The sequence below is a fragment of the Simochromis diagramma genome, unplaced genomic scaffold (assembly GCF_900408965.1).
Source record: "Simochromis diagramma unplaced genomic scaffold, fSimDia1.1 OVJJ01000802.1, whole genome shotgun sequence".
Lineage (NCBI taxonomy): Eukaryota > Metazoa > Chordata > Actinopteri > Cichliformes > Cichlidae > Simochromis > Simochromis diagramma.
In genome coordinates, this window is record NW_024387492.1 from 25351212 (window position 1) to 25421377 (window position 70166).

Genomic DNA, 70166 nt, shown 5'->3' on the forward strand with positions numbered 1-70166 from the left:
TAATTCCAGCTTTGTGTCTTTTTCCATTCTAGCTGAAGTACAGGACAAACTGTGCTCCTTTTCAGTTCAATATGAAACACGTAATATTTTCTCTCAATGCGGGACGATTCCGTCTTTTTACAGGACGGTTGGCAACTCTACTAACTAACCTTATGAATAAAATAAAGTTCACTATCAGTAACATCATAGCACCCACCCAGCTGTATAGAAACTCCGTCATGCTAGCTAGTACAAGTTATTGTGACTGACTGTAAAAAGTCAGCACAACGAAAATAATAATAATAATAATAATAATAATAATAATGGATTGGATTCATATAGCACTTTTCAAGGCACCCAAAGCGCTTTACAATGCCACTATTCATTCACTCTCACATTCACACACTGGTGGACAGTGGCGTGCACAGACATTTTGGGGGGCAAGTGCTCCAGGGGGAAAAAAGGGCACTTTTTGCATATGTGGAAAACCAGCCACACATTAGCAGAAAACCACTGTTTCTGGAATGATCTCCCCTCAGTTTTTGGGTAAGGTATATCAGGCTGACATGGGCCCACATTGCAGCACATTGAAACGTATCTGTCATTGCGCTTTATTTTAAATGTATGGATGTGTGTTGGATCTGTTGGGTATTGTAAAGCTGCTAACTTTGACATTATGTGATCGATCTGTTCTTCCTCATTGTGGTCTTCAGAGAGCACTACATCAGTGTCTGTAGGCCTAACTGAACCTGTTGCTGCATTGGTCGCGGCTTCATCTGTTTCTATATCTCCCTCTTCTGCTATGCTGGTAGATGGCATAGAGCTGCTTCCCTGCTGTGACTGACTACAATGGAACAATAATAATAGCTTATTATTATTTATCATAATAATAAGCTTAAACAGATAGTTTTAATAATAACCCATACTGCAAGTCTTGTAACATAGAAATAACTTTCGTAGGTACAAAATAATAGTTAGCTCAATGCCTGCTGATTAAGTTCATTAAAAACTAAGTGTGAACAGCTTTTAAGATTTTCCAATAGAATTAACTGCAAGGAGCAGGTTACATTAAAACATTAAAATAGAACCTGACTCTGCCCTTGACTCTGACCTTTCATCTTCATTTTCCTTTGCTTTCATCCAGGAGAGCAGAGAACTGCTTCCCTGGGCTGCCTGTTGTAGATCCCTTTCTTTCTCCTTTCTCAGCCTCTCTTTCCTAGGCATTATGCTTGCTGAAATTAGTAAATAAATAGACCAAAATGTATGAGAACGAATAAGACTGACTGTGGTCATTACAAGAACAGGGCAGAATGGTCGTTTTCACAGGCAATTGGGAACTGCCTATTTTTCCTTTAGCAAATTAATGTGTTAATGTTGCCAATATGTTACACCAAAAAAAATTAACATGTCTAACCAGTGCTTCTCAAAACTTTTAACATGCACCACCCCCAACACCGTACCCTTCAAACTACCAATAACAACGTCACTGTTCTGTCACAATCAGGTTACAACACAGTGCGTAAATGTCTGCGAGCATCGCTGAGTCACAACCAGTTAGGCTAAAGACTGCATCTTTAGACAGTAGGACGGTGTTCTAACTTTCTCACAGGAGACACCTACTAAAGACAGTCAAAGACATTAATTTCAATCTTACCAAAGTAGGACAGTAGTTGACGTTAGTTATGGAAAGGCTAATCCACAAAAACGGAGAAACGTCCATAATTCTATTATTCATAATCATGTCAAGATTTTAGGTTTTTCTGCAGTTCCATCTCTAAAAAGTGTGATGTCTTCCCGTCACTGACTTCAGTTTGAAAACTTTGTATTTATTCACAGATTTCCGTGAGATCATCCTAAAATTTGTAACGAAAAATGGGCTCAAAAGAGCCCTCTGCCTAACGGCATGTAGCCTATAGCATAACGTGATATTTTCAATAGTGTATGCAAAAAGGTCGGAATTGATGGAGAGTGGGGTTGCCTAAATGGTTTAGGTTACATTTTAAATGTGTCTTTTTTTGTTTATCCATATGGATGGATGGAGGGGGCAAGCTGGCAAAGTTTGTCATGTGCAGTTTCTTACAGGCTACTTCACAACAAAACAATTGCAGGTTGGTCTTAGAGAGCAAACAGAATAATTTCACTCGATTCATGGGTTACCTGACTGGTTGGGAAGGGAAAGAGCTGCCGTGTTGTCCGCCGTGGCTCCCAGTCGCTATAGTTAGCCTACTATGCCTACTCCAAGTAGTCCTATGTCATGCCGCTGCTACACGCCTCACAACAAATGAACTGCAAGCGTGTTCACGTGACACGGTGACAGTGAAAGAGCGACAGGGTTCGGGTGTCTTTGAAGAAGGGGCACAAATCAAGCCATTATTTTCACACCTTTTTAAATCGCGCAGCTTTAAAAAAAATCACGTCTTTCAAAAGGGCACTTTTTTGGACTGAGGGCAAAAGGACAAGTGCTTCAGCACCACCTCGTCTCTATCTGTGCACGCCAGTGCTGGTGGAGGCAGCTACCGTTGTAGCCACAGCTGCCCTGGGGCAGACTGACAGAAGCGAGGCTGCCATAATGCGCCATCGGCCCCTCTGGCCACCTAAACTCCACCTAAACCTGGTTTATATCTGACCCAGATAGACTGCAGGTCATAACTTCTTACCTGAAGTTCAGTTCACCTGACACTCGGACCTGCGTCTGCCTCGGGTCTCTCCTCCTCCTGCCTCCCCTTTCTCTCATCCACCTGCTGGCCTCCACCACTTGCTAATGTTACTGAATCTGTGGAAGCTCCGCGATAGCCACCACCAAACAACTGAGTTATTTTTACACACCAGCCAGCATCTGGCCAATCCACCACCTTTCATTGTTTATACCATTACCAAAAAAAAAAAAAAATCATCGGCCCATAAAAATGAAAAATCACCATTGGCCCATTTGCCCGGTGGGCCGATGGCCAGTCCAGCTATGGGTGTCAACCATCCAGAGGAAAGTGAAGAGAGTGCAGGCAGGGTGGAGTGGGTGGAAACGAGTGTGACGGAAAAAGACAGGGGTGAAAGGGAAGGTTACAAGATGGAGGGGACCAATGTTCCCTCTAAGCTGCGCACGTGCGCAATTGCGCACTGTTGGCACGGTCTCTGCGCAGAGAAAATCTGCGTTGCGCACACAAAAAAATTCTAACCTGAATTGAAATTAAAGTAAATATGTGCCAACACCGGTGTTTTAGCTAGCAAAGCAGCGTGGCTGATGTGGAGTGAAGCCACATTAATGACAACGTGTACAACATTTGGAGATGTGAGCAGGACAGACGGAAGAAGTAACGGAAAAACTGTGGACTTTATACCAGTTTTTAAATTGTGTTGATAGGCCACGTAAAACCAGAGTTATGATAAAAAATATGCAATGTTTGGTTTTCTTCCTGAATATTATCGTTGTTTATATTTACTGCAGGAAGAAACGGTAAAAATGGCGTTTTATAAGGAAAACGCTTGGAAGCGCTCTCCGCCTGTGAGCAAAGACGAAACCAAAGGCTGGAGTTCAAGTTATTTTTACTTCCAATAGTGTTAACATACTACACAGGTCATGAACAAGATTTTTTTTTAATTTTCATTGTAAGTGGGCTAAAGCAGTTAATTAAAAGTAGTCTAACAGAAATGTAAATGCTTTAATTTTATTATTTTAATAAACCATGTAGCTTGGATGGATTCGACGCTGGCCTGACCACAGTGCACACATCGACTGTCGCTCACAGTGGTCCACGAGATCGCTCAGGGAGTTTGTGTGTTCGCTCAGACACATGAAAAATTAGAGGGAACATTGGAGGGGACCCTTGCTGTGATGGAGACGGTGGAGCTGCAGATGTTCATATGTTCAGTAAGCAAGAAGGAGATGAGTCTGTCGGGGAGGCTTGGGTTTTCTGAGCATTTGCAGAGGGCTGGACGGACAGGAAACCCCAAATTGCTCTCCGATGTATTTATCAGTGTATGAATGTGTGTGAATGTTAGTTAGAAAGAACTTAGAAAATGTGCTTGTGTGAATGGGTGAATGCACAAGTTGTGTAAAGCGCTTTGAGTGCTCAGATGAGAAGAAAAGCGCTATATAAGAACCAGTCCATTTACCATGTGTTTAGTCCTTCTGTTCTTGCGGTTTGTTGATGCTCGTCACTGACTCTTGGTTTTCTGAGCTCGGATATTTTATTGTGAAGCTCCCCGGCACCGGAAGCGGGACACAACTCCTCCGCTTGCTCGGGATCTTCCGTCCTGGATTCAGCCATATTCCCAGCGCTCCGCCACACCGGCAGCCGCCTCGAACTCTCCTCAAACCGGCCGTGATCCCGTGACGCTCTCCCCCACTCCCACGGAGAACTCGGACATTCTGACCCCTGCGCAGTGGCCCCCGGAGCCAGCCCCGGTCCGACAAACCGAGCGGCGGACATGGAGCAGCGGCGGCCGACCTGAGAGTCGACGGTCCGCCCGACGTCCTGATCCTGAGAGGAAAGAGCAGATTTACCGGATTAGAGCCGGAGGAGGGCGGACAGAGGCAGGCCCGCAGGCTGCTGACCGACGGTGACCCACGGTGACCGGAGGACTCTCGGCGACGCTCCGAACCCCGCGGCTCAAAATGTCGGGAAGCTTCTCCTGGAGCTAACGGCTAACGGCTAGCAGCTAGGCAGGAAGCGGAGCCTCGGCGGCGGATACACCCGGACTGAGCGACGCGGGCCCGGCGGAGCACCCTGGAGAGTCCGGCGGGGACCGACAGCAGGATGTCGGCGCAGGAGCGGTTGAAGCGACTGGAGGAGCTGCTGCTAGAGCAGCGGGCGGCCGGCTGCCTGAGCGTGGAGGCGCTGCTAGACCTGCTGCTCTGCTTCTACACAGAGTGCTCCCAGTCCCCGCTCAAGAGGGAGAAGCACGTCACCGACTTCCTGGAGTGGGGTAAGACCCGGGGGGGTGGGGGTCAGGTTCAGCAGACTGGAGCTGTCCTACTGAAGGTCAAAGGTCAATCAAGGAGATCCAGGTGTAGCACGCTTCAGGTAGTTTCAGGTGTGCTTGAGGGGTCAGAGACAGATTCACCTCACAGGTGTCTGAAGGCTTTCTCCCCTGAGCTCAGTTCCAGGTTTGTGGAGCTCCTTGAAAGAGGATTCTGAAGGCTTAAAAGGCGTCTCCGGGTCTCTCGTGGTCTGACGTGGTCACATGATATACAATCAATAATCGAGGTGATTAGGTTTAAAGTTCAGTCAGGATGAACACTAGGATAATCCTCGCTTTTTCAGGCTCCGCCTTCCTGCCCTGGTTGTGGGTCCCATGTAGACTGTTAGTGTTTCCATGGTGACTGCATGTGGCTAATATCATTCAGTGATAGTGTAATCGATCAGCTGGTCTTGAATCAGCTTCCAGCTTCTGTGCAGCTGAAACACTCTGGCCCAGTTTGGCCTGGTTCAGCCTGTTCCTGTCCTGGTTTCTGTGACCTGGTTTCAATTTGCGATTCTGCTCTGAGTTGGAGCCGCTGTGAAGGCCAACTGCATGCACCGATGATGTCAGTGATGAGTAAGACCGATCAGGTCATGGGTGATCAATGACAGACGGTGTTCAGGTGATGTTTACAGGAAGGTTTGATACAAATAAGCAGGAAGCTGATCAGGACAGTCGGTGATGAAGATTATGAAGGCAGTGATCACCTAAACATGATTTCATAACTTGACTGAGGTGTGTTATTGATCTGATACCATCTCCTTTAGATCAGGGGTGGGGAACTCTAGGCCTTGAGGGCCGGTGTCCTGCAGGTTTTAGATGTCCTTGATCCAACACAACTGTTTTAAATGGTTAAATCACCTCCTCAACATGTCTTGAAGTTCTCCAGAGGCCTGGCAATGAACTAATCATGTGATTCAGGTGTGTTGACCCAGGGTGATATCTAAAACCTGCAGGACACCGGCCCTCAAGGCCTGGAGTTCCCCACCCATGCTTTAAAGTAATCCATAATTGCTTCAGACAGCATCGCTCACACCTGTCAGTGTCTCTGAGCAATCACAAGGTTCTTAGACTCAGGCCCTCACCTAAGAGGGCGGGGACAGGAGAGGATGCACTCACTTCATTTGTCTTCCATTAATAATGTATGACAAACCACTTTATCGCTAATCAATAACTGGCCTCCATCCGTTATTGATCAGTGATAAAGTTCTCCACCTGCTGCAGAACTAAAACAGGACCAGCAGTCACGGCCACTCTGCAGACATGTCTCCATCAGTCGGACGGCAGCGGACTCGTAGACATGGAAACCGTAATGCCGCCATGACGTGGTGAATTATTCTGTGCTCTTTCTCAGCCCTCAGCCTGTGATGTCACAGCAGTGACATCAGTCAGGCCGAAAGTGTTTGCAAGCGTTAAGTCAGGGCTCTGAGGAAGAATTGAAACCAGCTCAGCTCCTCTGCTGTGTTTCTATTCTGGTTTCTATGAGAGTAAATGTGAGTGACCCAGATAAATCTGATCTCAGATCAGATGAATAAATGATGAGGAGCTGACAGCATGCAGGGTACTAATGCCTCTAACTCACGACTCGGGTCGTTCTGTTATCAGGACACGTTTAACCAATGTTCCCTGTAAACTGCGCGCATGCGCAATTGCGCACTGCTGGCACGGTCTCTGCGCACAGAAAATCTGTGTTGCGCACAAAAAAAATCTAACCTGAATTGAAATTAAAATAAATACTTTAACAATTCTGTTTTGCAGTGTTAGTCAGTAAGTGACTGGCTGCTCCGGTATGGGATTAATCGCATCATAGTCCAGCCAATGATGCGATTCACATTCGTATATACGCAGCTAATCAACGTCGTTGACAGACTATGGCAGCGTTCTTATGTGCCAACACCGGTGTTTTAGCTAGCAAAGCGGCGTGGCTGATGTGGAGTGAAGCCACATTAATGACAATGTGTACAACCATTGGAGATGTGAGCAGGACAGATGGAACAATTGATGGAAATAATGTGGACTTTATACTAGTTTTTAAATTGTGTTGATAGGCCACGTAAAACCAGAGTTATGATAAAAATATATGCAATGTTTGTTTTTTCCTGAATACGATCATTGTTTATATTTATTGTGGGAAGAAACTGTAAAAACGGCATTTTATAGGGAAAACGCTCGAAAGCGCTCTCCGCCTGTGAGCAAATATACTATGTGGATAGGGGTGTGTATTGGCAAGAATCTGGCGATACAATATGTATCATAATACAGGGTAGACGATACGATATATTGCAATACTAAAAGCCAGACGATATTTGTGTTTAGTAGGACTAAATTTAATTAGGAAAACTCAAGTAAACAGTCCAAACTGTTTAATGCTTGACATGAAACATCTGAAACAAAAACACTCAAAGTTCAAAATGCCTTATTAGAAGTCATGTCAAATAAACAAACAAAAACTACTTTACTGAAATATCAAGTATTTTTTAACATGAAAAAAGTAAACATGTAACACTGAAGTCTTTCTAAGTACTATGATTGTAAAATACTTATCCAAAAACTGCTCTATGGAGCATCAAAACAAAGTACTTTTTATGTGACCTTAACATAAACAAATATAAATCAAAAATGAAATTGCTTGAAGAATCCATCCAAGTAAACATTAACAAAAAATGTAAAGTGCTATTACAATTAAGTGTTAATAAAATAAAGTACAGCTCTGCAGTGTCCATCAATGGAACACTTTTAGTACAACCTGAAAAAAGGAATTTACTCATCTAAATAAAAGTGCTTATGAGACTCAACCAAAATGTCAAACATTCTCATATCAGAGATTTTACATGTGTAGTGTTTTCTCAGTGTTTATTTTTCAATTTCCAGATTTTTGTGCAGGAATACAAGCTGATCGACATGGTCAGCTCTCAGGACACTTCTCTGTGCATTTACTATGTCTCCTGCAGAGGAGAAAACTCTCTCTGCAGAGACACTTGTTCCAGGAATGCATAGGAAACTCCTTGCTACTTTGGATAGCTGAGGCAAGTCTAGCCGCGAGAGCCATGTTTGGTGCATTATCGGTAACAACAACAAGGTCCTTGCGTTCAATCCCCATTCAGCCACAGCGTCAGTTAGTAACGCTGCAATGTGCTCACCTGTGTGACTGTCATGCATGGCTCGGGTTTGTAGTACATGAGACTGAAGGTTCCACTGGTCCGTTATGTGATGTGCTGTAACAGTTACGTACGATTCAGTGGCTCTCGAAGTCCAAGCGTTGCATGTCAGAGCAACTGTCTCAGCCGAGTTGAGAGAGTCCAGCACTGTCGCTTTGACTTCTTGGTACAACTTTGGCAGAGCGATGTCCGTGATGTGTTGTCGAGAAGGAACGGTGTAACGGGGCTCCAGCGTTTTAATCATATTACGAAATCCTTTATTCTCCACAACACTCAGAGGGCGCATGTCTTTGCAAATAAAAACAAGTACTGACTGCGTTATTTTTGTTGCACGAGTTGAAGTTGCTGGTAGTTTCGAAAAGTTAACTTCTTCAATTGTCCGTTGAGAGGGATCACCTCGTTTCGTTTTAAAATTAGCATTTGACGCTACGTCGCTATGGTGTCTAGACACGTGTGTTCATAAATTTGTTGTGTTACCGGAATATTTGACTCTGGCGGTGCAGATTTTACAGACTGCATAGCTCTTGTCATAGTCTTTACTGCCTTCTTTTGTCCTAAATTCAAAATAAGTCCACACATCAGCTTTGAAAGCTGCGGGGGCCGGCTGTATCCTCTCCTCTTCAGTCATCAGTTAGCTAGCATCACACACGTCCACTGACTGTTCTACTTCGTTCTTTTGGCAAACTAGACGCTTCTACAGTTATCGCGAGACCTCGTTTTTACGTCATAGTAAAGGCGGTGAAAACTGCAAACCAGTGGCCGGAGTTTGAATTCCAACATACAAAAGAAATAAACAGTAAATGCATATCATTTTTTCAATTAAAAAAATCGATAACAGTGATTTTAAATATCGATTCAGTATCATTGCGCGAAATATCGCGATATTTCGTTGTATCGATATTTTCTTACATCCCTATATGTGGACCAATCAAAAAATGATATGGCAACATGGCATTTAGTTGTTTAGGAAGAGGGAAGTTTTAGGAGTTGCGGCGGTGTTTTGAGATGTGAGAGATTTGCGACGTTTAGCGCAAATCTTGTGTAGTTAGTGTGTAGTGTAGTCAATAGTTTTGTTGTGTGTGTCAGAACAATGAGGCGACTACTGAGTGTTACAGGTGTTACAGGAGTGATACATCTCCTGTTGTCAGGCCCGCAGATATCAGGCTGTTGTTCTCCTTTATCTTATAGTGGACAGAAATAATTTTTTGGAGAGGCACAAATAATTTGTGTGGCATCAAATTTGATGCAGAACACCTGATTGTTCTGTAAATAGTTTTAAATGTTTATTTAAAAAAAACGCCTTGGCTGCATTTTTAGATAAACAGCTGCAAAAAACTTTGTTTGCAAAACTCAGTTACTTTTTTGAAGAAGTAACTATAGAATTAATTGCCAACATTGGTCATTATATTCTGTATTTTGCAGACAAAGAGTTACAGGACTCTCTCCCAGACCACAGACTCATAATACAAGTCAGAGCAAAAAAAAAAAAAAAGTTGTTTTCAAAATTGGAGTTCAAGTTATTTTTACTTTGTGTGTTCGCTCAGACACATGAAAAATTAGAAGGAATATTGCGTTTAACCTAATGTCAGCGATCAGGGTCAGAGGTCACACAAACCTGGTTATCATCTCGCTGAGTTAACTCAGGGTTTAACCTGCGAGTTCACGTGAAAGGGGCAGAGCTGATAGCATCTGACCAATTTAAAGGGACATTTCACCTCTCATGTGACTCCTCTTTTACAGAGATGCTGTCAAGTAAAAATCTGTAAAGAACCAAAAAATCTGTGAATAATCTGAGAGGTGAAACTGGTTAATCTGGTAATTTGTGGCACAGAGCGGGAAAATACAAGTTGAATGGCAGTTAATGATTTTGTCTTTGTTTTTAAAGCAATGACTGCACATTCGTGTCTGAAACACAGAAACGGTAACATTTCCTGTCACACAGACTGATGACAGAGATCAGAGTGGATGAATGTGATTGGTTGAACATTCCTGGTGTCCTGTGTTTGTAGCAGATCAGAGTCAAGTAGAATCAAGTAGAAAAAGATTTAAACATTTGCTGCATCAGCACATGAACGTTCAGTCTGAGCCGCTCTAGGTTCATGCACTGCTCTCAGGAACAAGCTGCACACTGATGCACATAAAAGAATCAGAGGACCGCTTCTGCTTTAAACTCTGAATATAACCTGCTCTTGACCAGGTGAGGGCTTGAGCCTCTGTTACCATTGTGATTTGATCTGGTAAGAAGTCAACAACAGAACATTACCTGTATGAGATTGGGTTAGTGTGGACCTCTGCGTGCGTGTGACATTACCCCAGCTCTTCTGTGTGTTGCAGTGAAGCCATTCACAACCACGGTGAAGGACATGCGGCTGCACAAAGACGACTTCGAGATCCTGAAGGTGATTGGACGAGGAGCTTTTGGAGAGGTAAGACTTCCTGATGACCTGTGTCTTGTCAGGCGACTAAAGGTGACGAAAAGGAAACGCAGTGTATTCATGTGTAGACAGAATAAATACAGACTCTTACTTTGTAAAGCACCTTAGCCCTGGGATTTCCTGTCCTGATTGTGTGTTTGAGACGCCACACTGTGTCGCAGTGGCTTGGAGGAGGCTCCGCCCATCCTCCTCTGCAGTCTGAGGGAAAACGGGAAGGGCTCAGATTCCAGGCAAACACAGGAAGTGAACAGGAAGCTGTTAGGAACACAAACTTGATGGAGGAGGAGGTGGCGCGATGACCAATCCCTGAAACAAAACTCAATTTCAGTTAATGTCGCAGGCATTAACTCCACCACCTGTGACATCATCAGGGGCAGGGTAACCGAACAAATACAAGTCATGTCATGTGTTTGTTGTTGGTTTGACAGACAAATGGCAAAAAAAACAAGTCAGCAGAGAGAAACTGTGACCCTGTTTCTGTAACCTGATTGGTCGCAAGGCTCCTCGCACTGTAGGCTTGGAGGTCGTCTCCGTCCTAAAACTGGATACAGCCCCGCCCTCCTCTCCTTACCTGAGCCTGTGGCCCAGAAATAATCCAGGGTGGAGATGGTAATCCAGGATAATCTGAAGATCATCGTGGACGCTGATGGAGATCTCATATTAAATGTCCTGCAGCACACCACGATGTGATTGTCTGTAGGGCTATTCGATATAACGATATATATCAGATGACAATATAAAAACGTCTATCGTTTCATTTTATGCTGTCGTTTGTTTCGTGGTGTTGCAAAATAAACTGTTTACGGCAATATTTTTTCACTGTTTTGTTGGTCACTGTAGTGGCTATATTAATTTCTTAAAGTTCTCTCTTTCTCTTATATTTAATATAACCACACTACGGACGGACAAGCGCCTGTTTTTATGCGTTGTCGTTAGCAACAATGATGGTAAAACCATCGCGTGGCTCCGCCGTCCACTTGTTTATTTTCCACATAAACCTTTCACAATAAAGCTCAAGGTCCTGTTGAGACTTTTCAAAATAAACTGAATCACGTGAAAGAGTATGCAGCGTTTACGGATGAGAAGCAAAAAAGAGCCGTCAGACTCAAACGTTAGAACAGGCTTTTCCCCGCAGCACGCTGTGTAATAAATAATCACAAAGAAAACGGCGGCCGTTACAACTTATGACTAAAAATGTATAGTTTCAGGCATCTGTTAAAACACAACGCCCAGCTGGAAACACTTCACGCAAGTCGAGCTGCCCGAGATTCACAGAATTTACAGAAAATGTTACAGTTTTGTGATTTTATATTGTTATCGGGACGATAGATGTATTATATCGGGATATGAGATTTTGGTCATATCGCACAGCCCTAATTGGCTGAAATATTTAAGTTCTGTTTAATGTGAACAGAGACGGGTTGGTGGGGTCTTATTTGTTATGAAGACAAGAAGTTTGACATAATCGTGGTACGAGGGGACAGAGCAATTCAGTTCTTTACAGCATGGACGCAGTTTCCTGTGAGACATGCAGTGAAGACGTGCACACATATCAGAACCCACACAGTACTGTAGTATTTGTAGTCCTTTGGTGTTTGAGATCTGCACTAAGCATCCTCTCTAGCATCTCTTGGGCTTTTGGGTAATGTGTAAAGCAGAGCGAGTGTCCTCAGTAGCTGCTGTCAGCGTGTGTCTGTTTCTGTGTGTGCGTTCTTCTCATACCTGAGGACAGGTGTGTCACAACCATGCCTGCCCGGTGCTTCGGGACATACCTGAGGACAGGTGTGTGTTTATGTCCCGAGGCAACAGGCAGGTGTGGTAGTGTCACACCTGATCTCTGGTATGAGAAGAACGCACACACAGAAACAGACACACGCTGACAGCAGCTGCTGAGGACACTCGCTCTGCTTTACACATTACCCAAAAGCCCAAGAGATGCTAAAGCAGAGCGAGTGTCCTCAGCAGCTGCTGTCAGCGTGTGTCTGTTTCTGTGTGTGCGTTCTTCTCATACCAGAGGACAGGTGTGACACTACCACACCTGCCTGTTGCCTCGGGACATAAACACACACCTGTCCTCAGGTATGTCCCGAAGCACCGGGCAGGCATGGTTGTGACACACCTGTCCTCAGGTAGGTCCAGGTGAGCTGTGTGGGTGGGGTTCTATGTCATGTGCTCAGACCAGCTCAGCAAGTGATGTTAAAGATACACACCCGGTCACCATGGAGACCATAGCAGCAACACTGCACAGGTGATACACCTGTGGGAGGCACACAAATTTGACATGGCATCATTCTGGACCCTTGGCACATAGTGCTGCAGGTGTTTGTGTTTACCTGTGTGTTCATGTTTCTCGCCCCCTCTCTCTCTGTCAGGTTGCCGTGGTGAAGATGAAGCACACGGAGCAAGTTTATGCTATGAAGATCCTCAATAAGTGGGAGATGCTAAAGCGAGCAGAGGTGGGCTCCTCTTCATGATCATGTAATGGGCTGTTGTGACCTTAGCGTGCTGTGGGCATGTTATTGACGTGTTGGTATGCTGTGAGTGCAGACGGCATGTTTCCGTGAAGAGCGTGACGTCCTGGTGAAAGGAGACAGTCAGTGGATCACCAACCTGCACTACGCCTTCCAGGACGACAACTATTTGGTGAGTACTAGCTGCTGTCCCCTGTGGGACTGGTACTGGTACTATCTTTAACTCCTCTGTGTGTACCTGTACTGCAGTACTTGGTGATGGATTACTACGTGGGTGGTGACCTGCTGACGCTGCTCAGTAAGTTTGAGGATCGACTTCCTGAGGATATGGCCAAGTTCTACGTGGCTGAGATGGTACTCGCCATCCACTCAATCCATCAGCAGCACTACATACACAGGTACTCGGAGTACTGCAAACTGCACTGCCTGTACTTCACACTGTACTCTTAAGTTGTACTGGCCCTACCAAAGGTATGTGCCTCTGTATCCAGGAAGTGTGCTTTTCCTGCTGCAGTGTCCTCTGGGAAATGTAGTTCCTTCCTGCTCAGCTGGCCTTTTCCTTCCTGAGATGGCTGAACTTTAACCTGCTGCTGTTCAGTCTTACACATCTTTATTCACACACAGTTTACACACAGTGAAACAATGGCGCTTTAAGGTGCATCACGTGATCGGAGTCAGATAAAACATGGACGCACATCCCGTTTGGTACGCCTGGTCATATGTTTTAGAAATGACCATGTGGAAGTTGTCACAGTGAGTGTGTGATTTCAGAGACAGCCCCTCGTCACCGCCAGCTTCAAAACTCAAAATGGTGACAGCAAAAACACTCATCTGAAAAGGACCAATGGGTTCACAGCACAGTAGCGCCACCCATCTTTATACTGTGTGTGGTTAATCAGATCCTGCTGCGGCATCAGCTGACCATGTGACCTGTCTGGGATGAAGGTGACAATGACTAGCTGAATATGTTTTTCGTCTTTCAGAGACATCAAACCCGACAACGTCCTGCTCGACGTCAACGGCCATATTCGCCTCGCAGACTTCGGATCCTGTCTCCGCATGATGGAGGACGGCACGGTAACTGTCACGCTCCCATCGCCTCTTTGAAGCTAACAGTGCTCTCGTTAGTCTAGTTTAAGGTTAACCCTGGTAATCTTAGTGCTGGTCTTAATTCAGGAACTTCAATAGCTTAATTAAGTTAAGCTTGTTTAGTTCTGTTACTTGAGCTTAAGTTCACCTTTGACCTTTTCTGGATGACCTTTTGTAACCTCGGTCCATCCCAATGTGTCACTATAGGTTCAGTCCTCGGTGGCAGTTGGCACGCCAGACTACATCTCCCCAGAGATCCTGCAGGCGATGGAGGACGGGATGGGCCGCTACGGCCCAGAGTGTGACTGGTGGTCGCTGGGTGTGTGCATGTATGAGATGCTGTATGGCGAGACACCGTTCTACGCTGAGTCGCTGGTTGAAACCTATGGCAAGATCATGAATCATGAGGTCAGAACCATGGACTGTTCTATCTACCAGAGTATTTGGACTGTCTTTCAGAATAAATAAAGACACTAGCTGTTACAGTAATCAGATTACACTCTGTCAGGGTAATGATACTGTGCTCTGTAATTGGATTACTCTTGTCCTGCCCGTGCTGTGCTGCTGTTTCCAGGTTACAAGTCTGTCTCCAGGCTCTCGTCCCACTTCCTGTTTTGAATCAGAGCTCGTCCCTCAGCGCACGCTTGCCTTTTTGTCCAGTTTCCTGACTCTTCCTCTGAACGTATCTTTGTCTTTTCTTTTGCTGTTTCCAGGAGCGTTTCCAGTTCCCTTCCCATGTGACCGATGTGTCTGAAGATGCCAAGGATCTGATCCAGGGCTTGCTCTGTTCCAGGGATCGTCGCCTTGGACTTAATGGGATCTCTGATTTTAAAAGCCACCCTTTCTTCAACGGCATCGACTGGGACAACATCCGGTCCACCGGGGCCCCCTACATCCCCGAGGTGTCCTCACCCACCGACACCTCAAACTTTGACGTAGATGATGACGTCCTGAAGAACCCGGTGAGGACCGTCTTTCTATCCTCAAGACCGTTTTACATAGGAAGCAGCATGCAGTGGGATCACCACTAGCTGGAGCGAGTCACGTAAATTTTATTCAACCCAGTTGAACTTTGACCGTGGCATGTGGGATTTCTCCCCGCCAGAGTGCTTTCACTGTGCTTTGCAGAGGGCAGTACAGTATGTGCTGCTCCCTGTGTGAAATGGCCTTCCATCAATCTGACTGCTCTGAGACTCCATCAGTCTCAGAGTCACCTGGAGTCACAGGGCAGTCAGACTGAGTCTGGGGCCTAGGAGTCTCTGAGAGTCCCCGAGACTCCAGGTGACTCTGAGACCACAGGTTTTCCAGTGGCCCTTCTTGTCCGCACAGTCCTTCATGCTGACAGGTCTTCTCTCTACAGGACATTGGACCTCCAGTGTCTCACACTGGTTTTACAGGGCAGCACCTCCCCTTCGTTGGCTTCACCTACACCACCGACAGCTGCTTCTCCGACCACAGCTCTGTCAGCAGGGCGTGGTTGCGTGTCCAGATCGAAACAGATGGTGGAACAGGAGGGGAGGAGGTGGAGGTTTTTGAGAAGAGGATTCGTCGACTGGAGCAGGAGAAACAGGAACTGAACCGCAAACTGCAGGGTAAGGAGGAGGCGGACTCCAGCAGTACTCCCACAGTACACTGCTGGACTCCAGCAGTACTCTGTAGGACTCGATCAGTATTCCTGCAGTACTCGCTGTGACCTCACTGTGTCTGTCCTCCCACAGAGTCGACTCAGGCCCTGCAGGCTCCAGCTCGAGGAGGAACTCTGAGTCGAGACAAAGAGATCAAGAAGCTCAATGAGGAGATTGAACGACTCAAGAAGAAGCTGGCAGGTCAGAGGATGTTTCCGTGGTAACAGATACAGTTGGGGTGGTAGCACCTGATATGGTCTGCAGTCTGCAGGCACGGAGTTCATCAATAAAAGAACTGAATAATGACATCGGTGCATCACCGCTGCCGCAAGCACATCCAGATAATTTTAGATGGATGGTTGTAACTGAGACCTCGGGTTTAGAGGACACTCTCCATCCAGATGTTTCAATCTGACTATGCTTGGAGCATAGTCAGCTGAAACTCTGAAACTTTATTTCCTGTTAGGTTTGTTTAACAGCGCCACTCGCAGAAAACCTTAAATATTTCAAGTTTCTGTGCTACGCCCGAGCTCGTGTTTAATGTCATACAGACACACATGTTTATTAATACGTTGGCGCCAATGAGACAGTACTGCAGAAAAATCAGTTTAAATAAAGTTATTAAAGTAATGTCACACTTTTTATTTATTAAAATAAATCCTGCCCCTGTAATCTCAGACTCTGACAGGCTGGAGCACCAGCTGGAGGAGGCGGTCTCTCTCAGACAGGACTATGAAAGCTCCGCCTCCAAACTGAGGAGCATGGAGAAGCAGGTGAAAAGCCTGCGACAGGAGAAGGATGAGGTTCACAAGGTACGCGCATCTGGCCGCAGGTGGAGCTGTTTTTCAGAATAAAGCCCCTTTTCCATTAGTACCTACTCTGATCAACTCGTTTTCCATTACAATCCAGCACTAACTGATGTGAGTGGTTGTTGTCATAGCAACATGTTTGAGCGTCCCGCGACTTAATTACTATGCAGAACGCTACAACAAAGGTGGACATCCAAGCGACGACATACCTGTGGCTTTTCGTCAAACTCGTCGGACTGTTTTTGTAGCCATTTCCCTCGTTGCCATGGTTTCAAAAATGGCATTTTGATTTTTGTGAACAAGATGCTCTTATGATTCATCGAGTGACTCTACCGACCAGCCAATCCGTGGCATGCAGTGTGACGACGTCACATTTTAGTACCTGCTCAGATGGCTTGGAACCCTGGGTGAGCAGGTACTAAAACGGTACCTTACAGAAAACCCTTTAAACTGTGGCAAGTCAATCCGAGTAGTTACTAATGAAAAGGGGCTTAATAGTCATGTATTCCCAAGCTAATAAACCCCACACCCTCTGAGCAGCAGTTGGCTGACGCCCTGGAACGCCTGAGGAGTCAGACGAAGGAGTTGAAGGAGGCGCACTCGCAGAGGAAGCTGGCGCTGCAGGAGTTCTCTGAGTTGTCAGAGAGGATGGCTGAGCTGCGCTCCTCAAAGCAGCGCCTGACCCGCCAGCTCCGTGACAAGGAGGAGGAGATGGAGGCGCTGCTGCAGAAGATGGACGGCACGAGGCAGGAGATCCGTAAGATGGAGAAGAGCCGTAAGGAGGTGAGTGAGGATGGCTGCAGAGCATCAGCAATGACCATTTGTGATTAAAACCTTAGAGACGAAAGTCTCCTCTGTTAGCATTCACCCTCGTTATGGAGGGTTAGGGAGCGTCTGTCGGGTTTTCAGTTTGGTCGCTTTAAGTAATTTGTCAGTGATGATGATTGGGCACATGTCCTGATGACAGGGAGTCAGGAACAGAAGTGTAAGAGGTCTGAAGATGAGCCTGAGAGAGACAGACAAAGCAGGAAAAAGAGGATTTGTTTTTGGTTCACAAGTGAGGTAGAGCCGTCTGGGTATCGCCAACAGTGCAGCATGATACTGTTCTCTTATGTGGTTAGCAGTACAGCTCTACAGATTAAGAGTTTGTTTTCTGACTTTCTAAGTTGAGTTCCAGAGTCAAACTGAAAAGAACGTGAGGTGCACCATCAGTCCTGAGGTGCACCTCCTTGTGCTCACCAGCAGAGGGAGACAGACTCCTGTAATAAGCAGGAAGCCGTTGGTCAATCAAAGAACACTTTGATGTAAAACGAGAAGGAACCAAGCGTTTAAAGCGCCGTGAGCACATGTCAGAGACATGACAGGTCTAAAAGGTTTGGTCAGATCATAAGATGAATTACGACGGCTCCTTCATAAAGTGTTCGGGTTCTGGGTTAATGGAGGGACGCTCTCGCTGTCTGAAGGTGTGTTCTGACCACACCTTCTGTTCGCGCTGACTGTTGGAGGCTGTTCCTCTTTGTTCTCTTGAGCAGCAGGAACTGGAAGCTTTGGGGTTTTCAGAAATTATTTCAGGTCATATTAATGTCAGATTCCATAGGCAGCATACATACACAGTTCAGATCAACCCTGAGTGATGGTGCTGTGCTCTGATTGGCCGAACATGTCATTTAAAGTGCAGACTTCAGTAAAATGGCAGGAAAGATTCAGTGACGTGGGAAACACCCAAATGAGCTCAAAGGAATTAATCTGCAGAGAGTGAATCAGGGTTACAGGAAAGGAGGCGAATGAATCACTAACCACTGCTAATGACATCACTTCTTGTTAGCAGGGTGTAAAAGTCATATAAACCTAAAAGCTGTGTGACTTCCCTATTCACCAACCATCTGCTGACACTGAGTGGAGGGGGAGGTGATGGTGGGTCGACAGCTGGTTCCACAGCGTGCACACCTGTGTTGCAGGTGTGGTTATGAAGAACCTCATGAGGATGATAAGAATTTAATGCAAAAGCAGGAAAATAAGACTCATTTTGAGCAGCACTAGTCTGACATCATCACCCATCAGCTCAGCCTGAGCAGTGATTGATGTCTCTGATATTCAGTGTTTATGACGGGACTGTGAGGTGTGGCGTCTTCGTCACTGCAGACACATGTTCATGTTTATGTGCTGTAACGCAGCTCTGCTGTGCACTCCACGTGCACACCATGTTAGGTCCCCTGCAGAGCTTCCATCTCAGTAGGTCTGAGTCTCGGTAAGCTCCACCGACCCGCAAAAAGCCTTTTGTTTGTGTGTTAGCTGGAGGCTCAGCTGGATGAGGCGCAGACAGAGGCATCAAAGGAGAGGAAGCTGAGGGAGCACAGCGAGGTTTACTCCAAACAGCTGGAGGCGGAGCTGCAGAGTCTAAAGGTCAGAGGTCACACACACACACACACACACCCCTTTACACCCATCATGACCACACAATCCCAATTTGAGCCTGGGTTAAGCCAAACCCTGGCTGAACCGGTCCTCACAGTCATGCAGAAGGGCTTCTTAGTTGTTCTGGTTCTGATCCTAGTCTCAGCAGGGCCGTGGAGTAGCAGCAGGAGGGGCGGAGTTTCAGCAGGAACTATCCCATCTAAAGGCAGAGCTGGACAAGAAGGTGCTGTTCTACGAGGAGGAGCTCCTGAGGAGGGACTCGGCCCACTCCTCTGAGATAAAAAACCTCTGCAAAGACTTGCAGGAGTCTGAGGGGGCGCAGCTCACCGCCAACAAGGAGTTGCTGCAGCTCCGAGACAAGCTAGACAAGGCCAAGAGGGACAGGTGAGTCCTGAACTGGGTTTACTGGCAGGTACAGGTGAGTCATGGCCAGATCCATGCTGACCCAGTGTGTGTGTGTGTGTGTGTGTGTGTGTGTGTGTGTGTGTGTGTGTGTGTGTGTGTGTGTGTGTGTGTGCCCTCTCAGGCAAGTTGAGATGGAAGAAGCTCTCACTGCTCTCAAGAAGAAACATGAGCGAGAGAAGAACCTGCTGACAGAAGAAAACCGAAAACTGACGGCAGAGACCGACAAGGTGATACTCCTGTAGTACTGTTACTGCACACTTTGTAGTACTAGGAGCACCGCTGTGTAATACTGCTCTCGTTGTGGTTGTGTCCAGCTGTGCTCGTTCGTGGATAACCTGACGGCTCAGAATCGGCAACTAGAAGACGAGCTGCAGGACCTGGCGTCCAAGAAGGAGAGCGTGGCTCACTGGGAGGCTCAGATTGCAGAGATCATCCAGTGGTGAGTCACGTGAGCTGCTTGGACACCGCCGCGGGTTCAGTGACACAATTTTAAGGACATGTGGTACACTGTGTTCAGGGTCAGCGACGAGAAGGATGCTCGAGGTTATCTGCAGGCTCTAGCCACCAAGATGACGGAGGAGCTGGAAACTCTACGCAGCTCCAGCTTGGGAACCAGACCTCTGGTAACACACACACACACACACACACACACACACACACACACACACACACACACACACACACGTTTAATCCGAGAGTAATATGTGAGCATGGGACTTCACCTGAAGCGACCTGTTGAAGCCTCCGCCTGTCACAGGTGTGTTCAGACATCACTCAGTCATAGCAGAAATTTTTTTTTTAATTTATGTTACAAATACTCAGAAATGTTTTATCCCTTCAGTTATGTTTTAACTTAGTGGCTTTTATTGCGAAAGAAATCCAGGAATGTCCTCCACCTTCTTCAGACTGTAGTACTGTCTGTATCTGTGTGTTGATTTTGTTTGGGGGGGGGGGTGTTTTCCTTTCAAACCTGCTGTCTTAGATGGAATCAGGAGTGGCCACTCCCCCTAAGAAGCCCTGGCCTCCCATTGGTGGAGACAGGAGGGTGAGTGAGCTGGTCACGATTTCCAGCCAGTCAAAAATCACTTTCTGGGCGAGCTTAAAGATGCTTGCATGGCTATTGGCTTGCATGTGTACCATTGATATTAGAACGCAGTGAGGCTTTCCCAGTGCGGGTTCCTGACAGCTGTGACGAAGTCATAGAGTGGATCACACAGAAGCCTGGAGAGGTCAGAGGTCAAGCAGAGGCAGAGATGAGGAGGTTACAAAGAGAGTTAGTGTCTACAGTGACCTCTCGAGATGAATCCAGGGTCAGGACAGGGTGAGGGTTCAAGCTCTGGTGGGGACAGAGTGGAGACGAAGCTTTAGTCTAAGGTGGTGTTCACAGTCTGTACTTCAGGGAGTAGTTTACTCTGTACTTGAGTCAGTACTCTGTCTACACATTAGTTTTTACTCACTGAGTACCTCGAGTAGGCACCTGGGGGGGTCAGGTACTACACTTCAGGTACTCTTCTGTTATCTTTGAAGGTTTAGAGTCATCTGAAATTTAAGCAGTGCATCCTTTAGGGCTTTAAGTGGTCAAATCTTGATGTCATATGATAATGTCACATTTTCCAGCAGCTACATCGGTGGTATCACATGTCTGGACATCACCTCACCTGATTCAACACTCATTGGCTGTGTCCCAATTCAGGGTATGCATGCTTGAAGTACGCGCACTACGCGTACTACGTACGGTGCGTACTATAAGTACGAGAAGTGTGGAAGTGAGAGGCTTGTGAAATGGGACGGTCTAGCCTTCGTTGCGCTGTTCAGGTTGCCTAGCAACCATGATACTAACCGCGAGAAACGTTACAAACGGCATTGTTTGACAGAAGTGAAGGAGAAAATGTTTTGTTGGTCATTCATTTTTGTCATGACATCACTGATTAGTTGAGTATCTGAGGCTGAGACCACGGGACTGTAAAACATGATTGTTGGGCTTCATTTCTGTACTGAACAGTCATTTCAAGATTAGTTAGTAAATAACAATTAGCTAATGTTGTTCATGACACTAAAATCATCTCACTCTGGCAATATAAATGTAATATGGCCAATATTATAGTATTGTCAGATTTGTGTGTGTGTGTGTGTGTGTGTGTGTGTGTGTGTGTGTGTCGCGCTATGAATTGTGGGATATATATAGGACCACGAAGCGTGCACCGGACCACGCTTGATATTTGGGGAAATTGACGGCGCATTTGGAGTATGCATTTGAAGTACACTTCGAATTGGGACAGCCGCCGTCGCGTGGCGGTGACGTAATCGCACTTAAAATGCATACTTCAAGTGTGCAGACCTTGAATTGGGACACAGCCTCATTGGCTGCTCTGATCGTCCGACTGCACCATTTCTTGCTTTCTGAGCTTTGATGTACAGTGACAATAAACAGGTGCCTATCCCTCTGATTCCACCCCCTCCAGGACCCCCTGTGGAAGGTGCGCCGCAGTCAGAAGTTGGACATGTCTGCTCGCCTCGAGCTGCAGTCGGCTCTGGACGCTGAAATCAGAGCCAAACAGCTGGTCCAGGAGGAGCTGCGCAAAGTCAAAGCCTCAAACATCAACCTGGAGAGGTCAGAGGTCATACCAAGGCAGACTGTCATCTTATCTGTGTACTGTGTTCACCTATCTGACCCATGTCTCTCTGCCTACAGTAAGCTTAAGGAGACGGAGGAAAGGAGCAAGGAAATGGTGGAGCAGATGGAGACCCTAAAAAAGGAGATGGAGGAGACCCGTTCACGTTCCGACAAAGGTTAGGCAAAACTACTCAGACCATGTGTGTATGATTTTTAGGGTCTGAGAGGACAGGTAGGTTCCAGTGGTGTCTGTGTGCGTGTCTTCACCATCTATGTCTGTGCAGGTCTGAAGCTCCCGGACTTCCAGGACCCTATCTTTGAATACTTCAACACGTCTCCTCTAGCTCCAGACCTCACCTTCAGAGTGAGTTACCTGTCTGACTTTCCTACCATTCATAGTAACAAGCCCACACACAGCAGCTCACAGGACAGTGATGCCATTCAGGTGTAGTGCTGACTTACTCAACTTCATCTTGCTTCTTTCTCTTTGTAACTTTGAGATGTCAGCTTGCTCTGCCTCCTTGCTGTATGCTCTCTGGGAAGAAGTAAGTTTACCCTCCCCTCTTCAGACAGTGACCTGCCACCTTCAACCTCGAGTATAGCTGCTAGCTTTGTACTAATGACATCAACAACCACTCGGGTCAAATTAATGCCCCGCACAGCTGATCCGACTGACTATAAAAACCTCCATCCACAGAATAAACTCCGCCGACACACAAAAAAAAGCATCGCTTAGTATCAGTCCTCTTATTCTCATATTACTGCAGTACTACTTCATGTGTCCGCTGTATGAATACTGCAATAGTGCATTTGTAGTTGTCACAGTTCATCTGATCAGGTGTTGATAATCTTTGTGTCACGGTTTTTACCTGCAGCCTTCAGACATAGATGCCACCCCTGCAAAATCAGACACTACGCCCCCATCACCCTCCACAAGCTCCGAACACGAGGTTGGTCACAGATGAGTCTTTGCACAGGTGTCCTGTATGTTATGGTTTGTTTAACTGATTGACCCGTTTGCGTCCACAGGAAATTAAAGCAGTCCCTTCGAGCCCCTCGCCTATCTATCAGAGCACAGCGCTGACCACACCAAAGGTACCCTGAGGTTCTCGCAGGTGTCCTATGACTCCACAGGGCCACTCAGATTGTAGTAATTGTAATAGATTTTTAGATGTGTGTGTGTGTGTGTGTGTGTGTGTGTGTGTTTGTTTCAGCCCAAAGCTCACCAGCTGAGCATCAAGACGTTCTCCAGCCCGCCTCAGTGCACACACTGCACCTCCCTGATGGTGGGACTAATCCGGCAGGGATACACCTGCGAAGGTACGCAGCGCTAACAGCACCTTTTGCTTCTGGTTCAGTCACAGGTGTCTGACTGACTCTCTGTCTCTTCAGTGTGCTCCTTCATCTGTCACGTTTCCTGTAAAGACCACGCCCCTCTTGTCTGCCCGATCCCAGCAGAGCAGGCCAAGAGGCCACAGGGCATTGACGTCCAGAGGGGAATCGGCACTGCATATAAGGGCTACGTCAGGGTGAGTCCACTGACACAGTACTGACGATGTAACTGTGCAGCAGCTCCACATACTCAAGCTAGTTTGTTTCCGTCAGATTCCAAAGCCCAGTGGGGTGAAAAAGGGCTGGCAGCGAGCATTCGCGGTGGTCTCTGACTGTAAACTTTTTCTCTACGACATCCCAGAGGGAAAGTCCACGCAGCCTGGGGTGGCAGCCGGTCTCGTCCTCGACCTCAGGTATTCTGTTTGGTCACCTTCTGTCAGGACATGAAAACACTACTTGAGGTCTTTTGAAGAGTCTGCTTGTTTTGACAAAAATCCCTGGACTCTGAATTGAATTAGAAGAGCTGGAACTTGCTCCAGTTTTATTTATACAGTGCCAAATCACAGCAACGGTCGCCTCATGGTGCTTTATATTGTAAGGTAGACCCTACAATAATAAGTGAAAACCCCAACAGTCATATGACCCCCTATGTACAAGTGGTTGGGCAACAGTGGGAAAGGAAAAACTCCCTTTTAACAGGAAGAAATCCTCTCCCTGCTCCTCCCTGACCGAGGGGAGGAAGACAGGACCAAGACATGCTGTGGAAGAGAGCCAGAAATTAATAGCAAGTATGATTCAGTGCAGAGAGGTCTGTTAACACATAGTGAGACAAGAAAAAACACCCAGTGCGTCATGGGAATCCCCCAGCAGCCTACACCTATTGCAGCTTAACTAAGGGAGGATTCAGGGTCACCTGGTCCAGCCCTAACTATAACTTTAGCAAAAAGGAAAATTTGAAGCCTAATCTTTCAAAGTACAGATAGTATCTGTCTTCCGAATCCAAACTGGAAGCTGGTTCCACAGAAAAGAGGCCTGAAAACTGAAGGCTCTGGCTCCCATTCTACTTTTAAATTATCTAGGAACAGCAAGTATGCTAGAAATGATAAATCCATGAACTAGTTTTTTTGTGTCACTCTTGAGACAGGATATTTCTAATTTTAGAGATATTGCGCAAATGGAAGAAAGCAGTCTGACATTTTTGTTTAATATGTGCATTGAAGGACATATCCTGGTCAGAAATGACTCCAAGGTTCCTCACAGTGTTACTGGAGGCAAAGGTAATGCCATCCAGAGTAAGAATCTGGTTAGATACCATATTTCTAAGATTTTGATGGCCAAGTACAGTAACCTCAATTTTATCTGAATTTAGAAGCAGAAAATTAGAGGTCATCCAGGTCTTTGTCTTTAAGACATTCCTGCAGTTTAACTAATTGGTGTGTATTATCTGGCTTCATGGATAGATAAAGCTCTGTGTCATCTGCATAGCAGTGAAAATGCACTGTGAAACAAGAATATGTTTTTAATTAAATTGGCTACACAAAAACATCACTGTGTTGGAACAGGAAGTGACACCGCAGAGAGCGAACACTTCTGAGAAGGTTCGTGTGGGCATGTTAATCCAGGTCCTGAGACGAAGTCTGAAGAAAGTTTGTGTAGCCCTAAGTGTTAGGACAGCTTGTGAGTCCTGGTAAGGTTCATGTAGTTCAGAAACGACTCTGATACCTTTGTGAAGACTGTAATAGAATGAAAAGATTTAGCTGGTTTGGAGAAGATTTAGGCAGTCGCGTGAAGCTGGCGGGGGGTTTTTTTGTGTGTGGAGTTTGTGACAAGAATTATTTTTGTATATGCAATTATCTCTTGCATCTCACTTTTTCAGGGATGAGGATTTGTCCGTTAGTTCGGTTTTGGCTTCCGATGTGATCCACGCAACCAGGAAGGACATCCCCTGCATCTTCAGAGTAGGAGACCCCATCACTGTTATAACATTTGGTGTCTGAGCACCAGTGCATGTCCTGTTCTGATTGTTTTTGTTGTCGTGGTCAGGTGACATCATCACAGCTGATCTCGCAGCTGTCTTCAGTGTCTCTGCTTGTCCTGGCAGAGAGCGAGGTAGAGAAGAGAAAATGGGTCCGGATCCTGGAAGGTATGCAGAGCATCCTGACCAAGAACCTGCTGAAGAGCCAGCAGGTCCACGTCCTGCACGAGGCCTATGATGCCTCGCTACCCATCATCAAGACCACGCTGTCCGCCGCTGTGCTCGGTCAGTAACGAGTGCTCTGCTGAAAAAGTGTAGGACAGTTGACCGTGGTAGGCTGAAATTTTTTCAGGGTCTACTGATGGATTGGGCTGAGTTTCCTGTCAATCTTCAGTCTTATTGATTACTTGATTTGTATCCATTTAATCTCTCTTATTATTTTGTTAATAAGAACATTTCCCATCTGTGCAGATCGTGAGAGGATCGCCCTGGGAACAGAAGACGGACTGTTTGTGGTTGAAATCACGAGAGACGGTGAGCCCAGTGAACAGACTTTGTCCACGTGACTGATTGTGCTAACCTCCTTTAACTCCTCCCTTTCTTTCTACAGTGATTGTGAGAGCCGCAGACAGTAAGAAGATCTCTCAGATTGAATTGATCCCAAAGGAGAAGATCATTGCGCTCCTCTGCGGTCGCAACCGTCAAGTTCACCTTCACCCCTGGGGGGTGTTGGAGGGAGCGGAGTCCAGCTTCGATGCCAAGCTGGCAGACACCAAAGGCTGCCAGGCTATGGCCGCCGGTGTTCTCCGCCCAGGAGGCCCCCCCTGCCTGCTGGCTGCCATCAAACGTCAGGTCAGTGGTATGGGCTCACCTGGAGGCGACCTGTGGTTCTGCTCCGGTGCCCATCCTAATGCTGCAGTTTCTATGTCCCGCTTCCAGGTTCAGTGCTACGAGATCACTCCGACAAAGCCCCACCACAAGAAGCTGTGGGAGGTGCAGGCCCCAGGTGTGGTTCAGTGGTTGGGGATGCTCAGGGACCGGCTGTGCATCGGTTACCCGTCAGGCTTCGCTCTGCTGGCCTTGCAGGGGGAGTCGTCCCCTATAAGCCTGGTGAGCCCGGCAGACCCATCGCTGGCCTTCCTGGCGCAACAGCAACTGGACGCTCTACATGCACTGGAGGTCGGATCCAGCGAGCTGCTGCTCTGCTTCAGCCAGCTCGGTGTCTATGTGGATGGACAGGGACGTCGGTCCCGGACCCAGGAGCTCATGTGGCCCGCCACACCGCTTGCTTTCTGTACGTTGCACGATTCTTGTAATTGTAGAAACGGGTGCAGTGGATAGTCTCTCACCTGTCTCTCTGTGTGACAGGCTCTAACTCATCTCACCTGACGGTCTACAGCGAGTATGGGGTTGATGTCTTTGATATTCACACCACTGAGTGGGTCCAAACCATCTCCCTGCGCAAGGTAACCAATCACAGTTCAGTGAAGGTCAGACCACCCATTCAGAATGCAGTGATGGCTGAAAGACTGTGTGCGCACCTATCTACAGATTCGACCTCTGAATGCTGAAGGAACGTTAAACCTGCTGAGCTCAGAACCTCCTCGTCTGATTTACTTTAGCAACACCTCCTCAGGTAGGAGCACACCTGAATCACGTGGACGCTAACGCTCCCACAGCTGAAGCTAACCTGTGCATACCCGTCTCTGTACCCATGTCTGTTCAGAGGGCGATCTCACCATCCCGGAGACGTCTGATCACAGCAGGAAGTTGATGGTTCGAACTCGCAGCAAGAGAAAGTTCCTCTTCAAGGTTCCCGAGGAGGAACGACTCCAGCAGAGGAGGTGATTTTAGTCACTTCTGGTGTTTTCCCATGTTATGTTTACCTGCGTGCTCACTTGTGTGCTGGTGTCGTTGTCTCCTCAGGGAGATGCTGAGGGATCCGGAGCTTCGCTCTAAGATGATTTCTAACCCCACCAACTTTAACCACGTGGCTCACATGGGACCAGGAGACGGCATGCAGGTCCTCATGGACCTTCCTCTGGTAACTCCTCCTGCTCCTCCTCCTTCTGCCGGCATGTTCTCCTCCGTCTCCTCCCCCCACTCCTCTGACTCCTGCCTTCATCACACTGACTCCTCTCTTCTCTCTTCCCCCTGTTTCAACTTCATCCTGCTCCTTCTCATCTTTGTCTGCGTCTTGATGTTCAGGTTGGTGATGTTGCCTCCCTCTCCTCCTCCCCGTCTCCCTCCCCTTCCTCCTCTTCTTCCCGTCACACCCTCATCTCTCCCCCCTCCAACTTTGAGCACGTGTATCACATGACGTCGGCATCGGCTGGCGCCTTCTTGCAGAAAGACGCCTCCTCTTCCTCCTCCCAGCAGAGCCTCCTGCAGCCTTCCTCCTCCTCCTCTCCCTCCACCTCCTCTGTGGGAAGGGTAGGCCAGCTTCTGTCTCCCCCCCTCCACTCAGGCTGCGCCCAGGTCACATGACCTGAATGCAGCAATCACTTGATTAATTTGATGACCTCACACTCGCTCATCAGCTGATTGGTCAGCAATGATGTCATCAGGTCATGCTGTGTACCTCTGCCAGCTGATCGATCAGTCTGAGGATGCCAGAAGGATCAATAAACTCTATTCATCAGTGTGTGTGTGTGTGTGTGCCCGCAGAGTGTGCTGCCCTCTTCTCAGGACGACTGCATTAAAGATAAGCCCCGCCCCCTCTCCAGTATCTCACGGCAACAGAGGAGCAAGACGCACATCACACGCACAGCTTCAGGTAAACACATGAGTGTTCATGTCGCTAGTCTCAACACGAACTGTCACTAACTCACCTGTCTCTGTGATTTCATTGGCTTAGATTTTGGGGGAGGCGCTTCGTCCCGCAGCATCTGTGACCCGGAGGAGGTGGACCGAGAGGTACCCCACACACACACACACACACACACACACACACACACACACACGTCTGGTTTGCTATCCACGTGGGGACATCTCATTGACATAATGCTTTCCCTAGCTGCTTACCCTAACCCCAACCATTAAAAATGAATGCCTAACCCTTCCCCTAACCTTCTCCTAAACCTAACCATAACTCAACTTGTAACCCTGACATTAAAACCACATTTTGAGTGTGAAAAATGCCTTCAACCCTGTGGAGACCTGGATTTTGGTCCACACCAGTATAGTAAATTTCAGATTTTGGTCCCCACCAAGATAGTAAGAACCCGTATCTCACTCACTCACACACTCTCTCTCTCTCTATTGACCATCAGTCTTGATCAGTAATCATGCTTGTGTATTGATCCCTCAGCCTGACTCTGACTCCACCAAACACTCGACGCCCTCCAACAGCTCCAACCCCAGCAGCCCCCCCAGCCCCAACTCCCCCCACCGCAGCCAGCTCACCCTCGACGGCCTGGACTCCGAAGCCTGAAGCCCCGCCCCCACCTGAACAAGTCAGGCTGTGGACTGAGAGCTTAACTTTTACTTTCAGGATTTTATTGTGGCGGGATGTGTTTGCGCTTCCTACTGTTTTTATTTTGTTGGATTTTACCTGCTGGAAGCCCCACCCCTTGGTTTTAACCCCTCCCTGCTGAGAGCTGCTGTGTGACCTTTGACCTTTACTCTGATTGGCTCTATGGGACCAGCGCCTGCTGTTGTCGTGCATGTGTAATGACTTCCTGTTGGCGTGCAAGCTGACACGGGGAGCGGGCGGAGGTCTTGCTCTGACGAAAACACTGAATTAATTTTGTTGAAGTTGCACATCGTCATCACCTTCATCTTTGTTGTCGTTTAGGGTAAAATAATCTTTAATTTGTGTCAGTTATGATCTTTCCTCTGGCCCCGCCCTCTGCTCAGTTGGAGACAGGAGAGGGGGCAGGGTCACACCTGAACACTACTGCTTTGTTTCTTCCAAAATCACATTTAAAGGATCTTTGTAACGATAAACTGTTAGTGGCCAAAAACAATAAACGAACCTGAATTCAGTCTTTGAGTCTGAGTCACACCTGCACAGGTGAGCCCGGCAGGCAACCAATCAGGACAAGCAGAGTCCCTGTCATCCTGATAATAACAAATTACAGTAGTCCAGCCTAGAAGTATTAAATGCATGAACTAGTTTTTCAGCATCACTCTGAGTCAGGATATTTCTAATTGTAGAGATATTCCACAAATGAAGCAAAGCAGTCCGATATATTTGTTTAATATGCACACTGAAGGACATATCCTGGTCAAAAATTACTCCAAGGTTCCTGACGGTGTTACTGGAGCCCAACGTAATGCCATCCAGAGTAAGAATCTGGTTAGATATCCCAAAAGGTTGATTCTGTTCATCTGGATGTTTTCAGTCATCATCAGGTGTCTTCTTCAGTCTCACCTGACTAGAGCCATTGTTCAAATCTCTGTGAATGGTACTCATGATCATTGATTGAAGACCATAAACTGACCTCACAGCCCATTGTTCATTCAGTGGTGCTAGTTTCAGTCACTGAGCAAATGTACTCTTTATAAAGTTGGAAACCTACAGTCAGCTGAGACTGAAGAAGTCACCTGATGATGACTGAAAACATCCAGATGAACAGAATCGACCTTTTGGGATTTCCTTACTTAGGCTACGTTCACACTACTCTTAATGCTCAATTCCGATTTTTTTGATCAAATCCAATTTTTTTTTTTTTTTTTTTTTTTTGTCTGCTTGTTCACACTACAAATAAAATGCGACAGCAAACGCGCTCTAGTGTGAACCCTCAAAGCGACCCGCATGCGCAAAAGAAGACGTCACACACACAACGCGCTCTGTTTAGACCCAGAGCAAACAATATTGTTTGACTGATGGCCCTTAATATAAAGACTTCGGACTTAACAAAATAACTTAAAGCAAAAATTGGGAAACGTTATTTACATAATAATGTAAATAACCTAATAATTATCCTTATTGCTGTTTTAGAGGAGCGGTGCTTCAAAGGATAGTTGCAGATTTCTGTCAGAATCTGCAGATTATACAGTACAAATAAAATGTTCACGTTTCTCCAATGTTGTCTTCCCAACAGTTTCACTAACATCTACACTGGATGGCCAGGAAGCGTTCGCAATGTCTTATCGGGCGCTTCTCCGGAGCTGATAATTGGCGTCTGTCTTGTGTCAGTGATGTAAAAGACGGATTTAATGCGACCTGACCATTCAAACAGCAGTCGCTTTCTAAAACATCGGATATGTATCGGATTCAGTACCACATGCAAAAGTGACCCAGATTTGATTTGAAAATATCGGATTTGTGCCGTTCACACTGTCATACCATAATCGGATATGGGTCGCATAGGGTCAAAAAAAATCGGATTTGATGCGCTTTCGCCTGCAGTGTGAACGTAGCCTTAGATGATCGAGCATCAAGACATCTGGTTAGATACATTATTTCCAAGATTTTCAGGGCTGAGTAAAATAAACTCAGGTTTATCTGAAGCAGGAGGTCGGAGGTCATCCCACCTTTCCTGTCACTCATTAAAGGTTAATCTGTTTTATTAAAAACAGGACAAAGACAGCTGCTTCTTCTGTGGTGTTTCTGGGGACATCATGAGGACACCCACTGAAGCCTTTAAGCTTGAAGTTCACTGAAATAAGCTGAGTGCAATCGAGCTGCATGTTTAATCCATCCACGTGTGCTTCCTCCACTTACAAACCTATAAATCTGTCAGCTCGAGAAATGTGCACAGAATGAGCTATGCAGGAAGTGTCTGTGACTTCATAGGAAGTTTTTTTTTTTTTTTTTTTTTTTTTTTTCTTTCTTCTTCTTATAGTAAAACCCTGAAATTTCTGCAGTAGATGGTAGAAAAATGTAATTTTTTCCGACCATAGGAAAAACTGAACCAAAGCTCCAGGTAAATTGTTATTGAGCACTGTATACTACATGTCTCATTCACACGCATGCATACAAACTAGTGTGTCAATAGATTAAAAAAAAAAAAAAAAAAAAATTAATTAATCTCACAATTTTCTGTAATTAATCGCAATTATTTGATCAATAGCCTGGCTGCAATTACACCTTTTCAACTTTATATTTAAGCTTGTAACAGACATTTATATCAAAGAGAAATTGAATAGTTTTCTTGTAACACATGTGAAATGCAAGTTTTTTTTTTAAAAAACTTATATTATAATAATAATACGTAAGTATACACTAATATTTGACTGAATATTGAGATATATATATATATATATTTATTTAATAATTATTATTATTATTATTATATTTTTTTTATTTTTTTTATTTTTATTTTTTTTAAATTATATAATTTTATTTTATTTTTTAGTGCTGGGGGGAATATACGCACTTAACATGTTTATTGAACATTTATGTTAACAAAAAACTCTGTAAACATTTATCCACTCTCTCTCTGTCATTCTTGAGATGAGGAACCAAAGCTATGTAAAACGCATGTTCTCAACGATATTAATAGGTCTGCAGTTTGTTGCAATCTACTTGGCAATTGTGTCAGTCATTATTTCCGAGGTAGACTTACTGAGCCCCCTGATGCTCCGTGAGTGATTTGTCGCAAGCTGGGTGACGCATTAGCCAAAATCTTAGCAGCATGCCCGGCTAACGTATGCTTCACATCAATGTGATATTTTAAGCTCGGTGAAAAGAAAATTCCTTCTTGCACAATGTGCATAATACTTTGCCGGTCAACTCTTGTTATTGTTTTAGTACTCAAATTTCCCATCAAGAGGGCCAATGTGCATTTATCATCTTCCAGATTGAGTTGATTGGTTCAGCTGCCTGTCACTACTAGATCTACTGCCCATTTGCGCATGTGCGAAGGTAACTCTACTTGGACAAACTGCCCGAAATGCATTGACAGAAACATTTCAGGGATTTTGAGTCCTTCTGCACTCCAGATCCATTAATAGCGTTACTTTTTTTTAATCACGTTAATCTGTCTGTGACACTCTTTCGAGGATGCCAATGTTCACATTTTGGACAGAGAGGACAGATGGTTTGAAAGAGGAGTGAAAGAAGCCATCTATGTCCACTGTGAGCGACCATCTTTGAACAGAGGCGGTGGTTTACGACACCAACTCTCTGCCATCTATAATCCAGTTTTGAGATCCCTTCCCAGACGCCTTAATGCCCACTCACATCCTGGGCCATCTGATCTCAGGAATTCGCATGATAAGGTGGGGCCAGGTTTCACAATGAACTCACCCGAAACTCTGGCTGATTGGGACCCACACCCAGTTTCACACCTTGGCTCAGGCGATTAGAGGATCATCAGGGGGTCCTTTTGTCCCTCTGTGGGGGGATACTCCCACTAGGTTTATATCTGGGACTCTCCACCATTTGACCTTAGAACTGAAGAAGCTTCTCGGATGAGAGGTGAAACGTCTTCAAGTAACTTAAAGAAGTCCAGACGCTTTTCTTTGCAAGCTCCTTTGACAATCACGTTAATCGTGATGACTGCTTAATCTGCGTTAACGCATTCATTTTGACAGCACTAATTCAAACACCTGTATGCTTCAGTGCTTTGGAACGCTCATGCTCCGATGGATGTGTCAGAGAGCAACTCAGCATTAGTATCTCGTCATGGGATCGAGCCACCAAATGTCCAATCAGCTCTAGACAGTGGGCCAACTCTGGCCCCCGGGCCTCATGTTTGACACCTCTGATACAAAATAAAACCAAAGTCATTAAAGGCAAACCTGCACACGTGTGTATGCAGTTCTTTCTTAGAGGGATCAACAAGCAACATAATGAGTTACCTGAGAACTCTGTTTCCATGGTATGTGTTTACAGACAGGTGATTGGCCTGATTCCGGGGTTTGGACATAACCTGTGATCTGAGTGGAAGCAGGTTCGGGCCAAACTGAGTACGTTTAAAGAGTAGATCTCAGGTATGTGTTTACAGACAGGTGATTGGCCTGATCAACAGGAGCATCAGCCGAAAAGCTCCACCTTCCTGTTAATTCTGACTCTGGTTAATTGCTCCATGGGTCCTGCTGTTCTTATTCAGGTCAGCTTCAATGATTCATTTCCCCTGGGTGCTGTCTGACAGGCTGCTTAAACATTAATGAGGCTGAGCATTTGCCTTCCAGGAGCTCGGCCAATCAAAGCGTCTCAGAAGCAGAAGTGCAACAACAGACCCAATCACAGCAGAGCAGGAATGAGGTCAGACTTCCTGCTGCTCCCTCTACAATGGCGTGATGAACCTGGAGCTCGAGCCTGCCTCTGGCATCACATCTGTTTATTCACGTCACAAAGTTTGAGTTTACTGGACGTTTACAAATAAAAAGCTGAATCACCTGCGGACGGCACGTAGGTGCGTCTCAGGTGAGCCTCACTCTATGGTTTAAATCAGGGGTGTCGAACTCCAGGCTTCGAGGGCCGGTGTCCTGCAGGTTTTAGATATCACCCTGGGTCAACACACCTGAATCAAGTGATCAGTTCATTACCAGGCCTCTGGAGAACTTCAAGACATGTTAAGGAGGTAATTTAGCCATTTAAATCAGCTGTGTTGGATCAAGGACACATCTAAAACCTGCAGGACACCGGCCCTTGAGGCCTGGAGTTCGACACCTGTGGTTTAAATAGTCCTTTTTTTTTTTCCTCTCAACTCTTGTCTGGCAGGAGCAGCTGCTCACACAACTGCTGAATTTTCTTGGGACTTCTTCTCTTCTGCAGTCTCACACTCTCTGCGGCTTCCTGTTTCCACTCAAACGCCTCCATGCACATGCACAGTGTTAACCACAGACGCACGCTGCTCTGAAGCAGTCGACTTCCTGTGTGTTCACCTCTTGATGAACCCTCTCTCGTGCTTTTTGTTGAGTTCTTCATAGAATTATCTTTGTGATCACTGATGTAAGGCACATCCAACTTGCCATCCACTCTCACCTTATCTGTGACCCTGAAAAGTCTCAATGTGACAGAAAATAAAGTTCCTGAATATTAAAACTACAAAATAAACTTCACTGTCACCAGCCATCAGATTAAACAGGAAGTGATTCCATTTTTATTTTTAGTTAGTTTGTGGGTGATCGCAGCCAATCAGTGAAGAGGTGATGATGATGAGACGATTCCATCCCATAATTCATAGTAGCACTCCATCAGATTAAAAAAGAAAAAGCTATCAGCAACTCAGATTTGTTGATAAATGCCTGACGCACCTGAAGCTTATAATTCTGTTTATCTGAGCTTCTTTTTGGACACAATACTGTTCACTCTCTTAGTTGTCAGAGGTCAGGGTGGGTGGAGCCTTCAGTGGGACTCACAGCTTTCTGTTTTTATTATCTTTATTCATTTCTAATGTGGTTCTGTTAATGTTAATGTGTTTTAATATTGCGCTCTGTAAACTTTTCCTAGCTTGGACGCTGACATGTGTTCTGTATAAATAAAGTTGTTCTTAAAAAAAAAATACCTCTGTAATGTCAGCATTTTGTAGTCCGTCTTCTGGCTGTTGTAGTTTTATGCTTCCAGCATTGGGTTATTATTCTCCAGGTTCTCTGATACTCTCGTTATCTGATTGAGGAAATGGAGGTGGTTTAGGTCACGTGATCATACGATGGTTATATGGGTGGGGCAACTAAGCTGTAGTGTTTGCACAATAGTCGAAAAGTGCAATAGACAATTGGCTGCTACATCTCATTAATGAGTATTTTTCACTGCCTATTTATATATTCTGTATTTATATATGTGTATATATGCTATATTTATCCTTATGCTTCTATTCGCATTCTCTTTCCCCCCTTTTTTATATTCTAATTTCTTTACTATGCAAATTTCTGTCTGTGTCCTGCTACTGGAAACTGATCACGGTTACATTTAATTCAAATTGCTTTAAAAAAAGTCCACATGAGTGAAAATGAAAAATTTACATTTTTTTAATGATGACAGAAGACATTAGCCAGTCACTGAATACAGTTTAAAAACTGTGAGACCAGGTGTGTGATGTAGCTACGGTTCAGAGAAAACAATAATGTGAGGTCACCTGTCTGTCCAGTTGAAGTGCTACAGTAAAAAGTGTCCCCTCAACAACAGAAAGGACATGAACAGCTCCTCAGTGCACACAAAAGTTGTTTCTGATGGAACCCGGCAGGTGAACTGTGAACCTTCTGAACACCTGACCAGGTGAAATGGGAATAAAAATGAGTTTATTTGGACACAGATATGTGATCAATAATCAGATATCAGCGACAACTGAGCCACATCGTCTCTGTGAGCTCTGATTGGCCTGCTAGTTCCCTGCAGGTGTGAATGTTTGAGATGCAGTTACATGTTTCTGTGTCTGCGGGAGTGGCCACGCACTAGGTGTTCGGCCATCAGGTATGATGCTGCTGTTTCAGTCTAACACGTGGCAGCAGGGAGGCTGACAGTGTGCAACACAGCAGTGCACACAGAGCACTGCAACATCACAGATCAACGTCTCTCAGGCCTTATTCAAGTCCTCGTGTTTGTGTCACCTTCGTTACTCTAGCTTCTGTCTCTAAAGTTCTTGTTCCAAACATTTCTGTTTTTGTTTTTCTGTGCATGCGTAGCACTCAAAGTCCCCCGGTTCTTGGTCCTGGCCCTCTGCGGTCACCTCAGGACACGCAGTGTTGTGGAACCGCTACCTCAGGTCCCGGGTGGTTTTCCTGCTGCCAGCCTCTCACTGCCCGTGTTGAGCTCTAAAGAGTTGTTGATCGGCTGGATTTTGTTCTGGCTGGTGTTGGACGGAGTTCTCACCAGCACTCTGCCACAGACCTGTGCAAGTCCTCGCCGTAGATCCTTTCGAATGTTGTTGCTTGACAAGACGTACAGGATTGGGTTGACAGCGCTGTTGATGGTGGACAGGCCCAGCGATATGGTGTAGGGTGTGTACATGGCCTTCTGAAACGAGCAGTTATCAAGCCACGGGAAGTGGAAGATGACGCCTCGGACCAGTAGGATGATGTGGTATGGGGCAAAGCACACCAGGAACAGAACCACCACACCCACGGCCAACTGCCGGACACGGCGTTTTTGTGCCGACTGCAGCCCTGTGCTGCGCTGCACATTAGCCAGGATGCCGCGGTTGGTGACCACCAGCAACAGCAGCGGGAGCAGGAAGCCGATGACGAAGCGAGCGTAGTAAAAGCCTGTCACCATCGCGCTGCTCTGACTCGGCTCGAAGCAGTGATGCGAACCCTCTGTGGCGCCCTCCTTCATGGTGAAGACAGGGGCATGCCCGATGGCTACCACCAGGATGATAGCGAGAACGACAAAGGCGGCGTGGCGTTGCCGTCGCAGGCCACGGGACTCCAGGCTGTAGACAACAGCGACGCAGCGGTCGAAGGAGACACAGCAGAGCAGGAAGATGCTGATGTACATGTTGTTGAAGAAGATGTAGCCCGTCAGCTTGCAGAACGCTGACGACCATGGCCACCTGTGACCGCTGTTCACGTAGATCGCCCACAGCGGCAGCGTCCCCAGGTAGGTAAGGTCACAGACCGACAGGCTGCACAGGTACACGCCCAGCACATTCTTCCTGCGCACCTGCAACCCCGTGAGGAGGACTGTCAACAGGTTGGCGGGCAGACCGACCAGCAGCACGGTGCTGTACAGCAGCACCAGCGGTAGGCGGCCCTCATCATGCGGCAGCGTGCAGTTCAGGTCACTTCGATTGGTCGTCTGGGTCACCATCTCGGTGACTGCCAGCATCATGTCTGCGGGGAGAGACAACCAATCAGAGCCCAGGGCTAATCATCTGCAGAGAGATACAGCCAATCAGAGTCTTTATACTGATATCAGCATAAATAAAAACGTAACTTAAAGCACAGTGAATGGGATCACAAAGGAAGGTTAGACAGGATCCATGGAGACGGCAGCAGAATCCGACCCAGCTGAGCATGCTCAGCAGCGAGAGCTGCTCTGATCAGTGTCACGCTGAAAAAGCACCTGAAGGTGTCAATCAAACGGCGGTCTGAGAGGAGGTTTTCACCTGCTGTATGTGGGCTGCACAATTCATATAACACCTGGCACAGCCCTGAATAATGACCTTCAATGGAGAGAGTGGGGATAAAGAACACAGGCCTTTTGGTTTCTGCATGATTTTAACACCAAATGAGGCCAAAAACAGCTCGATCATTAAAAAAAAGGTCTGAGCTCTCACATCTCACCCACACTCTTATTCTGAAACTTGATTTATTCATCACTACATACTTGAATGAAAAGAACTTTCCCCTCACAGACGAGCGCAGGCTGAGTGGCTGATCTGTGACAAAGAGTTAAAGCCATACTGGTGAGCGCCGCAAAGCAAGAATAAACCAGGTGATCAGAAATCTGTTAAATGAGATTAAAATAAACTAAACCCTGAAAGAATTTGAGACTGTAAAGTAAATTTCACTTCCCCTTCCTTCTAAAGTCAAAAACCTTCAGTGTCGTAAATGAGCTTTTAACCATCTAAATTCTGAAAGCTGGATCACCAGCTGCCTGCAGGTAAATTTGGGATTTCTGGACTCGTACCAGGACTGAGCTGTTATCAGGAGGTAATGAATTCACTTTAAGGTGAGCCGACCTGTTCCAGATCCAGGTCTGGGACTATTTATTTATGCTCTCCAGCCTCAAGTATGCAGATTTTCATGATTTGCTCATGTTCATTAAAAAAAGGAAAAGTTCCTCCGAGGTCATGAAATAAAGTCATGTCAATTCATACAAGACATCGTCAGAGGTTGAATCTGTTTCTAGGTGTTCACACGTTGTTTTTTAAATCTTAAAGGGTTCTTAAAGGGTCTTAAAGGGGGTTTTTGTGCTCGCTGTTTATAAACTCATCAGCGAGTTCATCAGCGACCTGAATCTTTCCTGTGGGCGCAGTCAGACACTGTTAGCTTCCTCTGACCTTTATACCACCTGATCGATTGGTCATCAGGCTGACCGATCACGATTATGAGATGACTTCCTGTCTGAAGTGAGCCTGCACAGGAAACTGCTGCAGGAAACCTTGCCACAATAATGGTTCTCACGTCTGTCATGCTGAAACCTCACCTCATCGGCACATGGAAACCACGTATCTCTGGGTCTGGCTAGGTAAGCTTTCTTTTTCTGTGGTTTCAATCTGAGCACTCCACAGAGTGCAAGGTACTCAGAGAAGACAGTTTACCTGAAATGATCCTCCTCTTCCTCCTCCGGGAATGTAATGAGTCTGAAATGTGCAATCAGAATCCATCAATCAGAGGTCTCAGCTGATTCCTCCCCTTTACACACCTGACACAGGAATACATACTTGAAATGGCGATCGATAACTTCACCTCCATACTGATCCCTCATCAGTTCACACATAAAGTCATTGTAACAGTACTTCAAAGGAGAGCTGCAGAAGTACTGTGTACAATGCACTATTAGTACTCTAAGTGCGCGGCAAGTTTAAAGTGTACATTAAAGTACTCATTTGTTACTGCAGTAAAAATACACAAGTACTCAGTACTACAGTTATTGTTATTTTATTAACCAATCAACTATCTTCTGTTATTACTCTTACACATACTACAAGCAGAGCTGTTTCTTCTTCTGCTGACAGCTCTATGTCACACTGCGTTATCTTTGGCGTGTTTCAGAGTCACTAGAGAAACAGGAACAAAGAGCCCAGGGACAAGGCTGCACTTGAGGTTCAGTGTGAATATTTGATGCTCTTTGTTCTCATCCTCCTCTTCATCACCGACTGACTCACTTTAAACGAATATTTTCTGATCGGTTGATCGATCAGCTGTGTGTCCCGCTGATCGATTGACTGGATTAATAACTCGATCAATAATACTGGTTCTTCATCAGTAACCTCTCTGTACAGTACTATGTATACTGCAGTACTACGTGAACTGAAAGTACACTCAGAATATTTGAAGTACACAAAGTGACTTTAATGCTATTACAGCAGAATAAAGTACTCTGTCTAATAAACCTGGCAGCACTACAGTGTATTTGCAGTAAGTGTATGTCTCTGTACCTGCACGCGCTGCCTGCTGTCCTCAGGTGAAGCTTGCGTCTGTCCTCGTGCTGCTCCTTAACGAAGTGATGCTCAGTGACGTCCCGCAGAGTCACGTGACTCCTAACCGTCTCATCGACACCTCGTTTTCGTCTGTTATCGGAGACCATCGATAAACGCCAGCCTGCACGCGTTCAGTCTCCTCAATGACGTGAAACCGCGACCGCGCGCCGCCTGCTGGCAGCACGAGGAGTCTCATAAAATGCACGGGGCTGTAAACACAAACCTGTACAACACGTGTAAAATAAGAAGGAAGCGCCAACATTCAGAGCCAGCGGAGTGAAAAATATCGATGTTTGGCCTGAAAACTCGATAAATATCTGAATGTTTGCTCTTCAAAGCTGCTGTTTATTTCCCTTTAATCTCTCATGTGGTGATGAAAAAAATCGTCATTATATACAAACGAGGAGAGTCAACAATTGATATATAAATGTTTATTGGCTGTTTGTAACAGACAGATGGGTTTTGGGGATGTTTGTGTTTATTTTGCACTTTATGTTTGTGAACAAATAAAAGGTTTAAAAAAATCCATTAAGCAAAAATCAGCTGTTTCTGATGTCTCTTAATTAAAAGTTATGATTTATTTTCCCACACAGTACAGGAATATTTAATACATCAGTCCGCTCTTCATGTTAACAGAAACATGGGATTGATCACAGCTTTTGGATTTTTGTTTTACTTGGGAAACTTTTAGACAAACTTCAAACCCGATCACTTTAGGGCAGATCTGTCTATGAGAGGTGGCAACCTGAACATTTGAGAGCACACATACATTCTCGGACAAATATGGCAGCAGCATCCGTATCCCAGCATGCTGTCCTGAAGCATCAATCTGTGTTTTTATTTTATTTGGCGTGATGATGTCAGAATTAATGTCAGAGGTGTGTCCAATTATCTGATGAAACATGAAGAAATAACTCCGCCCCCTCTTTCTCACATCAATACAGTCACTTCCTGTTTTCAAAGGAACATCAGAGTCATGACTCTCCCCCTTCCTGGCTATGTAGGCAGAGCTACATCGATTCAGACAGCCACAGATGGACATTCATGTTGCCATGGTGACAGCCATGTTAGTTTTTCCAGCGAATTTGCTGAAAGAAAAGAAGAAATAGTTTAGTCACATGTCAAGTCACATGATATAGTTCACAAAGGAGCCCTCCTCACCGGGTTGCTGAGCAGGTCATCAATCTTCCTCTCCTCCGCTGAGCCCCTCACCACCTTCCCACGGTATCCCAGCAGCAGCTGCCGGTCCTTCATGTCCCGGTATGTCTGATTTGCCCAGAGATACAACATCATCATGACATCATACAAAGTATTGTTCTCTGATTGGTCATTTTTAAAGCAGCAGTGTGGTGGGGCGTGGTCTGTGGTGCCGTGCAGACACACCTGCACAGCATCTGCAGATCGCACCTGTGGTGTTAAAACACGGGGACTCAAGGGTTGGTTGTTGTGGTGAGAAGTGCTCAATAAAATGGCTCAAAACTATGATCCTTGGACCCGTCGTGCCTTAATTCCACCACAAGCAGCTAAATCTGGCTCTGTATTTAGATTATGTAATTATCTTATATTTTATATATTTGTAATTTATATTTTATTGTGATTTTATTTGTACTGCGATTTTACTGGAAAGCACTTTGGTGTACTTCGGTCTTAAAAATGTGCTATATAAATAAATTTTGATTGATTGATTGAAATCAAATTTGGCAGACTCACACTGATGACGATGTCGTGACATTTATGTTTCTGAGCCAAAGTGAGCCTCAACTCTCCGTCGTCCACGAGTGCCACGTAGTCCTGCAGCACCTGACAGTAATCAATAACCAATGATCAAAAATCAATAACAAGCTGATGGCTACGTCTCTCTCTACCTCTGCACCAGGTGTGTTACAGTAGCTCACGTGTGTGGGGGCGGAGTTCTTCTGTAGGATGTCAACAACTCGCTGGAAGCTCAGTGGTGATTTCTTCCTGGTGAACCCGAGCCAATTCCTGCTGGCAAACAGAGCGTCCACGTCCAGCCATGCCTTCAGCTTCGCCCTTGCAGCCAAAGCAGTCACAAAGTACTGCTTTTCTGAGATCTGAGTTCAGAGGTCACAGGTCAGTGAGTCAAACAGATCAAAAGAGGTCAAAAGTCAAAGCAAACCAGTCAGCTCTCACCTTAAAGGTCTGACGGATATTTAACGGACTGCTGAAGGTCCCCTGAAATATAAACACTGTTGCAGGTTACTGCTAACTCAGGCTAACAGGGGCTAACACTAATTCAGGCTAACAGGAACTAAAACTAACACAGGCTAACAGACTGACCTCTGGCTCAGCGTAGTGGTAGAAGCAGCAGTAGTACAGCGTGGTGATCAGCGGCATGTTGAGGATCAAAGCTTTTCTGGGAAACTTCTGGAAAATTTCCACCTTCCCTCCACGCTCAGCCTGCCGGTCTGTCACCTAGCAACAACAGTGATTAAACTGGATCTAGTCAATCAGAAACCTTCAACCTCGTCATGAACTTAATTGACTGGTTACTGACCTCGATGATGATCTGCCTTTCCAATAGAGTGTAGTGATCCTGAACATGGGCCAGGTCCTCAGCAGAAAATGGGAGGCTGAAAACAACGAACAAACAACTGTAAACAACAAACACTAACAGTTACCTGAGTGTAATCAGATTACTGACCTAAGGCAGTTCTTCAGGAAGTCCCGTCTTTTGTTTTCATCTGTGATGCTCAAGTGTTCCTTATACTGAAGCAGCTGTTGCCATGAAAACAGGAAATGGCATCATCATCATCCCAATGAACGCCAGAAGAATTAATGTTGATGTGTTTATAGCTACAGAGTACTACATACCGCCGCATCCTCAGCTCTGCCCAGTGCTCTGAGGAACGGGAAGAAAGCAAACACATCAAAAGAGTTCTATCTGTACAGGTGTACACCAGATACCTGTGACACACCTGAATGTCTACCTGCTGACCTGAACCTCATCACTCAGTCACAAGAACACCTGCAGCATGTTCAGCATCACACTTCATACAGACGAGGGCAGTAATCAGCAGGGACAGGTGTACTTGTAGGTGAGAGCAAACCTGTGCAGTTCCAGCAGCAGCCTCTGGTTTTGGGTCTCACTCAGGTAGTGGATGAAGTGTCTGAGAGCTGTCTGCCTGGACTCCAGCTCTCGAAACAAAACCTCTGAGAACAAAAACAGAGTCAGTGGGAGAACCAATCAACCAGCAGGACCGGGATCAAGACCACACTCACCTTTACAGAGCGTCCTCTTTAGATAGATTAAAACCTGAAACATAAACAGAGCATGCTCAGTTGTGTTTGATGGGATGGTTAATAAAGTTTAAATGATGCCGTTATGAATCAGATCAAGTTACAGCCGTGATGACGTTTCCATCATGAGCAGCAATAGCGAGATCGAGCAGCAGCAGTTTGTCCTGCAGTGTGCGGAACCTCTCCAGAGACACAGCCTACAATGCAGTACAAATAATCACAGTACTACTACTACAGAGTACTGACGCTCAGAGTACCACACTGAATTTTTCCAGAGACACGGCCTGCCACACAGTACAAATACTTACAATATTAATACAGAGCAGAAATACTCAGACTTGGGTGAACAGGTGTGTTACCTTTCCTTGCTGAAGTCTCTGAACCGTCTCTTCAGGTGACCAATCACTGACATAATCCTGACATCACAATAACCATATCACCATTAGAAATGACAGCACAGGACTACACAACTGTAATCACATTACCCCAGAGTAATTAAATTAGCATCCATCCATTCGCTACCGCTTATCGTTTTCAGGGTCGCGGGGGGTGCTGGAGCCAATCCCAGCTGTCATAGGGCGAGAGGCGGGGTACACCCAGGACAGGTCACCAGTCTGTCGCAGGGCTAACACACAAGGACAGACAACCATTCACACTCACATTCACTCGCACATTCACACCTAGTGGCAATTTGGATTATCCAATTAACCTATCCCCACAAACTGCATGTCTTTGGACGGTGGGAGGAAGCCGGAGTACCCGGAGGGAACCCACGCAGACACGGGGAGAACATGCAAACTCCACACAGAAAGACCCCGGCCTGATGGTGGAATTGAACTCAGGACCTTCTTGCTTGCGGCAACAGTGCTAACCACCGTGCCACCGTGCTGCCTAATTATTAAATATATATAATTAATTAGCAATGGTGACTAATTTCTTAGTCAACTAAATGAGGGAAACATATTAGAGTAAGCCACTGGTCTAAAACTAAGAAATACAGATATGGAGTTAAATTTGAGAACCGTTTAATGTCAACATAAGCCAGAGGTCACTAATAGGCGGACTGGGGTCCTGAGCTGCACCCACAAGCTGTCCCATATGGAACCGGACTTCCAGTAAAAACAGAAGGCAAAAATTTCAAAGCTGATAGGGTGCTTCTGTTTTAACTGGTCCAGCATTTTCTGGTCTTTACGGTAGTGGTTCAGTGGCTGAAGAAATGCACAGACCAGTTGGGTGCAACTTAAGCCACCCCATGTGATACCACTCAGCCAATGAACTCTGTATACTCCAGGCGGTAAATCTGACAGCTGAGACTTAGTTACACATGAAAAGACAGTGAAAAAGAAGAAAGACAGCGATGGAGAAAAAAGAAAAGGAGAAACACAGACAACTGTGTCTGAAAACTCTGAATAAAGAGAGACTGGTGGCACGAAACAATAACGAACATGCTGTGCAAAAACAAAAAAAGTGTACAGTGACAATAGAGCAACAGATGAATGCTGGGCCTCTGCAGATGCAATCTCCCAGCAGATGTGGACTCAAAAGAGCCATTTGCATAAGCCGACCTTCCACAGGTGTGAGGAAAGTCACCATGTTTGGCTCCACACACAAAAGCCAGGCAGTTTTCTCCGTTGTGAACATAATCAACACTAAATATTGTTTCCGACTCATCAGTGAGCTCCTCCTCATGCGTATCAGGATGGCCCTGATTCAAGCCTGGTTTAAAAATTCACTCTGACCAGAAAAGAGGGGGGTGATTAAATACGGAGAGGAATTTTCCACAAAAGGGTTGCAAATGCGTACGACATGACCCAAAAGCATAAACTAAGATTTACAGATGTGTGCAGTGATTTGTTTGTAACGTACGTCAATCCACACAAAAATCGGAAGCAATCTGAGCAAGAGTATAACTATTTTACAAACGCATACATCCAAACCTGAATAAATACTAATCATTTATGCATGATTTAAGTTCAGCTTCATGAATCTGATAATTGTTTTTTCAAAAAAATGGTCTGTGCAAACAGTTACATGTCACACCTCTCATCAGTCAGAAAACCTTACAGAGTATAAAAGCGCTATATAAGACTCCGTCCATCTACCATTTACCATGACCTAAAAAGCCAATGGAGATGGTTTGGGATGAGATGGACCGCAGATCAAAGGCAAAAGGGCCAACAAGTGCTCAGCATCTCTGGGAACTCCTTTAAGACTGTTGGAAAGCCATTTCAGGTGACAACCTGAAATGGAGCTCCTCGAAAGAATTCCAAGAGTGTGCAAAGCAGTAAGCAAAGCAAAGGGTGGCTGTTTTGAGGAATCCAAATTATTTAAAACATGTTTTGAGTTTACAAAACATGAACCATGTCTCAGGTGTACACAGCGGCCTCCTCCTGGCAGGATATCCCTTACCCAGTTGGTGTCTACCTCGACTGGCTCCTTTAAATGTAGACGAGCATCGACTCTACTCTAAACCCTTCCCAAACAACTGAACTCCTCGCCCTATCGCTAAGGATTGTCTGTGATCTCACTCTTTTGCCTTTAAAAGAACTAGAAATAACAGTGGTGACTAAAATATGAGGCTGATTTTTGGCGTTTCTCACCTGGTGGCAGATGGTTCCATAAGATTAGGACACAACTATTTACCAGCAGTGGGGATTAATTCAAATGTAAAACAACTAGGTTAAATGACTCATATGTCTGGTACCGACTAGTGACAACAGTGAAGATTAGTTGTCCAGTCGACTAGTCGTGCACATCACCTTACATCAGGTTAATGATATTATAATTGAATTACTCATGGGTAATCAGAATACCCAAGAGTAACTGGATTTTGAAGCATAACTGTAATGAGATTAACAGTTATCACAATATTTGAACAGCCATATTACACACCCATAGTAATTAGATTACTAAATATAACACCCTATTTAACCAGGGTAATCTTACCTTGTACTCAGACTTTGGTTTTCGGAGCTCAGGAGCATAGAGCCTGACAGACGAGTCAGTAAGTGCTAAAAACCCCAAAAAACAAATGTCAGTGACATGACATCCAACCACCATACATCCTCTATCATCTGACCATCATTAATGACCATGCAACCACCAAACAACATCCAACCACCATCAGTCAACCAGTATTCACCCAGCCATTATCCAAGCGCCATCAAATCAGCATTCATTATTAATCGAACCATCAACCAATCACTATCCAAACATCATCCATCACCATCTAATCATCACCCACTATTTATACAACCATTATTTGACCTTTAAATACCATCCAATATTCGTCCAACCACCAACCAACATCATTGCATATTCATCCAATCACCATTCAACATCATCCCATATTCATCCAATCACCATTCATTTATATACCCTGATATACATGACCCTGACTAGGTGAAATATCGTATAAGTATAAGAACACCACCTGAGTCATCTGAGGACTCACCGTCACTGAAGGTCTGGAAGTTCCCTACCTTAGGTTTTCCTGCACAAAATCACATGACAACTGCAGTGAATCACATGATCAGGCTTCGGTCTATCTGAGTCATGTGACCGTCCTCACCTTTGAATAGAGAGCTCAGCGAGTATCCTGATTGGCTCCTACTGATCGATGGCGTGTCAGTGCTAATTTTGGGGAAGGCAGGCTCTCTATCTGCCCTCTGACTGGAGGCAGCTGTCTCTTTAACGGACCAGGAAATACCTGTGGACACAAGTATGACAGGTAACCACCCTATAACCAATCAAATCTCAGCATTCTCCAAAGGAGTGACCAATGAGGAGAATGTAGGGGTCTTACTGCCGACTGGCTCGCCACTCCAGCTGACCCTCTCGACATCATCTTCGTCATCGTCTTCCTCCACCAGCCGCCGTATATTGTTTACTGCCTGCCGAGACTCCTTCAACTGTTAGACAACAACACCTAAAAATCACACCTGAGAGCCACATCAAGTCAATGACACACATGCAGGGCTAGAACAATTCACTCTGGCTTCTGGTTCTGGAGGTCTTACCCTGCTTAACTCATCATCTTCATCATCGAAGGTGAACGCTTTAAACTTGGAGCTGTGCCAGTAGTCTTCCTCGTCAACTTTACTCTTAATCATCTGGACATAAAGAGTTAGTGACTCTTTATTTAAATTGTCAACACAGAAAGGAAGGAAGCTATTAGCTGGTAAGACACAGCCTGCATCACATGATGTCATTCTTTTTCTCCTTATTGATCATGTGATGAGATCACAGGTCAGGAAGTGGCGCACAGTGAGAAACACTGTCTCAGCATATGCTAAGCTTTTCATATTTTTCATTTTCAGTGTGTATTATTAGCACTATTATGTTATTGGTCAAAAAAAAATCTGTTAAACATTACTCATTACTTTTCATAAAGTACGTTACTTAATTACTCGCTAAAGAAAGTAATTTATTACACTACTTGTTACATTACTTTCTCATTACTCCAGAAATGACCTGAAACAACTGTCACACATTTACTTTTAACAGTATAAACCTGACACAAATCTCTATCCTAATGAGGATACAATTTTTACACATAAACACAAAGTAAAACCAAAAATCGGCCAAAGCACACTGCAGAGTGGTTGCCAGGGTGATTCTACAGTACACACATGGACAGGTAGAAACAGACGCTGCAGCCTGACTGCTCATTACTGTCTTTGTTACATGATGAAGTTCAGGCTCTGGCTGCTGGGTTCGGATCTGCATACAACTCAGCTTTAACATCACTCTGCGCTCTTGGCTAGCTTTGTGTTAGCATGCTCTCAGTGCAGATGTTATTAGATGTTGTGTTAACAGAATAATGCAGTTGTTTCTTTCCTGAATGTAGTTTACTCTTTACCATCGCGCTCTTGTTCTTTTGTGCATTCAAATCTAAAGGCCTGTCCATATCTTCACCCCTCAGCAGCTGTAGACCATGCCACCATTTTTCTCTTCCCACTCAAAAACTGAAATCAGCTTTGACTGTAGCACGAGTGCACAAAGAAAAGCATTTGTCTGATGTTCCTTTCACCTACATATCCTTTAAAGTCCGCTCCAATCACCACGCTAACCGTGTGGGAACACTCTCTACCACTTCACACCTTTTGACTTTTAGCTTCAAAATCATGATCCTTTTTCAGACTCTCCTTACTGCCACAACCCTATTTACATATTCTACCTCCAACATTACCCCTACTTTCTTTCTCTTTCTATCTACACCAAGGTACAGCAGAATCCACCTCCACTGCTCCTGGCCTTTGCTGGTCTCTCATAGTATATCTACCCTCTTTCCCTTTCCCATCACAGTCCCAACACTTCGAGTCCTACTCTCACCTACACACTCCTGCCTTTCCTTCTGTCTCGCTGCCTCCTAGTCCTAACATGCCCTCTCAGAAGGACCTGGACTTTAGGAGGATGAGGAATCCTGTGACCCCTGTTTCAATCCAGGGAGTCGATGTGGACTTTGTGGAGGACTATAAATACTTTGGAGTACACACAGACAATAAACTGGACTGGGTTAAAAACACCACTGCACTCTACAGGAAGGGCCAGACGTGTCTCTGAGGTCTTTCAACATCTGTCGGACAATGCTTAGGATGTTCTATGAGTCTGTTGCCGCCAGTGCCATCCCATGCTGTTGGGTTGAGGGTCACAGATGCCAACAGACTAAATAAACTGATCCCCAAGTCCAGTAATATTGTGAGGATGGAGCTGGACTCCCTTAGGGTGGTATCTGAGAGGTGGATGTTGTCCAAGATAAGGACAATGCTGGATAATACCTCCCACCCATTCCATGATGTGCTGGCCAGTCCCAGGACCACGCTCAGTGAGAGACTGCGATTACCCATAAGGCACCACTGAACGACACAGGAAATCATTCCTGCCTGTGGATATCTCCGTACAACTCCTCCATCTAATGCACAATGCAGAAGTTACATTCTTCTGCACATCCTGTACAGTAAAATAACAACGTTTTACAGGTCAGAGTAAAATGTCAATCATGTATATGTCATGTCTCTAATGTCATGTCTTGATATTTATAAATATATTTGTATACATTAGAGCTATTTCTTATATTTTGTAAACATCCATCCATTCGCTTCCGCTTATCCTTTTCAGGGTCGCGGGGGGCGCTGGAGCCTATCCCAGCTATCATAGGGTGAGAGGCGGGGTACACCCTGGACAGGTCGCCAGTCTGTCGCAGTCCGTGCCACCATGCTGCCCGTTATTATTTTGTAAACATTGTAATATATTATATTATTTAATTTAGTTTAGTCTGTTACTGTTATTGTCTTGGAGCAACTGTAACAACATAATTTCCTTAGGGATTATTAAAGTATTCTGATTCTCCCTCTCCTCTTCCTTCATCTTCAATAGTAGTCAGTAGTAGTAGTAGCCAATAGTAGCCCAGTTTGCACCTGCTGACCAGCAGCACCCAGTCAGTCATTGTTAACCCGGGCCTGACCGATCCGATCCGGTATGGAAATCTGATTTTTTATGGCCTGCATGCCTGATCCGGATGTCCTTCCTGAACCCTCCACATTTACCTAGTCTGGGCCCAGAGGTGGGAAGTAACGAATTACAAATACTTCAGCAGAATCTTCAGGTATCTGTACTTTACTTGAGTATTATTATTATTTTTTTTTTTACAACTTTTTACTTTTATCCCTACATTTTATACAAATATCTGAACTTTCTACTCCTTACATTTTCAAAACGGCTCCTTACTTTAGTTTTAACACATCTGAGGGGAGTAATTATTTTATATCACTGCGAACCTTCATAGTCATAGCCAGGGGTGTCCATGAATTGTGTTTGCGGTACTTCAGCATCTAGCTAGCCCTGCTGAAGAGGAGCGAGCATAAAGGGAGTAACGTTTTTTAAGTGTCAGGCAGTTTGAAATGCAGCGTTTCTATCAGCTCAACAAACATCAGCAAACATATAAAAACTGTTTGTGTGCAGTTTGTCTCATAGTGTGTTACAGCTAAAAGTCCAGCTGCATTTCACAGGGAGAGAAAAAGATAAACAGGTTAGTTTTCTGCACTGTGGTGGATACAGTAAAGGTGCACAGATGCTGTGGTTTCATTTCAGTTAGCTTACATCAAGTGTAGCAGAGATTCATATGAATTTCAGTTGATGAAGGTTGTATAGTGTCTAATATAAAGACAGCATAAACAGTGTACTGTCAGTGTAGAGGATGAAATCAGCCAGGACAACTCAGGAAACATCGGCTCACATCTTGTTGAATTCAGGTGTATACATCCATAAAGAGCAGCAGATCAGCTGATCACAGCCTGTACATTAAGAAAATCTACTGAAGCTCTCAATAGAAATTATTGTGAGTTATGATTCGTTCCCACACCTAACAACTACAATTTCGCGGGGTTTCTGGGAGTTGTAGTGCGCTGCAGTCTGCCGTAGCCCGTGTTGGTTAGCCTGATCCCGGACTCACATCTGCTGTGCACGTGTGCGTTTTCTAGTAACGAGCTCGGAAAGAAAAGCGTCTGGATTTCTTTAAGTTGCTTGAAGACATTTCACCTCTTATCCGAGGAGCTTCTTCGGTTCTAGGGTCAAACTGAAGAAGCTTATCAGATGAGAGGTGAAACGTCTTCAAGCAACTTAAAGAAGTCCAGATGCTTTTCTTTCCAAGCTCCTTAGACTACGATGACCTGGATGACTGAGAACCTTTACAGACACGTTTTCTGGTAACAGCTGCAGGTTTGTTATTAGCATGTTAGCATTAGCTAGCTAAATGAAAAATCCGCATATTAGTGTTTTTAGTGACAAACGGTGGGAATGTGACGTCACTCCGCAGGTGTCTAATCTGTAGACATCGAGCACAAACCGCTGGTTGTAAACCTGATAATCGATGAGAATCAATCAGCTGTTTGTTTGTTTTTACCTTCACCTGCTTCTTCGTCTCTTTCTCTTTGACGGAGGATGCTTCCGGCTGCGCGAAGTTTGCTGGGAGCTGTAGTACGCTGCACCAGGAAGTCCATTTTTGATCTAATCAATAATTCGATTAAAGGAGCAGGAAACCAGACAGATATTCTTTTTAATTTGATTGTCTTAAAAGTCTGAAAATAAAACATCACATAAACCAGAGGAGTCGTTCTTCTAAAAATGGATCTGATTGGTCTGTTACATTCAGCATCAGTGATGTGACTGTCAACAGATTGGTTGCAGACATCAGCTGATTTATTTCCACCTGGGAGGCTTTAGGTTATTATCACCTGAGAGCAGCGTGCAGGTATAGCTCTGCTGGTTCCCAATCTGGGAGCAAAGACCCACAGCTGGCCTCAAGGTAACTGTCAGGGTCCCACGTCCTCTGTGCTTTTACTTTGACAGTGCTAAGAGGAAGTGGGCGTTTCATTTTTCAGCTGGTATCAGGCTTAGGGTTTTAGCAGTATGAGCAGCAGTGTCTCATTGGCCCTGTATTGATCAGCGATCGTGATGGCTAAGTGGGGTGAAGGAGACCCTCAATGGATAGTAGAGGAGAGAGCTGACGCCACCAACGTCAACAACTGGCACTGGTCTGTTCATCTTCATCAATGCTACCATCACTGCAGTACTCATTATACTACTATTATTATTACTACTACTTATTTATTGTAATAAATATAAACTGGTCCATGTGGCAGACAGACAGACTGATGAAGGTAGAATTCAGGTAATGCTGTTGCTATAGAAGTTGCTTCAGCTCAGTGATAGAAAACGCGCAAGAAGGTCAGTCATGTGACATGCTGAGGCCCCTCTTCATGTGTGTATTCAAGCTTTTGAGTAACAAAAGTTACTTTTTGAGTAACCTTTGGGGCTTCCTGCAGGTAACTGAGGGCACTGGCCTCATTTCCATGGTAACAGCCTGAATGCCATGACTGAGTAAGAAGAGGACATTTCCAGAATGATCTCAGTGTGTGTGATACTGTAGGATGAGCTATTTTAGACTCTCAGTGTGTGTTATGTGAGCCGCAGCTGGTTCAGCACATGTTTGGAGGTATTTTTGAACTCTGTGATGTCAGAGGTGGGCGTGATTTGGTACCCGCTGACCCTCCTCTCTCCCCTGGTCAGGACAGAGCGAGATGTGTCCTCCTGGTCCTCGGAGTGCCTCCATCAGTTGCTGCTCGGTGTGCAGGTGGAGGGACCTGAGGGTGTCTGCCAGCTGACCGAAGTCACTAAGCTGGAGGGAGAAGCTTCCATCAATAACCGCAAAGGGAAGCTCTTCTACTTCTACGAGTGGCAGCTGAGACTCAGCTGGCTGAGTCAGTGATCTCACTGATGATGTCGTCCATCCATTCATCATGGGAGACCATCTCAATTTGGTTCATGTGACTGACTTTAACCTTCACGCTGTAGATATGGGGTCTCAAACTCACAACCCAGGGGCTACTTGCTGCCCCGTATATTGACAGTTTGATCCTTGAAGTGACTTTTTTTTGTTAAAATAAGTTATTTAAAAAGCCAAAAATGATTTAATATGAAGGCAATATGAGCAGAGAGTACAAATATGCTGAGGGATTGGCTCTGTTAGTTCAGTGAGAGAGTCAAAAACTAATGTGTACACTTATGTCTGCATATTTGTTAAATATGAACAAAATGATAGTAGAAGTGCTGCCATGTGTCTGGCCAGGTAGAGAGTACTGATGTGTTTATTTGGTGGTTCAATGAAGGGCTTCAGTTAAGAGTGAGAAAAAAACGTTTTGTCTTGTTATACAATATTTGAAATTTAAAAATACAACACTACATTTTAGAAAATATTTGTGGGTGTTTTCTTATTTGTTTGTTTTGTATTACTTGAACACTGAAGTGGCCCTCCAATAAGATTACAGTGCCAGCAGTGGCCCATAGCTCATTTAGGTTTGAGACCCATGCACTAAACCTTTTAGCCAAAGTTCTTCTAGAAGCACGTCGCACAACGTGGCAGCTATCATGATGATAACTCTCGGAGCATGTTTGAGCAGTTATTTTGAAATATTATCAGCGTTAACCCCAACTTCAGTGGTCACTGGGGAAAAACTGTAAAGAATCTTCATTGTGAGTGTTGAATAGTCAGGTGTTCATGCTTTACTTTTATTGAGCAACAAATTATTTTTCCTGGCTAAATGAAGATCTTCTAAATCAGCAAGACACCATTTCCTCTTTAGCTCACAGGTTATCTGGTTGAAAATGCACATTATTCATTTATACCAGGGAGTCAAGTGCTTTTGATTTCAGTCTTTCTTTTTCAGAATCAGGTAACACTTTAAACAAGATAATCAATCTCTATGGGAGTAGAGTTCAAGCAGTGGCTCTGCATTGTGTTGGCACATGGTATTGAAAAAAGATAATACTGAAGAGTTCTTCCCCACTGCTGTGTAAGCCATTATTGTAAACCAGGAGTCTTTGCTGATGATATTAATTATAACTACTAAATCTACTCTTATCCTTATATGAAAGGTTTCATTTTGACTCAGTGTCACCTGCTCTGGCCCTTGGAATACATTTGACTATGACTGCCAGAATCTCTAGCCACGTGTACAGCGGGGATTTTAACATAGGGTTGCTCTTTTTCTGTAGTGCCAACTGTTTTCTGTGTGCAGGGATGTCCTGCAGGGGAGTGAAGTTCAGAGGAACTATTGATGTGTCCAACCTGTCTGACGAGAATGACGAGGACGACCTGGATGTGAGTTTGACTTCTGATTCTGATCACATACCCTGCAACCCAGTGATGACTGCACAGATGAGTGTATTGATAATTATGTTGCTATCCAGATCTGTGTAAAGACCAGCCCAACACACCTCTCCTGGTCCTCATGAAGACCTCCGGCATCCAGGAGGTTCGCAGGGTTCTGGGCGAGTATGTCCGGCGGCTCAAATCAGGTGTGTTACCTAGAAGACATCAGGCAGTTTCTGACCATAAAGAGTTTTTAGAACTGTTCGTGGGTGTCTCCTCTGTGTCTCTTAAGTAGATCGGTCAGTAACTATCAAAGCCTTTTAGGGGTGGGTCTAAACAGGAAAAAGCTAGAAGTAATGTGGAAACTTGAAACCATTAAAGTTCTGTGAAATTCAGCAGTGAGAGGTGGGTGGGTCCAGGCTTGAGATAATAGTTGGAAGTGAATACCAAAGTGTTAAGAATACTGCTGATATGAGGGGGTGAGTTACTGAGACAACCAGAGTCTACAATTAACTCTAGCACCCAGCAATCCTGTCAGAGTCTGGCTGAGGCAGACTGTATGTATTGCGAAAAAGGACTCAAATGCAGACCAAAACAGAATGTGAAACGTGACATGGAATAACAAAACCGAGCCGTTTATTAAGGCTGGCAAAGAAGTACAAAACAAAAGACAAAGGTGAAACTACACAATAAACTAAACTGGGTGAACTAAGATTAAAGCATGAAAAAACCTTCAACATGAAACCTGGCATGGAGACATGGAAAAAACCTGGATGCATGACGTGAAAACAGCAGACGACCTGACAAGAAATGACTGAAAACACACAGACTAAGTACACACAGGAGGATAATGAGGGAAGTGGAAACACATGGGGAAACAGCTGTAACAAGTGAGGATAACGACATCACAGGGGAAACGTAAAGCTAAACACATAGAACACAGGAACACAGAACCTCTTCAAAATAAAATGGGAAAGATAATGAAACGCAGATGTGACAACATGAACTTGACAACAAAAGACATGAAGACATGAAACACATAAAGGACAAGGGATACTTAATACAGGGGTTGAAAACTTAAGGGGAAACTAATAAACAAATTACCTTAGAAAACCCAATGAACTTAAACATAAACCATAAACATCAAAATAAACAAAAACTCAAAACGCTGGGTAAAAAGACCCAGGATTGTGACACATCCACTACAAATGCATGTGAGCAAAACACGTTAAATCTAAGTGGAGCTTTAGTACTCTGTTTTGAGCTTCTCCTGGTGGTTGGAACGTTTGTAGTTTCAGCCCTCAGCAAGCCATTACTCTGAGACAGTCCCTAGAACGCTTCATTATGAAATTTACACCTGTAAAGATCAGCCAGGGAGATGACCCATGGGGTAACTGTGACCTCTGATCCCACAGAGTTTGGTCAGGGAATGATTCTTCCCACCACCAACGCACTGAAGCAGCATTCATCTGTGTCGACCAAGAAGAATGAGGTTAAGACCAATAAAACCCAAGTAGGATGCTCCTCCTGTCCTGACTTAGCTCCTGTTCAGCCTCACTGTTGAAGTGCTGACCTTTGATTTTTCTGTGTTGTCCTGCAGATTAGCCCCGCCCCCAAGTGCTCCTCCAGTACCGCCCCCTGTCCCACAGGTGATCGTAACCAAACCTGCAGTTTCGATCTGAAAGAAACATTCCAGACCAACGCTCATGAACTCTACAGGACATTCATCAGCCAAGAGGTACTCGAACAGACTAGGAAGGACCAGACGAAATCAGAACAGAACAAGAAAGACAAGAACAGGTTATAAATGACGCCCTATGAAAGACCCTGTTCAATTTATCTAAATGAGTCATGACCAGCCAGCAAGAAAAACTTTGTTTCATTAAAATCAGATCAAATCTAGGCTAAAAATTGGTGTCAGACTTTTACGAGTTCAGTATGAATCCTAGGCCTGAAACTGACTGAAACCAGACAATGAAAACACAAATACAATTAACCAGGTGATCAGAACTGGGCCCCGGCATTACCTGAAATTAGGCCAATCTCAGACCAGTAAGGTTCTTTTTATACCACTGACATCTCTGTGCAGTTCATGCAGGTATTCACACGCTCATCAGCGGTGGTGGACAGTTGCTGTGGGGGGAAATTCCAGTTGCTGGACGGGAGCATCAGTGGACAGTTCACACAGCTGGTGAGGTCACAGCTGCCCAATCACTCACACATTAGCAAAGCTGTACCATGACGGAATGGTAAACCAGACTGTGCCCCTCCCCACAGGTGCCAGACAAGAGGATTGACATGAAGTGGCGGTTCAGGACATGGCCCAGCAGTGAGTCTTCCTATTAGGATGTGATGCATTCATGTTTTTCTGCTGCTGCTTTCAGGGACACTCTAACCTCTCTGGACTTTCTCTAGACCACTATGCCTCCGTGAGCCTAGAGCTGGATGATCGAGGAGACGACACAGAACTGAGGTTGGAGTGCCGAGGAGTCCCTTTAGGAGAAGAGGACTCCACCAGAGAGGGCTGGACCCGCTTCTACTTCCAGGCCATCAAGCAGACATTTGGATACTGAGAGACTCCAAACCCTGGAACTCATCTGACAGACCGAGAGGAGGTGGTGGTTAGAATGAACTGTTAAAGGAACAGTAACACAATTCCTGTATCAAGGAGGCACCATGTGACTCCCAGACTAAAAGGAACAATGTACCCAAGAGGTTCCAATCAAAGACTTTAAAATCTTCTTTTAAGCTTTGACTTGGGATGTTAATAAACAACTTCTCTCCACTCTGTGTTTGTCCTGCTGCTGTCAACATGGTGCAACATTTTAACGTCAACCATGCATGCAGTACAGTTCCTTCTGTTTTTTCTCTTTAGTTTAACTTTTTCTTACTTATTTCTTTGTCCTTTACTTTGTACTTAGTGTTCGTCTGTTTTAATAGCTTTCCTTTCAATCATGTGAATTGCGAGAGTTTTGGTTCTGCTTGTGACCGCGCAAGTGTTACTTTTATTGAGGAATGGGACCGCGGCACAGCTCCTACACACAGCACGGATGGTTTACTCCAGAGATCAGCTGATCGCCCTGATGCCGGCCAGCTTATCAGTCCTCAGACCCACGGAAGTACCAGCTGAAATCTGGAGGAAAACACACTGAGGATGCAGAGGTGGAGGACAGAAGAAGAGAAAGAAGGAGACAGCAAGACAGCAGAGGCTCAAAGAGAGAAGAAGATGCAAACCGTGTCTGCCACCTATTATAATCAGGAGTGTTCGGTCACTAGCAAACAAGATGGATGACGTGAAAGCGCTAGCACAGAGTCAGAGGGAGTACTGGGAGTGTAGCTTGATGTGTTTCATTGAATCAGGGAAGCACCAGGATATTCCTGATGACAACGCATCCGTGAATGGCTTCCATACTGTTTGGGCTGACCGGGACAGTGCAGCGAGCGGGTAACCCTGCTCACATAACAATCAAAGAACAGATTTGTTGTCCGGACATTGAACTGTGCACTGTTGGACTCGGGTCGTATTATTTGCACAGGGAATTTACCCTTCTGAACTTGGAGCCTGTTTATATTCCCTCTGCCAACCCCACAGCTGCGTCTGACACTATCCACTCTGCCATAGCCCAGTTACAGACTTAGCACCTGAGTGCCTTCATTGCAATCTTGGGGAACTTCAACCATGTCATCTTGGACCCGCTAATCTTTATGCAGACATTCCAGGCCACAGCACTTGCCTGCCAGTGGCCTGAGGAGGAGTGGGCTTCCAGGCTTCTGCCGCTGCTGTCGGGGGAGGCACAGATGGCGGCCCAGCCTGCCCCCGGCGTCCCGGGGTGTCTTTGAGGATGTCTGCAGGGCAGTATTGGATCGGCTCGGGTTCACCCCGGAGGACTACCGGAGGCGATTTCGGGCTAGTCAGATGTCAGCGGGGGAGCAGCCGTTTACTTGGGCTCGACAGCTGGAGGACACGGCGGCGAGCTGGCTGCGTCCGGGGCCAACACTGGCGGAGTACCAACCTGCCGGCAGGACCGCCGCCGGTACCGCGGGCAGGGGGGGCCCTCAGAGCGTCAGCTGCTGTTGTCTGCAGCTCAGGGGAGGGGAGGCGAGATCAGCAGGACGGAGAGAGCTTTGGCATGTCGCATCCCATTTTGGGCACAGTTCCACAGCTTACTGGGGTAATAAACTGGGTGCAATCGCAACCAGTAAATTTGTGTAATGTTTGCCCGGCACTTAGCAGTGACACTGGGTTGACTGATACTGACTCTGGGGGGGAGGAGGTGGCGGGAACCTCTACAGAGGCCCCACTGCCTCCGGTTATGCACCCCACAGAAGATTTTTCACTAGAGCAGTCTCGGGATGACACCCTACGCTCAGCCTATGACCAGGTGATAGATATTGATGGTCTGCTGGTGCACCCTGAAGCCTCGCGGACTTACACCCATTTCCAGTTACGGAAGATCGGCTTTATCGAGTGAGTCTTGACACTCGCACGAATGAGATCTGCACCCAGTTGTTGGTGCCACAAAGCCGCCGGGAAACATTTTCCAGGCGGCTTATTCAAACCCCATGGCAGGGCATTTAGGATGCAAGAAAACTCTGGAGCGCATAATGCCCTAATTCTATTGGCCGGGTATTTGGGCCGATGTGCGCTGCTGGTGGTGCCCAGAATGCCAGCTGGTTAACCACCCAGCCATTCCAAAGGAATGCGCCCATTACCGCTGATGGAGATGCCATTTGAGCGCATTGGTATGGATATCTTCGGGCCATTCCACTGGAGTGCACGCGGCTATCGCTTTGTGTTGGTGCTGGTGGTTTATGCAACGTGATACCCGTAAGCAGTACCGCTGCACACCATTTCAGCGAAGAGTGTGGCTCAGGCATTGTTTCAGGTCATCTTGCGAGTCGGTATTCCGAAAGAAATGCTGACTGACCAGACCACGTCGTTCATGTCTTGCACTCTGAGGGAGCTATACAAATTACTGGACATTAAATCTATTCGGACCAGTGTCTAATACCCTCAGACTGATGGGCTGGTGGAGCGGCTGAATAAGACTTTAAAGTCCATGATTCTTAAGTTTATTCACGAGGATGAACGAAATTGGGATCGGTAGCTAGACCCCAGGCCTCCATGGGATTTTCTCCCTTTGAGTTACTGTATGGCAGGTAGCCGCAAGGGGTGCTCAACTTGATTAAAGACAACTGGGAGGAAGGGTCGAGCCCCGCAAAGAATAAAATTCAATACGTGCTGGGCCTGAGAGCAAAGCTGCACAGGTTGGGGTGGTTATCACGGGAGAATTTGCTCCAGGCCCAGCAACATCAGCAAAGCTTGTACAACAGAGGGGCTAGGCTCAGGCAATTTTCACCAGGAGACAAAGTGCTTGTATTACTACCATTCTCCAGCTCGCCAAGTGACGAGGGCCCTTTGTGGTCACACAGCGAGTGGGGGACGTTGACTATGAGGTTGACCAGTCAGACAGGAGAGGAGCGACGCAAATTTACCACCTCAACCTCCTTAAAGCGTGGAGTGAGGCTGAAACCACTGCCCTGTTGAGCCTGGTTGAGGAGAGAGATGAGTGTGGGCCGGAGGTGCCAAATTCCACCATCCCCGCCTCCCTCCATTGTGATGACCACTCACACAGGCCCAGAGAGCAGATGTTGCTGCATTGCAACAGCGCTTTGCTGATGTGTTCTCCCCCTGCCCGGCCGAACGTCTCTCATAGAGCACCATATTGAGACACAGCCTGGCGTGACAGTGGGTTCATGGCCCTACAGGCTCCTGGAGCATAAAAGACAAATTGCTGAATTGCAGAATTGAACAATATGCTGAGGCTAAAAAGTAGCCCCATAGTTATATGATATATAAGATATATGCCCATAGTTCTTGTGGTGAAGAAAGATGGGTCTATACGGTTCTGTGTGGACTACCGCAAGGTGAATGAGGTGTCACGTTCGATGTGTACCCAATGCCCCAGGTCGACGATCTCCTGGACTGGTTGGGCACTGCTTGTTTTTTCACGATGCTGAATTTAAACAAGGGCTACTGGCAGATTCCCTTGTCTGCGGAGCAATCTTCCCTCTAAGCTGCACGCGTGTGCAATCGCACACTGCTGGTACGGTCTCTGCTCACAGAAAATCTGCATTGCGCACAAAAGAAAAGAAAAAAAATCTAACCTGAATTGAAATTAAAATAAATACTTTAACAATTCATTCTGTTTTGCAGTGTGAGTCAGTAAGTGACGGGTGACTGGCTGCTCCAGCCAATGATGCGATTCACATTCGTACATACGCAGCTAATCAACGTCGTTGACAGGCTACGTTGACAGCGTCCTTATGTGCTGACACCAGTGTTTTAGCTAGTAAAGCGGCATGGCTGATGTGGAGTGAAGCCATGTTAATGACGTGTACAACCATTGGAGATGTGAGCAGGACAGACAGAACACTTGACGGAAAACGTGTGGACTTTATACCAGTTTTTAAATTGTGTTGATAGGCCACGTAAAACCAGAGTTATGATAAAAAAATATATGCAATGTTTGTTTTTTTCCCTGAATACTATTATTGTTTATATTTACTGCAGGAAGAAACGGTAAAAATGTAGTTTTATAAGGAAAGCGCTCGAAAGCACTCTCCACCTGTGAGCACAAAAAAACCCCCTCCCTTTCCTATTGGTGGAAAAATGTGCCATGTTGACCAATCAAAAAATGATATGGCAACTTGGCATTTAGTTGTTTAGGAAGGGGGGAAATTTTGCGGAGTGATGGCGGTGTTTTGAGATGTGAGAGATTTGCGACGTTTAGCGTGTTTGGAGTCTAAAGTGAGTGTGCGTTCTTGTGTAGTTAGTGTGTAGTGTAGTCAATAGTTTTGTTGTGTGTCAGAACAATGAGGCGACTGCTGAATGTTACAGGTGTTAACAGGAGTGATAAATCTCCTGTTGTCAGGCCTCCAGGTATCATGCTTGTGATGTTCTCTTTAATCTCATAATTTTTTGGAGAGGCACAAATCATTTGTGTGGCATCGAATTTGATGCAGAACACTTGATTGTTCTGTAAATAGTCTGCAGTGTTTATTTTTAAAAAATGCCTTGGCTGCATTTTTAGATAAACAGCTGCAAAAAACTTTGTTTGCAAAACTCAGTTACTTTTTTGAAGAAGTAACTATATTATTAATTACCCAACATTGGTCATTTTATACTGTATTTTGCAGACAGACAGTTACAGAACTCTCTCCCAAACCACAGACTCATAATACAAGTCAGAGCTTTATATAAAAAAAAAGAAAGTTGTGTTTTCAAAATTGGAGTTCAAGTTATTTTTACTTCCAATTGTGTTAACATACTACACAGGTCATGAACAAGATTTTTTTTTTAAATTTTCATTGTAAGTGAACGCTATTGACACCCTTTTCTCAACGAGAAGTCTGGGCTCGGGAGAGCCCGAGTGCCCTGGAGGGACTTTCCCTGCCGGATACACGATGGATGGGTGGCAGACCTGGAGGATCTTGTGCCTGGCGGGACTGTCGATCGAGGACGCTGAAGATATCTACCTATTCGGAACCATGATAACAGGGTTCTTGCTGATTGGAGCTGGCTTGGCCCTGACTTATCGGAGAAATAAGAGAGCGGAACCAGCTGTTCAAACCCCCCCAAAGCTGACCGCTGGAATTGAAGCGATGGGACGAGGCGCGACCTCTCACACCGAACGTAGCATGGTTAACATCTTGGAGACGCTTACAGCTGCCGTGAAGACTCAAAATAACACCATTGAGCGTATGATGGGATACATCAGAGAGGGGCCTGCTCAAAATGACACCCTTGAGCGAAAGTTGGATCACATCGCAGATCGGATCACTACAGTTGTGGGGTCTCAGAATCAAAAGAATGACAACACCACGGAACAGAAGTTTGATACCATCATGGGGAGGCTCGCGGCTCTCCAACGGGAGATCGAGAGACCAGTGTCAGAGTGCTAAATTTGGAGCTGCTCGCATAATGGAGAAATCAACAATATTCAACATATGGACACCACGGCGCCAGCTGCTCAGGCCCAAGGCTGGGGCCGACCAAAACAACTCCCTGATAACGACTGTGTAATGACTATTCTTCCCATCCCATGCAAGGCCACCTGTGTTGGCTGGCAGACTGTTTACTTAGCCTGATAGAGCGAAGGACACTGTCTCAGCTGGACTCTGGACACGCACACACATACACTTACACTGATAAGCACGCACTCATCCCCCTCCCTTTCCAAACGCCTTCGATGCTTATTTCCTGTGGGGGAAGACGGTGGGTCTGCATGCCGCGCTGAAATGGTAGCGCTGTGTAGGACGACTGCTGTGTTCCCTCGGATTACTCCCCACCCCCCTATCCAACCCCTGTGGCTTGTCACGTGCTCCAATGTTGTGATGTGGACATTAATGTGCTCTCTGTGCAGAGGAGTTTTTTTTGTTTCCTGTTCTCATGCTGTCCTCCCATAGGTGCCCAGCGTGAGAAGAGGTCTCTTTTTTTCCTCTTGTACTTCTCCCATTGTTGTGTACTTTTTCAGTGTTTTCTCTGTAACGCTGCCGATCTCCGACTGTATTCCCATGTGATGTCTTTGTTGTGTGTGTAAGTCGGGGGGGGGGGGGGGTGTCCTATTCCTCTGCGGGGCAACCTGCATATGGCCAATAAAACATTCATTCAATTCAAGAACTTAATTAAAAGTACTCTAACATTAATGTAAATGCTGTAATTTGATTATTTTAATAAACCATGTAACTTGGATGGATGTGATGCTGGCATGACCACAGTGCACATGACTGATGTTGCTCACAGTAAGGAAGTTTGTGTGTTTGCTCAGACACAAGAAAAATTAGAGGGAACATTGCTGTGGAGTCTAAGGAAAAAATGGGCTTCTCCACTCCGTACGGTTTGTACCAATTTGTTACATCTTATAAAGAAATTCCTCTACTACATGCTGGAAGCTCCCGTAACGCATTTACTTTTTTGCTTTATACCAGTTTTTTGTGTTTTACCTGTGTCATAGAAAACAGATTATGTTGATCAGGACTGAGAGAGATGCTTAAAACAAACAGAGAGAATGCTGCTGGATGCAGCGATGGAGCTCCTACATATGGTAGGATTTTTTTCTCCAATATTGTGAGAATAGACACTACAGATTGACAGGGCAATGTAAAGCCCTAGGAGTGGAATTTAGGGTAACATATGTTCAGTTTCTGTGGTTATTTTGTTCTTATAGTTCTTACTATGTTCAGAGCGTCGACATAAGTGGTTGGGAATACTGGTATGAGTAACTGTGACTTTAGAGCAGCTTCATGGAATATAAATGGACTTAACAACTCTGTTAAGAGGAATAGAGTCATGTCTAAGATAAAGCTGGAACAAATACTGATTATATTTCTCCAAGAAACTAATTTATCTCAAGCAGAGCATGAGAAATTAAAGAAATTTGGATTCACAAATACATTTTACAGCTCTTTTAAAACAGGTAATAAAAGAGGACTTGCAGTATTGATACACAACTCCCTACACTTTGAACCTACCAACAAGTAAAGGATAATGAAGGCAAATATGTGTTAATTCAAGGCAAAATGGTAACTCTTTACTCAGTCTACTTACCACTAAATTATGATTTGAAATTTCTTAAAACAATCCTTGAATTAATCTCCTTGGACTCTCAGGGTGTATTAATATGTGCAGGGGACTTTAATACAATCATGCATAAGGATGTTACATCTAATAATAACAGGATAGAATAGAATAGAGTTCACAGAGTAAACTGCTAAGAAAGGGCCTGGATGACTTGGGTTTATGGGATATTTGGCGAGAAATGCATCCAAAGCGTAGAGATGTTACTTACTTTTCATCCCCCATGGAGTATATTCAAGAACAGACCTTTTCTTTGGCTTTAAAAATGATAAACATAGGGTAAAAAGTTATGACATAGGCACTAGGAATATGTCAGACCATTGACCAATTTACCTAACAATTAACCTAGAGACCAGACCGAAAAACTTTATGGAGATTTGTCAGGTCTCTTGCCAGACAGGTCCATTTAACAATAAGACTATTATAAAATAGATAAAAGCCGAAATAAAACATTGTCTAGAAATAAATGATATTGGACAGATAAATCCATGGGGCATTATGGGACACCTTAAAGGCAGTTATTTACGGGCAAATTCATATCACTAAGTGCAGCTATGAAGAAAGCTAAAGAGAATCAGCTAAATGGACTTGAAAACACACTAAAAGACTTAGAAAGTAGACACAAAAAGACTCAATCTGACCAGACCTTGAAACAAATTTTTGATATATATCAGTAAGAAGAAGAGAAAAAATACAAATTTTTGAGACAATCATACTATAAAACAGGGCCAAGGGCAACAAAATTACTTGCTAGGAAAATTCGTAAAAGAAAAGGATGCAATCTCAGCTCAGCTCTTGATCCCCAAACTGGGAAATTACAAATTTACCTGGGGGGAATTGACTTTGCATTCCAAACCTATTACAAAATGTTATACACTCAACCTGCACAAGCCTGCTGTGGCTCAGGTGGTAGAGCAGATCAGCTACTGGTTGGTGGTTCGATCCTAGGCTTCCCCAGTCTGCATGTCAAGTGTCCTTGGGCAAGATACTAACCCCAAATTGCCCTCCAATGCGTTCATCGGAGTGTGACTGTGTATGAATGTAGATTAATTTGCACTTGCGTTTAGAAGTGCTTGCATGAGTGGGTGTGAATGGGTGAATGAGGCATGTTGTATACAGCGCTTTGAGTACTCTGGGAGAGTAGAAAAGCTATATAAGAATCAGACCATTTGCCAATACAGAAAATATAAAAATGTTTCTTAACTCATTTGATTTGCCATCAATTGGAAAGTGTCAGAATGAATGCATATCCAAACATATCCAGAAAAAAGAATTGGAAATGGCCTTAAAGAAACTAAAAAAATAACACAACACCAGGTACAGACGGCCTCCCGGCTGAGTGGTGTGAGGCTTTTGAGGTGTAGGTGCTTCCAGTTTTATTAAGGTCATTAGAGAATATGTCCACTCCCCCATCATGGTCTGAGGCAATCATAACAATTATACCTAAAGACGCCAAGAACAAAATGCTGTGCAGCTCATACAGGCCGATATCAGCCCTAAACAAAGATTATAAGATATATGCCTCATGCATATCTAATAGACTGAACTAATTTATCCCAGATTTGATTGATGAAGATCAAACTGGGTTGGTTGGGGGCCGGCAAACCCAAGACAACATAAGACGCTCTCTTCACATAATCAATGATATAAGAGAAAATAATCATAAAGGAATATTAATTAGTGTGGATCCCAAAAAGGCCTTTGATTGTGTTAGGTGGATGTATTTGGTTTTGGTCCCAGAAAGATTTAGTTTTGCGGAAAACTCCATTAACAGTATTAAGACATTATATTCAGTGCCTACTGCATAAGTCAAGATAAATGGACGAGTCACAGACCATATAAGGTTGGAAAGATCTACTGGTCAAGGTTGCCCCCTGTTTCTGACTCTTTTTGCTCTTTACATTGAATGTTTAGCACAAGCAATAAGAGAAAATAATAGTATTCATGGTCCAACGGATCAAAAATCTCATGGTTCGGATCGGATCACGGTTTTAAGTCACGGATCGGATCAAGTTTTGGATCAGCAAAAAGAGAAAAAAGACAAAAATTTAACATTTACTTGTTTACTTATTGAAGTATTTTTTGCCTGTTAAAAACATTCACAGTTTTTAACACAGTCACGCAGTTATAAAAAATAAATAAATTATGGTACAATATAGGGCAGTACAGGGCTTTGTATCTACCATTCAATTCAATTTTATTTATAAAGCACCAAATCACAACAACAGTCGCCTCAAGGCGCTTTATATTGTAAGGTAGGCCCTACAATAATACATACCGCTCATTATATCGCACCCTGCTGTGATATAATGAGCTGTCACGGTCACGTAGCTTTCCGTTGCCCTGGAGGTCCACCCATTTGTAGTAGTTAGGGCAACAGAAGATGCCTGGGACAGTTCAGCTACAACTTAAATCTTTTCCTGCTCATACATGCTTGGAACGATCTTGCCACTAAAGTGGACGCGAACGGGATATCATAGTGTGGCTCAAGCACGTTCATCATAGTTTAAACCCCTTGTTTTGCACAACGGAATACGGCCTCCAGTCTGCAGCTAAACGCTAGCGCTGGCCATAACTATCGCTTGACAGACCCACCACGCGCACCATACACATACTTTTTTTCCTTCTTTTTCAAATCTTCGGATCACATGCGTGCCAAACTGTGGAGTGGGATCGGTTCGGATTACGGATCAACCGTGATCCGCTGCAACACTAGTTGTAGTTAATTCAAGAGAACACAAAATAGCATTATATGCTGATGATGTCCTCTTGTACTTGTCAAATCCAGACCAGTCCATCCAGACCCTCTAGACTTCCTACCAATGCTTGGGGCATATTCTGGTTACTCAACATCAAAAACACACATTTTAAGTTTTAACTAGACTGTTGAGTGAGATTAAAGGAAAAATTTCTGTTGATTGGTCTCAGAAAGCAATTAGACATTTAGGAGTATGGCTGACTAAATCTTTAGATGACTTGTATAAAAAAAAACCTTTGAGCCCGTGAACCAAAAGATTAAAGAGGACCTCATTCAATGTTCAACACTTATTCTTGATTTTAGTGCAAGAATGGAGGTCATTAAAATGGCAGTCCTGCCTAGACTACTGTATCTGTTTATGTCTTTTCCTATGAAAATTCCCAAATCTCAGTTCCATAACTGGGACAAACAAATATATCAATTTATTTGGAGGGGTGGAAACCTATAATTAAATATAGCACATTATTAATTCGTAAAGATAATGGCGGCTTCTCTCTCCCAAGTCTCCAAGATTACTAGTAGTCTACAAGATTACTACCTTGTTGCTCAACTAAAAATAGTTATACAATGGTGTGGTGATACTTTTGAGGCCAGATGGAAAGAAATGGAGAATATGTGTGGGGTCATTCCAATACAACCCTTGATAGGAGATCAGAAACTGACAACAGCTTGTCAGAAAGAACTGAACCCCTTTGTTGGGTGTGTAATCAGGCAGCGGAGGCGACGTCTGGGTTCAACACTTTATTTTAGGCTTTACAGCGGAGCTCCATCTTGTTCTCGCTCTCTACTTTCTTCTTCTCCTCTTTCTCTTACCCAGCCTCATTAGCGACACCCCTGGTCTGACAGGGTAACAGCATGTACTAATTTTCTTCCCTTATTATAGAACCTTGTAAACACAACATCTCCCCCTTTTCTCAAATAATACTCTTTCCCTTGTAGCACAACATGAAACATTCGACAGCCTTTTACTTTTGAGGCAATTAGTAACTTCAGAACAGTATTATATATATATCCTGGTAAAAGAACTGAAATGGCAAAGTAAACGTGCCCCGGATCAACCCTGAATCAACAGTAACAACCATATGCCCTCTTCTCAGCTTATCAGAAGTCACAGCTGGAATTAAAGATAACTAATGAAACTCAAATGCACTTTCCCTTCACAGTCATTTCTCACATCTGCATATTTCTCCTTTCTTTTTACCTCTGAACTATTTCATAACAAAGTCTTTTGTCCATCTTGGTGGTTGTCTGTCCCTCTGCAGTGTGGGACGTGTAGCAGTCTGTGCTGAGCTGATGTTTTCTGTCTCTGTATCAGCTCTTTGTGTGTGTTTTGAGTTCTCTGGGACAAGTGAGAGACGTGCTGCATTCCATCTTCTCCCATCGCTGAGGATGAAAGAACTCTCACCCGTCTGCTGCTGTACCTCCAGCGGCTTGGTGTATTGTGGCTCTCCTTTTCCCACATGGAATGGCTTTCGTACTCTCACTGACGCACCCACAGTCACTTTAGTAGGTTTAGCACCTCTCTTTCTGTCTGTATACAGTGCACTTCTTTTCTGTGTCAATGTCACTTTGGATCTGATGTGGTCATATTGTCCAGCATCCTTTGGTGGTGGCAGAATGTTGAGTTTAGTCCGCATGGCTCTTCCTCTGAGGAGCTGGAAAGGGGACTCACCGGTTGTAGCGTGGGGAGTCGCTCGATAACTTTGAAGCAGTTCTGTAACCACAGTTTTCCATGGTCGCTGAGTAGCTTGTGCTGTCTGTATGGAGTCCTTCAGTACTCTATTAAAGCGCTCCACACATCCATTTGCTTGAGGATGATAGACGCTTGTCCTGATGTGTTTTATGCCCCTTTCAGCGAGAAACTCAGCAAAGGCAGCTGAGGTGAACTGCGGACCATTATCAGTTGTAATTTCATAAGGGTTTCCTTCACGGGCGAAAATGGACGTCAGGAATGCAATCACTGTCGCAGTTGAGGCGTTTGGTGTGAATGCGACTTCAGGCCACTTACTGAAATAGTCAACTAGTGTGATGGCAAACCTGCAGTCATAGGTTCCTTGTTCAAACGGACCAACAATGTCGACAGCAACATGTTGAAACGGACCCTCTGGGAATTTGATGGGTTGTAACGGTGCAGGTGAAACAGCTGCAGTCTTGTCACACGATTGGCAGGTCGTGCATGTGGACAATATTTCGTGGACCAGTTCATCCATGTTTGGCCACCAATATAGATCTCTCAGGCGTTGTTTGGTTCGGACCATGCCTTGATGTCCTTCATGGGCTAGGTGCACTACTTTTCCTCGCAGAGATTTGGGAACAATCAGCCGTGTTCCTCTAAATATCAGCGGTGACTCTGCTGCCAGTTCATGTCGGACCAGGAAGTAGGGTTTGACATCATCTGGTAAGGATTTTCTTACTTTCGGCCAGCCCGAAAGAACGATCTGTCTTAGTTTTGTTAATTCAGGACAGTCTTCACATTCTGCTCTGAAGTCAGCCAGTGGAAGCGCTGTTAGCTGAGGAGAAATTTCAGCAATCTCTGTGATTAAGTCCTGTTCAGAGTCTTCACTTGTGTTTGTGGTATGCAGGGGAACACGGGACATACAGTCAGCTATAACATTTTGGCTTCCTGGACGGTACTCTAAGTCATACTGGAAACACATCAGTCTGGCTGACCAACGTGCTATCCTCATGCCAGCTCTGTTCATCCCCTTAGTACTTAACAGGGTGGTGAGGGCCTGGTGATCAGTTCTCAGAGTAAATCTCCGTCCCCATATGTACGTCCTCCATCTTTCAACGGCCCATACGCAGGCGAGGGCTTCTTTTTCAATTGTTGAATATTTCCTCTCGGCTGGGGACAGGGTGCGGGAGCCAAAAGCAACAGCACGTTCCTCATTGTTTGAGTTGATCTGGGTCAGAACAGCTCCAAGACCATAATCTGACGCATCAGTGGTGATGAACGTTGGCAGATTTGGGTTGAAGATTGCCAGTGCTGGGCTTTTTAGTAGCATTTCCTTCAGTTTGTTGAAGCTTTCATTTGCTGTATCAGTCCATTGAAGTTCAGCTGTCTGACTTGTCCAAAGTAACTCACGGAGTGGTTCAACCACAGTTGCATAGTTTGCTAGGAATTTGCTGAACCACGAAGTCAAGCCTAAGAAGGAACGAAGAGCAGCCATGTCCTGTGGTGCAGGGGCTTTGGCAATGGCAGTCAGGTGGTCTGGGCTGGGGCTCAGGCCATCCTTGGAAATGACGTGTCCCAAGAACGGAATAGATGTCTGTCCAAATGAACTTTTGTTGAAGTTGATCTGCAGACCGACATCCTTCAGGCGTTGGAGGACAGCCTGTAACCGTTCATCATGCTCTTCTCTGGAATGTCCATACACTATTATGTCATCCAAGTAGTTCTGTACTCCTGTCTGGTCTTTTAGGACTGTTTGCATCATCTTTTGGAAGGCAGAAGGGGCTGAAGCAAGTCCAAATGGAACTCGGGTAAACTGGAAGAGTCCTTCATGGGTTATGAATGCTGTGAGGCTTCGGCTATCAGGGTGAAGAGGCAGTTGGTGATAAGCTGAACTTAAATCAATCTGGCTAAAATGTGTAGCCCCAGCCAGCTGTGCGAACAAATCCTCCATGTGAGGAAGAGGGTAACAGTCCATGATCACACTCTTGTTAGGTTCACGCAGATCCACACAAAGTCTTAAGTCTCCCTTACTTTTTCTTCCAACCACCAGAGGACTCACCCATTCAGCTGCATCCACTGGTTCGATGATGCCTGCTTGGAGTAGACGTTTCAATTCAGCTGACACCTCCTCACGTATGCTGAGTGGTAGACGCCGCAGTTTTTGGCGAACCGGCTGTACTGTCTTGTTCACTTGAACTTTGTGGATAAACCCTTTAACAGCTCCGAGATGATGGGAAGAAGAGGAATCAATGTTATTCACCATGCATGTTTGTTTACTGGCTGGTGCTCCTCTTGCAGGATCCTCTCCTTTGTTGATGACTTTTCCAGCAATGATATCAATGTTAAGTGCTTTAATTAAGTCCAACCCCAGCAACGGTGATCCATCTTTAACTATGAAGAATGATCCTGGCACTTTTCTGTCATTGCTTGCAACCCTCACTGAAGCCTGTAGGCAGCCAATGACAGGCAAGTCACCTTTTGCATAAGTGACAAGCTTAACTTTCGGTTCAGTCAAAGCGCAGGGTGCAAAATGTTCTTTGTAGATGGCTTCTGGGAGGATAGATACTGAAGCTCCTGTATCCACAATTAACTCCAGAACCTGAGAGTTTCCCTGTGGTGTTTCAATGTTCATTTTGCATGTAATCTTATCACATGCTGCAGTCATCAGTTTGTGATCATCGACACATAAAACTGTGAACTCAGGAACAACTACTTCCCTGACCACTGCTACAGCTGATTTACAAACTCTGGCGAAGTGCCCTTTTTTGTTGCATTTATCACATTTTACTGTTGCTGCTGGACAGTTTTTATCATTAGCCAGGTGTTTCTCGGATCCACATCTGAAACAATGACGCTGTTGCTCTTTATCACTTGCCTTTTTGTGCCATTCTTTAGATGTAGGTCCCCGAGCTTGAGCCGGTCGCGCTCCTCTTTTT

The 70166-nt window shown here is 45.1% G+C and overlaps 4 protein-coding genes across 7 annotated transcripts; 2 read left to right on the forward strand and 2 right to left on the reverse strand.

Annotated features, from left to right (window-relative positions):
- Positions 1-4240: 4240 nt before the first annotated feature.
- Positions 4241-29253, forward strand: cdc42bpb (CDC42 binding protein kinase beta (DMPK-like)). Of its 2 annotated transcripts, XM_040017355.1 has the most exons (39): positions 4241-4902; positions 10431-10522; positions 12904-12987; positions 13079-13174; positions 13252-13400; positions 13986-14079; positions 14299-14499; positions 14805-15053; positions 15452-15683; positions 15810-15917; positions 16395-16528; positions 17066-17308; positions 18818-18928; positions 19080-19324; positions 19467-19572; positions 19660-19784; positions 19863-19968; positions 20328-20390; positions 21808-21956; positions 22038-22135; positions 22244-22323; positions 22835-22909; positions 22989-23054; positions 23174-23279; positions 23352-23488; positions 23565-23704; positions 25168-25249; positions 25335-25551; positions 25738-25800; positions 25877-26118; positions 26206-26560; positions 26635-26732; positions 26818-26902; positions 26993-27110; positions 27193-27310; positions 27475-27699; positions 27934-28042; positions 28124-28182; positions 28577-29253. In XM_040017355.1, the coding sequence occupies exons 1-39, from the start codon at positions 4734-4736 to the stop codon at positions 28697-28699; spliced, it is 5352 nt and encodes a 1783-aa protein (XP_039873289.1). In that variant the 5' UTR covers positions 4241-4733; the 3' UTR covers positions 28700-29253. The 2 variants fall into 2 exon arrangements, with proteins under 2 accessions (XP_039873289.1, XP_039873290.1); XM_040017356.1 differs by lacking the exon at positions 20328-20390 and having other exon boundaries at positions 4734-4902.
- A 5688-nt stretch (positions 29254-34941) lies between these two features.
- On the reverse strand, positions 34942-39554 carry gpr132b (G protein-coupled receptor 132b). The gene is made up of 3 exons (XM_040017515.1): positions 39207-39554; positions 38367-38408; positions 34942-36933 (listed from the first exon to the last, which is right to left on the reverse strand). Exon 3 carries the CDS (start codon positions 36929-36931, stop codon positions 35864-35866), a length of 1068 nt encoding a protein of 355 aa, XP_039873449.1. The 5' UTR covers positions 36932-36933; positions 38367-38408; positions 39207-39554; the 3' UTR covers positions 34942-35863.
- Positions 39555-39798: 244 nt separating this feature from the next.
- vipas39 (VPS33B interacting protein, apical-basolateral polarity regulator, spe-39 homolog) lies at positions 39799-50523 on the reverse strand. Of its 3 annotated transcripts, XM_040017513.1 has the most exons (19): positions 50410-50523; positions 46526-46618; positions 46312-46417; positions 46078-46215; positions 45961-45999; positions 45453-45517; positions 42866-42922; positions 42611-42703; positions 42489-42522; positions 42317-42419; positions 42081-42108; positions 41911-41984; positions 41764-41839; positions 41547-41681; positions 41400-41441; positions 41144-41320; positions 40959-41048; positions 40410-40514; positions 39799-40336 (listed from the first exon to the last, which is right to left on the reverse strand). In XM_040017513.1, the coding sequence occupies exons 2-19, from the start codon at positions 46616-46618 to the stop codon at positions 40316-40318; spliced, it is 1476 nt and encodes a 491-aa protein (XP_039873447.1). In that variant the 5' UTR covers positions 50410-50523; the 3' UTR covers positions 39799-40315. The 3 variants fall into 3 exon arrangements, with proteins under 3 accessions (XP_039873447.1, XP_039873446.1, XP_039873448.1); XM_040017512.1 differs by lacking the exon at positions 50410-50523 and having other exon boundaries at positions 46526-48210; XM_040017514.1 differs by lacking the exons at positions 42611-42703; positions 42866-42922; positions 50410-50523 and having other exon boundaries at positions 46526-48210.
- A 144-nt stretch (positions 50524-50667) lies between these two features.
- Positions 50668-55942, forward strand: LOC120724967 (activator of 90 kDa heat shock protein ATPase homolog 1-like). Its single transcript, XM_040017516.1, has 9 exons — positions 50668-51040; positions 51576-51766; positions 53084-53170; positions 53256-53363; positions 54573-54670; positions 54758-54895; positions 55247-55348; positions 55435-55486; positions 55573-55942. Exons 1-9 carry the CDS (start codon positions 50961-50963, stop codon positions 55728-55730), a joined length of 1014 nt encoding a protein of 337 aa, XP_039873450.1. The 5' UTR covers positions 50668-50960; the 3' UTR covers positions 55731-55942.
- Positions 55943-70166: the final 14224 nt, after the last annotated feature.

Bases quoted from the DNA above. Each gene is read 5' to 3' on its own strand.
- cdc42bpb (XM_040017355.1), top strand. From the start codon at position 4,734: ATGTCGGCGCAGGAGCGGTTGAAGCGACTGGAGGAGCTGCTGCTAGAG. The intron at 13,401-13,985 runs GTACTCGGAGTA...TTCGTCTTTCAG, and splicing joins CAGCAGCACTACATACACAG to AGACATCAAACCCGACAACG. The intron at 23,705-25,167 runs GTATTCTGTTTG...TCACTTTTTCAG, and splicing joins GGTCTCGTCCTCGACCTCAG to GGATGAGGATTTGTCCGTTA.
- LOC120724967 (XM_040017516.1), top strand. From the start codon at position 50,961: ATGGCTAAGTGGGGTGAAGGAGACCCTCAATGGATAGTAGAGGAGAGA. The intron at 54,896-55,246 runs GTACTCGAACAG...ATCTCTGTGCAG, and splicing joins GGACATTCATCAGCCAAGAG to TTCATGCAGGTATTCACACG. The intron at 55,487-55,572 runs GTGAGTCTTCCT...GACTTTCTCTAG, and splicing joins GTTCAGGACATGGCCCAGCA to ACCACTATGCCTCCGTGAGC.
- vipas39 (XM_040017512.1), bottom strand. From the start codon at position 46,717: ATGACATCATGTGATGCAGGCTGTGTCTTACCAGCTAATAGCTTCCTT. The intron at 46,216-46,311 runs GTAAGACCCCTA...TTGTGTCCACAG, and splicing joins GAGTGGCGAGCCAGTCGGCA to GTATTTCCTGGTCCGTTAAA. The intron at 41,321-41,399 runs GTGAGAGCTGAC...CTCTGAACTCAG, and splicing joins ATATCCGTCAGACCTTTAAG to ATCTCAGAAAAGCAGTACTT.
- gpr132b (XM_040017515.1), bottom strand. From the start codon at position 36,931: ATGATGCTGGCAGTCACCGAGATGGTGACCCAGACGACCAATCGAAGT.